At 50.3% G+C, this 71,780-nt stretch overlaps 4 protein-coding genes across 4 annotated transcripts in view; 3 read left to right on the forward strand and 1 right to left on the reverse strand.

Annotated features, from left to right (window-relative positions):
• plag1 (pleiomorphic adenoma gene 1) overlaps nt 1–5,246 on the forward strand; it is a 9,587-nt gene extending 4,341 nt beyond the window's left edge. The window contains exon 3 of the mRNA XM_072450359.1: nt 4,040–5,246. Within this exon, the coding sequence (XP_072306460.1) occupies nt 4,040–5,123 (1,084 nt within the window). The 3' untranslated portion in view covers nt 5,124–5,246. The remainder of the gene's footprint in view (nt 1–4,039) is intronic.
• An 11,569-nt stretch (nt 5,247–16,815) lies between these two features.
• mos (v-mos Moloney murine sarcoma viral oncogene homolog) lies at nt 16,816–17,982 on the forward strand. Its single transcript, XM_072451225.1, has one exon. The coding sequence runs from the start codon at nt 16,851–16,853 to the stop codon at nt 17,862–17,864; it is 1,014 nt and encodes a 337-aa protein (XP_072307326.1). The 5' UTR covers nt 16,816–16,850; the 3' UTR covers nt 17,865–17,982.
• Nucleotides 17,983–20,822: 2,840 nt separating this feature from the next.
• Nucleotides 20,823–47,613, reverse strand: steap2 (STEAP family member 2, metalloreductase). The gene is made up of 6 exons (XM_072451230.1): nt 47,490–47,613; nt 44,043–44,465; nt 35,888–36,054; nt 35,065–35,592; nt 32,077–32,241; nt 20,823–21,162 (listed from the first exon to the last, which is right to left on the reverse strand). The coding sequence occupies exons 2-6, from the start codon at nt 44,422–44,424 to the stop codon at nt 20,875–20,877; spliced, it is 1,530 nt and encodes a 509-aa protein (XP_072307331.1). The 5' UTR covers nt 44,425–44,465; nt 47,490–47,613; the 3' UTR covers nt 20,823–20,874.
• Nucleotides 47,614–67,044: 19,431 nt separating this feature from the next.
• The window catches only part of alg14 (ALG14 UDP-N-acetylglucosaminyltransferase subunit), a 13,484-nt gene continuing 8,748 nt past the window's right edge, over nt 67,045–71,780 (forward strand). The window contains exons 1-3 of the mRNA XM_072450360.1: nt 67,045–67,225; nt 68,748–68,896; nt 70,908–71,030. Coding sequence (XP_072306461.1) covers nt 67,081–67,225; nt 68,748–68,896; nt 70,908–71,030 — 417 coding nt within the window. The 5' untranslated portion in view covers nt 67,045–67,080. The remainder of the gene's footprint in view (nt 67,226–68,747; nt 68,897–70,907; nt 71,031–71,780) is intronic.

A 71,780-nucleotide genomic window follows, 5' to 3' on the forward strand; every position in this document is an offset into this window, starting at 1 on the left:
GGACACTCACTGCACCGGGACACTCACTGCACCGGTACACTCACTGCACCGGGACACTCACTGCACCGGGACACTCACTGCACCGGGACACTCACTGCACCGGGACACTCACTGCACCGGTACACTCGCTGCACCGGGACACTCACTGCACCGACACTCACTGCACCGGGACACTCACTGCACCGACACTCACTGCACCGGGACACTCACTGCACCGACACTCGCTGCACCGACACTCGCTGCACCGACACTCGCTGCACCGACACTCACTGCACCGACACTCACTGCACCGGGACACTCGCTGCACCGGGACACTCACTGCACCGGGACACTCACTGCACCGGGACACTCAATGCACCGACACTCACTGCACCGGGACACTCACTGCACCGCGACACTCACTGCACCGGGACACTCACTGCACCGGGACACTCAATGCACCGGGACACTCACTGCACCGGTACACTCACTGCACCGGGACACTCACTGCACCGATACACTCACTGCACCGGGACACTCACTGCACCGGTACACTCACTGCACCGGGACACTCACTGCACCGGGACACTCAATGCACCGGGACACTCACTGCACCGGTACACTCACTGCACCGGGACACTCACTGCACCGATACACTCACTGCACCGGGACACTCACTGCACCGGTACACTCACTGCACCGGGACACTCACTGCACCGGGACACTCACTGCACCGACACACTCACTGCACCGACACTCACTGCACTGACACTCGCTGCACCGGGACACTCGCTGCACCGGGACACTCGCTGCACCGGGACACTCGCTGCACTGGGACACTCACTGCACCGACACTCGCTGCACCGGTACACTCGCTGCACCGGTACACTCACTGCACCGACACTCACTGCACCGGGACACTCACTGCACCGGGACACTCACTGCACCGACACACTCACTGCACCGGTACACTCACTGCACCGGGACACTCACTGCACCGGGACACTCACTGCACCGGTACACTCACTGCACCGGGACACTCACTGCACCGGGACACTCACTGCACCGACACTCACTGCACCGACACTCACTGCACCGGGACACTCGCTGCACCGGGACACTCGCTGCACCGGTACACTCATTGCACCGACACTCACTGCACCGGGACACTCGCTGCACCGGGACACTCGCTGCACCGGGACACTCGCTGCACCGGGACCCTCTCTGCACCGGGACACTCACTGCACCGACACTCACTGCACCGGGACACTCACTGCACCGACACTCACTCCACCGGGACACTCACTGCACCGGTACACTCGCTGCACCGGGACACCTGCTGCACCGGGACACTCGCTGCACCGGTACACTCACTGCACCGGGACACTCACTGCACCGGTACACTCACTGCACCGGGACACTCACTGCACCGGAACACTCACTGCACCGACACTCACTGCACCGACACTCACTGCACCGGGACACTCGCTGCACCGGGACACTTGCTGCACCGGGACACTCGCTGCACCGGGACACTCACTGCACCGACACTCGCTGCACCGGTACACTCGCTGCACCGGTACACTCACTGCACCAACACTCGCTGCACCGACACTCACTGCACCGACACTCACTGCACCGACACTCACTGCACCGGGACACTCGCTGCACCGGGACACTCGCTGCACCGGTACACTCACTGCACCGGGACACTCACTGCACCGGAACACTCACTGCACCGACACTCACTGCACCGACACTCACTGCACCGGGACACTCACTGCACCGACACTCACTGCACCGGGACACTCGCTGCACCGGGACACTCACTGCACCGTACACTCACTGCACCGGTACACTCGCTGCACCGGGACACTCGCTGCACCGGTACACTCACTGCACCGCTAACACATGCTATGCTTCTACTAGCATCAGCTCCCTCTGACAGCAGGACCTGGCCTCATGCATGAAGCGCCTACACTTTATTCTTAACCAGATTTTTGGCATCACATAATTTGTCCTGAAAATATTCTCCTGGAGAATTGCCCCGAGTGGTGTAACCAGCAGCACATATGCCAGGCTCTCAGTGTGTCAATCATACAAACAACGTTCTGCTGCTTTATATTATTATTACACTCATATAACCAAAACCAAATATATATATCTCTATATATATATATATATATATATATATATATATATATCTTTAATCCTGGGTTAGCAGTAGTTTAGACCCGGTTTGTTCTTGGTTTAGTCCTTGTTTCATTCTTCTCTAGAGCTGTTTTGGTCTGGGTTAGTCCTGGTTCAGACCTGGTTCAGACCTGGTTAGTCCTGGTTCAGACCTGGTTAGTCCTGGTTCAGACCTGGTTCAGACCTGGTTAGTCCTGGTTCAGACCTGGTTAGTCCTGGTTCAGACCTGGTTCAGACCTGGTTAGTCCTGGTTCAGACCTGGTTAGTCCTGGTTCAGACCTGGTTAGTCCTGGTTCAGACCTGGTTCAGACCTGGTTAGTCCTGGTTCAGACCTGGTTCAGACCTGGTTAGGCCTGGTTCAGACCTGGTTCAGACCTGGTTCAGACCTGGTTCAGACCTGGTTAGTCCTGGTTCAGACCTGGTTAGTCCTGGTTCAGACCTGGTTAGTCCTGGTTCAGACCTGGTTCAGACCTGGTTAGTCCTGGTTCAGACCTGGTTAGTCCTGGTTCAGACCTGGTTCAGACCTGGTTAGGCCTGGTTCAGACCTGGTTCAGACCTGGTTCAGACCTGGTTCAGACCTGGTTAGGCCTGGTTCAGACCTGGTTCAGACCTGGTTCAGACCTGGTTCAGACCTGGTTCAGACCTGGTTAGGCCTGGTTCAGACCTGGTTCAGACCTGGTTAGGCCTGGTTCAGACCTGGTTCAGACCTGGTTCAGACCTGGTTCAGACCTGGTTAGTCCTGGTTCAGACCTGGTTCAGACCTGGTTCAGACCTGGTTCAGACCTGGTTCAGACCTGGTTCAGACCTGGTTAGTCCTGGTTCAGACCTGGTTCAGACCTGGTTCAGACCTGGTTCAGACCTGGTTAGTCCTGGTTCAGACCTGGTTCAGACCTGGTTAGGCCTGGTTCAGACCTGGTTCAGACCTGGTTCAGACCTGGTTCAGACCTGGTTAGTCCTGGTTCAGACCTGGTTAGTCCTGGTTCAGACCTGGTTAGTCCTGGTTCAGACCTGGTTCAGACCTGGTTAGTCCTGGTTCAGACCTGGTTAGTCCTGGTTCAGACCTGGTTCAGACCTGGTTAGGCCTGGTTCAGACCTGGTTCAGACCTGGTTCAGACCTGGTTCAGACCTGGTTAGGCCTGGTTCAGACCTGGTTCAGACCTGGTTCAGACCTGGTTCAGACCTGGTTAGGCCTGGTTCAGACCTGGTTCAGACCTGGTTCAGACCTGGTTCAGACCTGGTTAGTCCTGGTTCAGACCTGGTTCAGACCTGGTTAGGCCTGGTTCAGACCTGGTTCAGACCTGGTTCAGACCTGGTTCAGACCTGGTTAGTCCTGGTTCAGACCTGGTTCAGACCTGGTTCAGACCTGGTTCAGACCTGGTTCAGACCTGGTTCAGACCTGGTTAGTCCTGGTTCAGACCTGGTTCAAAGCAATGTTGGTAAAGAATGTCAGTTCTTTCTCACTAAAGGCCCAGAGGCCTTAACTCTCTGAAAGATCTGGCCCTCAGGAAAGTGAAGTTGAATAGAACCTGCTTTAGTCTTACGGACTTTCTACAGGCGACTGCTCGAGGGCCTCAGTGTGTCCCACCCACATGGGCCCTCCACATGGGCCCCTGTTACACAGTCCTGCTGTCAAACAGTGACAGAAGAGTCACCTGACTTCCACCCTCACTTGTCTGAGAGCCTCTGTGTTTCAGCAAATACATCTTTTCTACAAGTTCAAATGTAAATGAGGTTCATAAAGAGAACACGAGGTGAATGTGGTTCATCCATGAGGCCTAAGACTGCCCTCACAGACTAGATATAATCCACAATGTGTTCTAACATGATTGTAAATGAATTATGAGTGTTGACTGACTGTCTGTGTCTCAAGGCATATGGCGACGCACTCTCCCGAGAAAAACCACAAGTGTTCGTACTGTGAGAAAATGTTCCATCGCAAAGACCACCTGAAGAACCACCTACACACCCACGACCCCAACAAGGAGGCCTTCTGCTGCCAGCAGTGCGGCAAGAGCTACAACACCAAACTGGGCTTCAAGCGCCACCTGGCCCTGCACGCCGCCCACAGCGGAGACCTGACCTGCCAAGTGTGTCTGCAGAGCCTGCCCTCCACCAGCCTGCTCCTGGAGCACCTCAAGAGCCACGCAGGCAAGTCCTCCTCTGGCACCAAGGAGAAGAAGCACCGCTGTGAGCACTGCGAGCGCCGCTTCTACACACGCAAGGACGTGCGCCGCCACATGGTGGTGCACACGGGCCGCAAGGACTTCCTGTGTCAGTACTGCGCCCAGCGCTTCGGCCGCAAGGACCATCTGACCAGGCACGTCAAGAAAAGTCACGGCCGCGAGCTGCTGCGGGTCAAGAGCGAGCCAGCCGACCTGCAGGAGCCCGGAGAGTACGAGCCGGCGGGCGTCAGCGTGCGGCCCCCGACTCACAGCGCATTCCCCGGGCACAGCCTGGACTCTGAGTCCTACTCTCTCACCACACAGCCTTTCTCTCTCAAGTACCCTCTGGGTTTTACCTCATTCAGCAGCTCCTCGCAGGAGCATGCCCTAAAGGGAGACTTGGACACCTACCTGATGGACTTACCCTCCTCCTCCTCGGCCTCAGAGCCTCCACTGGCCCCCTCCTCCAAACTGGGGCTGGACCACCACGACCAAGAGCCCAAAATGTCTGCACCTACAGTGGCCATGGCAGGTGAGTCGTTAGCGTCTTCGCTAATGGATTTCTCCCAACTCTTCAACTTCCTGCCCCTGAACGGGCCGGGGTACAGCGCTCAGACAAGCAGCAGTGGTGAGGCCTCCAGGAGCTACCAGCCCAGTGAGGGGCCCCTGTCTCTGGAGAATGTCCCAGACCCAGAGTCTGCAGACATCTCCCTGCAGGGCCTCACACCCCAGTACATGTCCAGCCTGAGCAGCCCCCCCACCCTGCCCCGCTTCCACCAGGCCTTCCAGTGACCGGAGCGGGCCGGAGCGGGCCGGAGCGGGCCGGAGTGGGCCACACGGCTCAGTCAGAGGTGCTCACACTGTGGAGGGGGGGCTCCTGTCATTCTCTAGGCTCCAGCGCACCTCAGAGTACTTTATACAAAACCATTTATAAGACAAAATAAGCAGCCCAGACGTAAAGTGGTCATTTGCTTGCAAAGATCTGTTAAAGTTGAGTCAAGAAAAACGCTCCTGCCCCAACTGAAGCTACAGGAGCAAGTCACTAAAGTCATAAAGAATCAATAAAATACTCAGTGTAAGTACCTTTGATCTACTGCAGAGGGCGCTAGGGCACTTTCTCTGGCTCTTGTGTCTCAGGATCTGGCCCCATCAGTGGCGTGAGGGCCCTGTGTGGTCATGTGAGCGGCTGGAGGACAGGAGCCCTCTCTCTACCCTCTGGCGCCAGGACGTGCATCCGCTTTGTTCAGTCCATGTTTTATATAGCACTTTAGACTCGGTGTCATCACCAGTAATGTTCTTGTGGTGTTTGTTTGGAGCATTAACAGTTTAACATATATATATTATATATATCTCTTATGTGCTCTTTCTGCGCTGACACAGGCTGCGCGGGGCCCAAGTGTCTCCAAGTGCAGTAGCTGCTCCTGTCCGTATGTGAGGACACACTCTGACCTCGTATGTGGACCATGTCCCACTCACCTTAGGTACACAAGCTTAAACCCATTCAAACTCAAGCCAGAAGAAAAACTTATATTTTAGAGGCAAAGCTGAGCACCGCCTCGATCATGAAACAGATCATACTGAACCTCTCTAAACAAAGTCATTCCCAGTTGAAGTGGTGCAGTGGGTAAACCACAGGGCAGTTGGTTCCATTCCCACCCAAATGAGCACGATTTACCATGAAACGTGGTCAAACTGATAATAATGGCGTGACACTCATAACACCGCCTCATTTATCAGAATCCAGTCCATGGCCAATAAGCTCTGCCGCTTTCCCCCGGAAATAATATGAGCAAATCACTCCTAATACTTATATATACTTATATATGCAAATGTTGGCCGGGTTGACCAGTGGTTTTCAGTGTGCCTTGTATTACCAGCTGTGCCTTGAGCAAACTTCCACACCAGAAAGAAAGCAAAATTATCACTACGGCCAAATGTAAAGAAGCGGACAGTGTCACGGACATTATTATCCACATCATGTGACACATATTTAGAAAGTAAAAGGTCAATTTTCCACCCAATAAGTGTCCGTGACTCAAAACGGGTGGAAAACACTTTTCTAATTCACTTCTCTGGTGCCAACTGCTGGTCTCCATGGAGATGATATGACTCTGTTCAGAAAAGTGACATAGCAAGCATACGAGCGATGGCTGCCGTTTCCTTCTGGTGTCCTAGGACCCTAACCCTGACCCATAGGATGGTGTAGTGGATGTCACGTGCAGTTTACCAGGGGCTTTTGTGTTTTATTCCAGAGTATGTGAGCCACAGAAACATTACACACATGTGGACCCCTCACATGTGGACCCTCACATGTGGACCCTCACATGTGGACCCTCACATGTGAGGGTCCACATGTGAGGGGTCCACATGTGAGGGGTCCACATGTGGACCCTCACATGTGGACCCTCACATGTGAGGGGTCCACATGTGGACCCCTCACATGTGGACCCTCACATGTGAGGGTCCACATGTGAGGGGTCCACATGTGAGGGTCCACATGTGAGGGGTCCACATGTGGACCCTCACATGTGAGGGGTCCACATGTGGACCCCTCACATGTGGACCCTCACATGTGGACCCTCACATGTGAGGGGTCCACATGTGGACCCCTCACATGTGGACCCTCACATGTGGACCCTCACATGTGAGGGTCCACATGTGAGGGTCCACATGTGAGGGGTCCACATGTGAGGGTCCACATGTGAGGGTCCACATGTGAGGGGTCCACATGTGGACCCCTCACATGTGGACCCTCACATGTGAGGGTCCACATGTGAGGGTCCACATGTGGACCCCTCACATGTGAGGGGTCCACATGTGAGGGGTCCACATGTGGACCCTCACATGTGGACCCTCACATGTGAGGGGTCCACATGTGGACCCCTCACATGTGGACCCTCACATGTGGACCCTCACATGTGAGGGGTCCACATGTGGACCCCTCACATGTGGACCCTCACATGTGGACCCTCACATGTGGACCCCCCACATGTGGACCCCTCACATGTGGACCCTCACATGTGGACCCTCACATGTGGACCCCTCACATGTGGACCCTCACATGTGGACCCCCCACATGTGGACCCCTCACATGTGGACCCTCACATGTGGACCCTCACATGTGGACCCCTCACATGTGGACCCCTCACATGTGGACCCTCACATGTGGACCCCTCACATGTGGACCCCTCACATGTGGACCCCTCACATGTGGACCCTCACATGTGGACCCTCACATGTGAGGGGTCCACATGTGGACCCCTCACATGTGGACCCTCACATGTGAGGGTCCACATGTGAGGGGTCCACATGTGAGGGTCCACATGTGAGGGGTCCACATGTGGACCCTCACATGTGAGGGGTCCACATGTGGACCCCTCACATGTGGACCCTCACATGTGGACCCTCACATGTGAGGGGTCCACATGTGGACCCCTCACATGTGGACCCTCACATGTGGACCCTCACATGTGAGGGTCCACATGTGAGGGTCCACATGTGAGGGGTCCACATGTGAGGGTCCACATGTGAGGGTCCACATGTGAGGGGTCCACATGTGGACCCCTCACATGTGGACCCTCACATGTGAGGGTCCACATGTGAGGGTCCACATGTGGACCCCTCACATGTGAGGGGTCCACATGTGAGGGGTCCACATGTGGACCCTCACATGTGGACCCTCACATGTGAGGGGTCCACATGTGGACCCCTCACATGTGGACCCTCACATGTGGACCCTCACATGTGAGGGGTCCACATGTGGACCCCTCACATGTGGACCCTCACATGTGGACCCTCACATGTGGACCCCCCACATGTGGACCCCTCACATGTGGACCCTCACATGTGGACCCTCACATGTGGACCCCTCACATGTGGACCCCTCACATGTGGACCCCTCACATGTGGACCCTCACTTCAGTCTTAAGGGGGTTACAGACCGCGGCGGCCGAAGCGTCTAGTGTTACATGTAAACGGGCGTCGAGCGCGTCCTGCGTTTCCCGCGGTGCGATTTCTTCGTTTTTGCAGCGCGATTAATTTGTTTTCGTACGCTCTCGACGCTTTGAGCGCGTACATTGTCTTTCAAATGTACACGTGCTCAACTTCAGCGTCGGGCGCGATTCGGCCGCCGCGGTCTGTACGGCCCTTTAGGCCCATAGTTCAGTCTTAGGCCCCTGGTTCAGTCTTAGGCCCCTGGTTCAGTCTTAGGCCCCTGGTTGATCACAGTCTAGAAGCTGCTGCATCGTTCTTATTCTGCTCACACTGAAAATGAGAGTAAAAAATTCCCTTACACTTTCTTAACCCTTTACCGAGGCCCCATTGTCTTTGGCCCCTGACACAAGGGAGAAGACGTTAGCCACAGTCGGCCGCGGCTCTTTGCTCCCATTTCAACCACGTCATTTTAGCTCCACAAAGCTAAGAATGTATTTCTGCCTCGTTCCACAAGCTCCTCCCACTCAGTTTGCTCCTCCCACTCAGTTTGCTCCTCCCACTCAGTTTGCTCCTCCCACTCAGTTTGCTCCTCCCACTCAGTTTGCTCCTCCCACTCAGTTTGCTCCGCAGAAAACGATGGAAGTATTTTCTCGTGAAGGTTTCTCTTGTGTCGATTGTCGGTTGTTGTAATCATAGCACTTTTGGTAACGCCTGTATGTTCCTTCATTATGTTTTTAAATCTTTATTACAAATGTGTAGATGATATATTTAGCTTTTTTTACGAGAACAATAACGTGTAAATACAATACTTTATAAAGATGTTTATTTTTGCAGGTACAGTGTGGTGTTGCTTTACTTGCACACGTGTCGGTTTGAGGGAAGCTGGATTCTGCCGCCGTCACCGGGGCCAGAAAGCAGCTTCCTTCATCATCAGTATTTACAGACCACAGACTGAATATTACGGCTTAATAGGGCTGAAATATACTGCGAAAAATATACAAACATGTTCTGAAATACACAGGACTCGTATTCCTCGATTGTTAATGCTGGAAGTGAAGTGTTTTGAGCTCTAAATATACCTCGGATTCAACGGCAGTGACAGGATTTATCACAATCAAGTTGAACCCTATAGTTTAATATGCAGTCTATGGTTTCATGTGATTCAAACGGTTTGACTATTGTGATATCAACATTATACGGGGCCCTCAACTCACAGTTGAACAGAGTATTTCAAGTGATCTATTCAAGTTTTTCCTTTTCTGGACACTAAGATTATTTAGTAAAGGCGAGACATTACAGGCAAAACTATTTTACATTTGTCAGTTTTCTCACCAATATAATTCACAACAAAACTATCTTACACGACACATTATGCAAAATAAAATTGTAGTACAGTAAATTATACGTCCCTTTTGGTCATAATGTTCACTTTTCCTTTTGGCTTTTCACTCGTTTGAGAAGAAAAGGAGAAGCGTCACTTCTAAACGTTGGTCCCGTGACAGCACTGGACAGTGGACGGCCTTTCTCCCATCATCTCTTTTCATGGGACAGTTTCTACGTTAGCAGCGGGCTAACACTGTAGCATTCCTCTCCCTGTTCTCCTTCAATAGCCCGTGTGAGCTGCCGCTGTACGTTTAACGCACTCGTAAAAGTAATATTAGAATTGACATTTAATCCAGTTGTTTTTCTTGAAAGAAACCCCTTTTGTGCCCTGCCCTGCCCTGATCCTGGTTAGAAAGTCCTCTCGCTCCGAGCCTCAGAAACAGTCCGTTCTGAATCTCCTCAATAACTGATGTAACTCTGAGAATCTTCTGCTGTTTAGGCCATAAATCTTCTCCACACTTGTTCTGTGATTTTCTCCCATCTTATCAAGATCAGTACAACTGTGTTCTGAGACCAGGAAAAATGTATTAAATGCTGTGTAATTCCCTCTGCAGCCAAAACCCGGCTAGTCACATGGGAGACAGCAGAGATCCAGATGAATTTAGTTTGTTATAACACAAGATACCAAATCTATACCTCAAGAGCAGGTTTTTTTCAACATAAAAAAAAATATATGAAACGTCCAACAAAAAACAAGAGCATGACCAGAGAGTAAATAAACATGTCCATTGATTGTGTATGAAAGGGCTTTAAGGCTCTAATGCAAAAACAGTCTGTGGCTCTTGTTGATATCAGTCCAATATTTCTGAGCAACAGAACAATCACAAAACACATGGAAATGGCCCGCTTCCCCTCTGCTTCTCCTGGTCTTCTTCAAGTCACCAAAAGAAAACCCTTGTCTCAGCCTTCTCTTCCTGAATCCCTCACAGATGAAGGTGGTGAAGAGCACTCATTTGCCTTTGTACTGGAGGTCTCCTTTAGCCTTTGTACTGGAGGTCTCCTTTAGCCTTTGTACTGGAGGTCTCCTTTAGCCTTTGTACTGGAGGTCTCCTTTAGCCTTTGTACCGGAGGTCTCCTTTAGCCTTTGTACTGGAGGTCTCCTTTAGCCTTTGTACTGGAGGTCTCCTTTAGCCTTTGTACCGGAGGTCTCCTTTAGCCTTTGTACTGGAGGTCTCCTTTAGCCTTTGTACTGGAGGTCTCCTTTAGCCTTTGTAACGGAGGTCTCCTTTAGCCTTTGTACTGGAGGTCTCCTTTAGCCTTTGTAACGGAGGTCTTCTTTAGCCTTTGTACTGGAGGTCTCCTTTAGCCTTTGTACTGGAGGTCTCCTTTAGCCTTTGTACTGGAGGTCTCCTTTAGCCTTTGTACCGGAGGTCTCCTTTAGCCTTTGTACCGGAGGTCTCCTTTAGCCTTTGTACCGGAGGTCTCCTTTAGCCTTTGTACTGGAGGTCTCCTTTAGCCTTTGTACTGGAGGTCTCCTTTGGCCTTTGTACTGGAGGTCTCCTTTAGCCTTTGTACTGGAGGTCTCCTTTAGCCTTTGTACTGGAGGTCTCCTTTGGCCTTTGTTCTGGAGGTCTCCTTTAGCCTTTGTACTGGAGGTCTCCTTTAGCCTTTGTACTGGAGGTCTCCTTTAGCCTTTGTACTGGAGGTCTCCTTTGGCCTTTGTTCTGGAGGTCTCCTTTAGCCTTTGTACTGGAGGTCTCCTTTAGCCTTTGTACTGGAGGTCTCCTTTGGCCTTTGTTCTGGAGGTCTCCTTTGGCCTTTGTTCTGGAGGTCTCCTTTAGCCTTTGTTCTGGAGGTCTCCTTTGGCCTTTGTTCTGGAGGTCTCCTTTAGCCTTTGTACTGGAGGTCTCCTTTGGCCTTTGTTCTGGAGGTCTCCTTTAGCCTTTGTACTGGAGGTCTCCTTTAGCCTTTGTACTGGAGGTCTCCTTTGGCCTTTGTTCTGGAGGTCTCCTTTAGCCTTTGTACTGGAGGTCTCCTTTAGCCTTTGTACTGGAGGTCTCCTTTAGCCTTTGCAGCCTTCATGACGCGCTCCTTCACACAGTGGTTAAGAATTCTCATGATCAGGCCTCGTGGTTCATCAGCTGCTGGTCTTTTTTGGCCCGGGCGATGTGTTCTTTCTGTTGTGATGGAGGAACAGCAACTCCTGAGCCTGAACTTAGCCCAGGAATGACCTTCTCAAGAAAGTTTTCAGTATTTTCACCTCCTTCTCCTTCCAGTAGTCTCACAAGTCTGCTATTGTTTCTGTGAGCTCTGGACTCCTTCTCTTCATATTCTGGCCCTCCTCCTGCAGTGCCACTCCCTCGGCCCTCAGCACCAGCATCTGGATGATTGGAAATATGCTGCTCAGTCTCACCCATGTGTGCTCCATCCACTCCTGCCTCTTTTAGCTCCGTTTGGTCGTCAAGTGTCACTCTCAGTTCTGCTCTCAGCGCCGCCACGTCACCAAGCATTTCACTTTTCATTCCATGCATCCTAAGGGCCAACCGGTGTAAGGTGATCTTCCATCCTCCTTCCGACAAGAGCGACCTTGAAGGCCCTACTTCAAGGACGGAGCTTTGTTCATCGGCAGATTTCAGGCTATCAGCTGCTGCAACGAGCCTGTTAGCTATGTTAGCCTCATTAGCCTTGTTAGCTTGTGAGGCGGGCTCCACCAGCGCCCCGAACCATCAGCTTTGTTTGTTTCGTTCCCGTTGTGTTACCAGTCTTGAGTTTTCTGTGTTTGCTCATCTTTGCTCCTCGTTTTGGGGATTTTGTGGGTAAAACCCTTTAAATGAACTGTTCAACGCAATAAGAACCAGCTTCCAAAGCAGTCGGCCCCACGTTTGGCTCCCAAAACACTTGTTTTTAAGTTTTTCCACTGTTTTTAAATGTATAAAATGGAACAGAAATACACACAGAATGGAACATGACCAAACAGGGCTTCAGGAAAGTCCAAAGGTGACTATTGGTTTACACTTTGCTCCATCATATTGAGTCCTTCAGTCCTTCATTTCCCCATTTCATATTCTTTGTGATGGTCTTCTGAAGGGATCCATTCACATTCAGGAGTTTTCAGGCCCAAATACGTAGTTCTGAAACCAATTGAGATGTTTTACGCCAATTTTCATTTCATTGAATATGTTGACACAATAATATGCAAATCTCTATACATTTTAGACATTTTTACACTTAAAGTGCCTTATTAATATATTAAAACATTTTGTGATTAAAAACCTGTAATACATTTTTCTTAAATTGATGTCAGTAAATTATAGGTTTCAAATAGATTCACCTTCACCATTCATTGGAAGTGTCTCGCCTTAAGTGGGTTTGGGGCCGGGTGGTTCAGGGGACTATTGTTGGGGGCCCCTGTCATGTCGATTGTTCCTGGTGTTGGTCGAGTAGATCTGAATGTGTGGGACAGAACTCTAGCTGCTAACACTTCGACGCTCCCGAAGGTGCTAAGTCCAATCTCTCTCTTGTGTATCTGCATCATCATACTGTGATTTTGGACATTCTCTGCCTGTTGTATTCCTGTGCGCTCACGCCGCTTGTTCTGACCACTGACACTGACCACTGACACTGACCACTGACAGTGACCACTGACACTGACAGTGACCACTGACACTGACCACTGACACTGACCACTGACAGTGACCACTGACACTGACAGTGACCACTGACACTGACCACTGACAGTGACCACAGACAGTGACCACTGACACTGACAGTGACCACTGACACTGACCACTGACAGTGACCACAGACAGTGACCACTGACACTGACAGTGACCACTGACACTGACCACTGACAGTGACCACAGACAGTGACCACTGACACTGACAGTGACCACTGACACTGACCACTGACAGTGACCACAGACAGTGACATTCTGAGTCAGTGCTTCTCAGTTAAGAGCAGCTCTTTGCTTCGCTGCGCTCCTATTGGCCAGCTTCCGTCATGCTCACAGTAACAGGCAAAGTGAACCTTACAATATATGCAATATATGCAATATATGCAAAGTAACAAAGTACACAAGTAAAAATACCATACTGAAAGTGCGTTTGACAGGTTTTTAAATAACTTTCTAATTTAGACTTTATTTGGTAGGTATAAGTAATAACCGCAATACAATTTGTGCAAAAAAACCCATACAATGTATGGAATCTCTATAGCATTAGCATTAGCAGCAGAATGTGCCTTAATGAGACAAGCTTCATCTACAAGTTTTACCTTTCTCAAACAGCCAGAGGTCACATGTGCCCCCCAGAGGTCAGAGTCAGAGGTCACATGTGCCCCCCAGAGGTCAGTCAGAGGTCACATGTGCCCCCCAGAGGTCACTGCCAGAGGTCACATGTGCCCCCCAGAGGTCACATGTGCCCCCCAGAGGTCACATGTGCCCCCCAGAGGTCACATGTGCCCCCCAGAGGTCACATGTGCCCCCCAGAGGTCACATGTGCCTCCCAGAGGTCACTGTCAGAGGTCACATGTGCCCCTCAGAGGTCAGTCAGAGGTCACATGTGTCCCCCAGAGGTCACATGTGCCCCCCAGAGGTCACATGTGTCCCCCAGAGGTCACTGTCAGAGGTCACATGTGCCCCTCAGAGGTCAGTCAGAGGTCACATGTGTCCCCCAGAGGTCACATGTGCCCTTCAGAGGTCACTGTCAGAGGTCACATGTGCCCCTCAGCGGTCAGTCAGAGGTCACGTGTCCCCCAGAGGTCACTGTCAGAAGTCACATGTGTCCCCCAGAGGTCAGTCAGAGGTCACATGTGTCCCCCAGAGGTCACTGTCAGAGGTCACATGTGCCCCCCAGAGGTCACTGTCAGAGGTCACATGTGCCCCTCAGAGGTCAGTCAGAGGTCACATGTGTCCCCCAGAGGTCACATGTGCCCTTCAGAGGTCACTGTCAGAGGTCACATGTGCCCCTCAGCGGTCAGTCAGAGGTCACGTGTCCCCCAGAGGTCACTGTCAGAAGTCACATGTGTCCCCCAGAGGTCAGTCAGAGGTCACATGTGTCCCCCAGAGGTCACTGTCAGAGGTCACATGTGTCCCCCAGAGGTCAGTCAGAGGTCACATGTGTCCCCCAGAGGTCACTGTCAGAGGTCACATGTGCCCCCCAGAGGTCACTGTCAGAGGTCACATGTGCCCCTCAGAGGTCAGTCAGAGGTCACATGTGTCCCCCAGAGGTCACATGTGCCCTTCAGAGGTCACTGTCAGAGGTCACATGTGCCCCTCAGCGGTCAGTCAGAGGTCACGTGTCCCCCAGAGGTCACTGTCAGAAGTCACATGTGTCCCCCAGAGGTCAGTCAGAGGTCACATGTGTCCCCCAGAGGTCACTGTCAGAGGTCACATGTGTCCCCCAGAGGTCACTGTCAGAGGTCACATGTGTCCCCCAGAGGTCACTGTCAGAGGTCACATGTGCCCCTCAGAGGTCAGTCAGAGGTCACATGTGTCCCCCAGAGGTCACATGTGCCCTTCAGAGGTCACTGTCAGAGGTCACATGTGCCCCTCAGCGGTCAGTCAGAGGTCACGTGTCCCCCAGAGGTCACTGTCAGAAGTCACATGTGTCCCCCAGAGGTCAGTCAGAGGTCACATGTGTCCCCCAGAGGTCACTGTCAGAGGTCACATGTGCCCCCCAGAGGTCACTGTCAGAGGTCACATGTGCCCCTCAGAGGTCAGTCAGAGGTCACATGTGTCCCCCAGAGGTCACATGTGCCCTTCAGAGGTCACTGTCAGAGGTCACATGTGCCCCTCAGCGGTCAGTCAGAGGTCACGTGTCCCCCAGAGGTCACTGTCAGAAGTCACATGTGTCCCCCAGAGGTCAGTCAGAGGTCACATGTGTCCCCCAGAGGTCACTGTCAGAGGTCACATGTGCCCCCCAGAGGTCACTGTCAGAGGTCACATGTGCCCCTCAGAGGTCAGTCAGAGGTCACGTGTCCCCCAGAGGTCACTGTCAGAAGTCACATGTGTCCCCCAGAGGTCAGTCAGAGGTCACATGTGTCCCCCAGAGGTCACTGTCAGAGGTCACATGTGTCCCCCAGAGGTCACTGTCAGAGGTCACATGTGCCCCCCAGAGGTCACTGTCAGAGGTCACATGTGCCCCTCAGAGGTCAGTCAGAGGTCACATGTGCCCTTCAGAGGTCACTGTCAGAGGTCACATGTGCCCCTCAGCGGTCAGTCAGAGGTCACGTGTCCCCCAGAGGTCACTGTCAGAAGTCACATGTGTCCCCCAGAGGTCAGTCAGAGGTCACATGTGTCCCCCAGAGGTCACTGTCAGAGGTCACATGTGTCCCCCAGAGGTCACTGTCAGAGGTCACATGTGCCCCCCAGAGGTCACTGTCAGAGGTCACATGTGCCCCTCAGAGGTCAGTCAGAGGTCACATGTGCCCTTCAGAGGTCACTGTCAGAGGTCACATGTGCCCCTCAGCGGTCAGTCAGAGGTCACGTGTCCCCCAGAGGTCACTGTCAGAAGTCACATGTGTCCCCCAGAGGTCAGTCAGAGGTCACATGTGTCCCCCAGAGGTCACTGTCAGAGGTCACATGTGTCCCCCAGAGGTCACTGTCAGAGGTCACATGTGCCCCCCAGAGGTCACTGTCAGAGGTCACATGTGTCCCCAGAGGTCACTGTCAGAGGTCACATGTGTCCCCCAGAGGTCACTGTCAGAGGTCACATGTGTCCCCCAGAGGTCACTGTCAGAGGTCACATGTGTCCCCCAGAGGTCACTGTCAGAGGTCACATGTGTCCCCCAGAGGTCACTGTCAGAGGTCACATGTTGGTTTGTTCCTCCACACACAAACTACTGTTGGTTGTGTAGTTCTCAGAACTCTTGTGTCTTTGTTACATGACGTCATCCAAAGAGGCAGATTATTTATTGTTTGGCAGAAGCTGAAATGATTTCCAAACTTTGCTGCTATAAAAAGGGGAGCTGCAGTTGTCAACGTGAGTGTTTGTGTTGAATAAAGTGAAAGATGAAGCTGTGTGTGGTGTGCTTTGTGACATGTACCACATTAACCCAGGAGGAGTGAGTCTGGAGCAGGACAGACTCAAAGTCCAGCTCGGACCAGACCTGGACTCAGTCTCTGACCACGCGTGGTGACCACAGGTCAGAGACTGAACTCATTGACCTGAGCTCCTGCACCGCTTCCTCCGGCCGCAGGGCGGCGCTGTGGCGCAGCACAGCTTATGTAGGGCTGTGATGGCGGCGGCGGCCGCACCGGAGCCATGCCGTCTCCCATCCCCGTGTCCCGGCTGCTGCCCAAGGACCTGTTCCCCAGCGTGGACGCGGGCGCGTGCAGCAGCCCGCTGCTCAAACACGGCCACACGCTGCACGTCCCGGCTCCTCGGCCCGCGGGACACGGCAGATACTCCCGGCCCTGGGCCTCGGTGATCGTGTGGCCGGAGCTGCGGGCCGTGGAGCCGCTGGGCTCGGGAGGGTTCGGCTCGGTCTTCAGCGCGCAGTACCTGGGCCAGAGCGCGGCGCTCAAACGGGTCAACCGGTCCACGAAGAACCGCCTGGCCTCACGACACAGCTTCTGGAACGAGCTCAACGCGGCGCACGCGCGCCACCGGAACATCGTGCGCGTGTTGGCCGCCAGCACGTGCGTCCCCGCGGAGCCGTGGTACGAGGGCTGCGTGGGCTGCGTGCTCATGGAGCTGTGCGTGTCGGACCTGCAGCAGCGCATCTACGGGGCCGCGCCGCTGGAGGAGACGCGCAGTCTGCGCTACGCCGCGGACGTGACGCACGGACTCCGCTTTCTGCACGCGCACGGCGTGCTGCATCTGGACATTAAACCCGCCAACCTGCTGCTGTCCCGGGACGACGTGGTCAAGATCGCGGACTTCGGCTGCTCCGTGAAGCTGGAGCCCGGTTCTGACGCCGTGAGTCCGCAGCTGAGTCACGTGGGCGGCACGTTCACGCACCGCGCCCCGGAGCTGCTCCGCGGGGAGCCCGTGTCCGCCAAAGCGGACGTGTTCTCCTTCGCCATCACGCTGTGGCAGCTGCTGACGCGCGAGCCTCCGTACGTGGGGGACCGACAATACGTCATCTACGCCGTGGTGGCGCGCGAGATGCGGCCGCCGCTTCACGGACACGCGGTCTTCAGCGGAGCGCGTGGTCACGTGTTCAGCGCGCTGCTGAGCCGCTGCTGGAGCGCGCAGCCGCAGAACAGACCAAGCTCTGAGGAGCTCACAGAGGAGCTGCTCCTGCTGAGGGGCCCCGGGGCCCCCGACACGTGACCGCGGGACCTGTACATTGACTGTTCTGGAATACACGCACTTTACTGTTGATGGATGTTTTATCAGTGTTGAGTTGTGACTCTTAAATGTTTCATTAAACTTCTTTTACATGTCTTTAGCTCTGTTCTCTGTGGATCACCTTCAAGTACAAGCTGTTCTAAACTCTTCATAATAACTGCAATAACACATGAGTTTATCAATCAGAACTCAGATTGACGTTGCGCTTGGTGGAGCATTTATGGACCAAAAAAATTTACATCAAATACACTCAATTTACACATTTCACGCACCTTTTTTCCCTCCGGAACCAGCTCTTTCCTTTATCTTTCTAACATAGAAGGTAAAACACACACTCCAGTAGGTGGCGCTAAATGCACCTCTTCTGCTGAACGCCATTAAAAGTAACAATGTTTCCTCAGCTCATCTATGTTTGCCCAAGTTAACCTTTATATGACTAAATTATGTGAAGATTATTCATCGAATAATCACAACTAATTGATTATTTAATCAAACAATCAATTAATATTCAATATTACAGAAACCTGTGTCACAGCAGTCGCTGTACAAACTAAACATGTGAGTGACAGTCACAGATCTAAACTTTATTGCACAAGGGCACAGCGTACAACAGTGTCACACTGAAACACAGCAAGGACAGTGTCATGGTGTGGGACAGGAGCAGGGACGAGAGGAGGGACAGGAGCAGGGACGAGAGGAGGGACGGGAGCAGGGACGAGAGGAGGGACAGGAGCAGGGACGAGAGGAGGGACGGGAGCAGGGACGGGAGCAGGGACGAGAGGAGGGACGGGAGCAGGGACGAGAGGAGGGACGGGAGCAGGGACGAGAGGAGGGACAGGAGCAGGGACGAGAGGAGGGACGGGAGCAGGGACGAGAGGAGGGACAGGAGCAGGGACGGGAGCAGGGACGAGAGGAGGGACGGGAGCAGGGACGAGAGGAGGGACAGGAGCAGGGACGAGAGGAGGGACAGGAGCAAGGACGGGAGCAGGGACGAGAGGAGGGACGGGAGCAGGGACGAGAGGAGGGACAGGAGCAGGGACGAGAGGAGGGACAGGAGCAGGGACGGGAGGAGGGACGGGACAGGAGCAGTGACGAGAGGAGGGACAGGTGCAGTGGTAGGGGCTGAGGCAGGGACAGTGATGAAACAAGTAGGAACAGAGACAGATGGACAGGAGCACAGATGGGACAGGACAGGAGCACGGGGGGACGGGACAGGACAGGAGCACAGACAGGGTGCACCTGACACACAGCAGACCACATGGCACATGTCACATCCTGCGCCTCGTGTCTTGGATGTGTTACAGTCGTTACATGAAGGGAGCAGCAGATGGGACCAGTCATGTGACTCTGGAACCCCAGGGCCAGTGTTGAGCCTGAACGCGTTCATTGAACGAAAGTTCATGTAGAAAGTGAACTTTCCCAACACTGCCCAGGGGCCCATGTTTATAATGGTTGGGGCCAAGGATACTGCATACAAAGAGCGATTGCTGTTCTGTGGTAAGTGAACGGGCCCCTGCACAGGGAGTGGACGGGACAGAAGTGGAGACTGGGACATGTTTCCTGTCCACATACAGTACAAGTGCAGTCACTGGAGTCCAGAGAGTACACACCACACGTACATCCACTACTACACCATTCAGCCCATAATTATACAGAATGCATTTCACCACTAGGGGCCCAAACCCTAGAGTCTGTTTGAAGGAAGTGACATGTTTTACAAGACGTGACAAACACTCAAAAGTGAGTCCAAGAGTCAGAGCTGCACCTCAGGGCCTCAAGGCCTCGGAGCCTCGGGGCCTCGGGGTCTCAGGGCCTCTCGTCCATCCTTCCATCCAAACATCTTTTGTTTACAGATGTAACCTGCTTTTGTAACGTATGGTTTGGACAAAAGTCTAATGTCAGATGAAGGTCAGTACTGTTGTCTGTATTTAGAGGGGCTGAACACAAGCTCACTGACCCTGACCCTGACACTGACCCTGACACTGACCCTGACCCTGACCCTGACCCTGACACTGACCCTGACCCTGACCCTGACACTGACCCTGACCCTGACCCTGACACTGACCCTGACCCTGACCCTGACCCTGACCCTGACCCTGACACTGACCCTGACCCTGGCCCTGACACTGACCCTGACACTGACCCTGACCCTGACCCTGGCCCTGACACTGACCCTGACCCTGACCCTGGCCCTGACCCTGACCCTGACACTGACCCTGACCCTGGCCCTGACCCTGACCCTGACCCTGACACTGACCCTGACCCTGACACTGACCATGACCCTGGCCCTGACACTGACCCTGACCCTGGCCCTGACACTGACCCTGACCCTGACCCTGACACTGACCCTGACCCTGACACTGACCCTGGCCCTGACACTGACCCTGACCCTGACACTGACCCTGACCCTGACCCTGACACTGACCCTGACCCTGACCCTGACACTGACCCTGACACTGACCCTGACAGAGGCTCTCAGAACTAGGATCTTCCTCAATAACTCTGTAGAGAAAGACCAGTGAACTTCATCAAAGGAAAGGCTGAGTGAACTCGTGTTTCACTCCCAAAACTCCCTCCAAACATTCTCCTTTCGGTCGTGGTCCAGACAAATCCTTTTAATCTTAATAAGATAATTACAACTAAAGGACCAGTAATTAGTTTCATTTACTCTTTCATTCAGTGATTTTTAGAATGACTTTCCTAAAAGATGAAATACTTTCTCTTTTTGATCACGTTATCGGCTTCAAACTGCACACGCTCTCAACTATCCTTCTCCTTCTCTAATTTACGTTAAATAAATTAATAAAAACTTGAAGCTGTTTAAATCCTACGTTTTGTTTTTACACTAAAATATAATTGTAACTATTATAATCTTAATAGTTTTTCGAACAATAATTGCAACATTTTCAGCGGAGCCGTGACGCCGGCTGTTCAGATGAAGCTCCTCCTCCTGCTGGGACCCCTGTGGCCCCTCCACACTCCTCTCACATGATCACATGATGGTGACCCTCTCTGGCGACCCTGCGGCCCCCACAGGCTCCAGGCGTGAGGGCCCGTCCTGCCCGCCGTCCCGCCCGCGCCTGATCCGGTGCAGTCTGTGAGCCGGGCAGGGCAGCAGCAGCAGCAGCTTGCCTAAGACCACGCACATGGGCAGAGCCAGCGCCGGCACGAAGCTCGGGGGCAGGTAGAAGCGGTAAGAGTCCCACTGGAAGGCCCGCCTCCAGCCGAACAGCAGCCCGTGCAGCGTGGCAATGAGCAGCGCCATGTAGCCCAGCGTCGACTGAAACACAAGCAGCCTGTGGTTAGTGCTAGTTCAGTTCCACTAATACTACACCTGGAGCCTAATACTACACCTGGAGCCTACACCTGGAGCCTAATACTACACCTGGATACTACACCTGGAGCCTAATACTACACCTGGAGCCTAATACTACACCTGGAGCCTACACCTGGAGCCTAATACTACACCTGGATACTACACCTGGAGCCTAATACTACACCTGGAGCCTAATACTACACCTGGAGCCTAATACTACACCTGGATACTACACCTGGAGCCTAATACTACACCTGGATACTACACCTGGAGCCTAATACTACACCTGGATACTACACCTGGAGCCTAATACTACACCTGGATACTACACCTGAAGCCTAATACTACACCTGGAGCCTAATACTACACCTGGAGCCTAATACTACACCTGGAGCCAAATACTACACCTGGATACTACACCTGGAGCCTAATACTACACCTGGAGCCTAATACTACACCTGGAGCCAAATACTACACCTGGATACTACACCTGGAGCCTAATACTACACCTGGAGCCTAATACTACACCTGGAGCCTAATACTACACCTGGAAACAACACCTGGAGCCCTAATACTACACCTGGAGCCTACACCTGGAGCCTAATAGTACACCTGGAGCCTAATACTACACCTGGAAACTACACCTGGAGCCCTAATACTACAGCTGGAGCCAAATACTACACCTGGAGCCCTAATACTACACCTGGAGCCAAATACTACACCTGGAGAAGTACAAAGTGGTGGTCTAAGAGCATTTAAACGGATTCGGGGAAATTATTAAAGGTGCCATAACATGCTTTTTTTCACGTTTCGTAGTCTACCCTAAGTGTATCATTGTGATAAAATGTGAATATATGATTATATTTCTGTGATGTATTTTATCTGCATAATAGTGATATTTTATCTGCATCATTAGTCTAAGAGAAGAACGGGTGTGTGACAAACTGCATTTGTTTGTGAAGGTATCATAAAGATGGGTTAAAGAATGTGGGGGGGGAGTTGCACCCCCCCTTGCAGGCTTTATCTCTACGGAAAAATACCACGTGCCTTGATGTGAGGCTGACCAATGAAAAATGTGACCCGCCTATTCCAGAATATCTAATAAAACCAACCAGCATGGGAAAAAACAGGGTGAGACGCAGGAGGATCACGCAGGCTGCTTACCACAGCCTGCGTGATCAGTCCCCGCGTTTTCTCCCAAGCTTGCCATACAAATGTCTGATGTTTCTGTGTCGTTTCATATTCTAAGTTGAATTGTGTTCTCTATGTGTTAAGGAATAGCATCTGGTGTATGTCTCCATCCAAGGACATTTTCTGGTCCTATCGAGCCGGATGACAAGCTGCCCTTCGCGGAGATTGACGGGTGAATCGGTGAAGTCTGTGCACAGCTAAAGGAAGTCCACTTTTCCCGTGGCCGCCCATCAGCACCTCATTCTCCGCGAGGAGAGCGCGTTGTTTCGAAGCAGCAGGAGAACAGACGACAAAGAGGTCAGAAAAACTTTGTGTGTGAAAAAGAGTGAGCCATGAAACGTTTTATGCATTAGTTTGATATTTACTGGAAAAATATTGAAGGCTCTTATTGAAGGCCCAGTTTAGGTATTACTGAGGAAATATTTTAGGCTCTTATGCCCAGTTTCATATTACTGAGGAAATATTGTAGGCTTATGGATGAGATAAGTTTCTCACATAAGCAAGGAGTTTGATTATTGCTGGAAAAATATTGGTTGGCGTTGTGTAGATAAGGTTCTCACATAAGGGAGTTTAAATTGCTCACCACGAGTTAAGTTTCTCACTGAAAGAAAGTAATGATGCCTTATGTACGAGTTGTTACTGACATAAAGATGAGTGAATGTAAGCGCTGTGCACGAGCGAAGTAAGTAAGAGAGAAGTGTGAATGTGTGAATGAGGATTAATAGTGATTAACTAACAAGTGTGAATCACAATTAATCATACAAGGGTCACAAGGCGTTATTCTGAGAGATCTAAAATTTGCAGACGAGGGTGATTGACATTGACCGTGTCTGTAAAGCATGTAGCATTTCTCTCAGACGACCGAGACCAAATAATGCCAAAATTATCACCCCAAACTGTAAAAAGACAAAGGAAAAGTCATAAGAGGATTTTGGAGGGAGACTTCCAGCGTGCTCAGATGACGTGGCAGAGAGGGGGAGATAAGGGGGGTCAACAAGACAGGAGAATGGGGAGAAAGCAGTTCAGAGGACGCTCTGAACTGATGAAATAAGTAAAACTGAACTCAGTTGGTTTTAAATTTTAGTATTTGAACAAATTTAAGGGTTTTGTTTGATTGACAACAATCAATTATAAAGATTGTATTAAGCTTGATAAGAGATGAAGATGAATTCAGATTTTTATAGATGGCCAATATTTTGGGGAATGTGATCACAGACAGGACACTTCCTGTCCCCGACATAGAAGACAAAAGTTGTGTTTTTTCGATATCGTGTTTTGTGAGTGCACAGAACAAAGCTATGTTTTGTTTTGTTTTATTTTTGGACTTGACGAAAATTATCTTTTTGGACTTAATGCATGACTAGATGAAAGTACAGGACGAAAAGACAGAAGTGTTTTTAAATTTAGGATAAAATGCAGGCACAGGCCTGGAAGTGATAATATGGGTAAATGGGTGACTACTGATGTTTTTGGACATAGAACGGGCAGTAAGTAAAGTGATAGTAAAAGTTATATCAGTAACTTATTTATTTGTATTATCATGAGGAAACCTCGTATTGCATGTAGACGTAAGTGAGGGAATAAGTTAAATAGTGACGTCCAATGCCCTCCCAGGAAAGACATGAATGGGTCATTAACTAAAGGCAAACGACACCAAGTCATAAAGATAGTCAGAGATAAGGGGCTATTGACTGGCAAAGAATCTGGAGGAGTGTAGAGCAGCGTAATGCAGGAGTAGAATACATTTTATGAGACCCGCAGATTACCTAAAGATAGTGAAAACTAAACAGGGGGATGGGTAATCAATACATGAGTTTAGAAGCAGAATGACAGGGACATTCTAAAGGATAACAGGGGAATCCCAGGGGATGCAGCGTCTGATAGTTATATCAGAAGAAAGAGAGAAAGTAAAAGCAGGTTACAAGTGAAGGTAAGAGTAAGTGGGAAGAGAGAAAGAAAAAGCAGGTTTAGAAATTTGGAAATGGGTGTTTCCTCCGTTACGAGAGGAAGACAGAGAACAGACACAGAGGGGAAGACAGAGAGGAAGATGAGAGACAAAGAAAAGACAAAGAAAGTAGGCAACAAGGGAAAAACAAGTTGATAAAATGATGTGCCTTATAACCAAGGGGAAGGTTTAGAATAATTGTGATTGTTACACATATAGACTTGTTAGAACAAACTAATCCACAATGTTTGTAAAGCATCACATGAGCAGGTGTGAGAGATTGAGTTTGAAACTCACCTGAAGCACATATAGAAGATTAGCACATATTAGATGGGTGACATTATTCAGGCCACACGCACAGAGGAGATGTGAAATTTGATGTTAAAAATTCTAAGTTGTGAACTGACCCTTATGGCCAGCTCAATGGGGGAATTATTGAGATAATTAGTATTGTTTGATGTATTTGACACATACACACACACATACATACATACGCACCAAACATTTATAGTTTGAAACATTTTAGAGTTTGAAACATTTGGAGTTTGAAACTTTTAGAGTTTGAAACATTTAGAGTTTGAAACATTTGGAGTTTGAAACAAATGGTGGTAAAACAGATTTACAAGTTACAGGTTTGGCAGTGTAAGATTACACACATAGACTGATTGGACACACAGGGTGGGGGCCCAGTGCCGTGGAAGGGGGGGCTCAGCCAGGGATGTGACCACTGACCTGTGAAAGGTCAAGAGGTGACATTGCGGAGTGGAAGACAGACGCAATTCCATCTCTTCCTTGATTACATCCTGGATTAGTGAACGTTGTAAACTATCTGGATTATTGAATTTTGTTTAAATGTAGTAGTTTGAGAAATGGGCAAAGTCATATCTCAAAAAGGAGGGATATGTACGAGTAAACAAACATTCCGAATCAATAATTTCTAAAAAAAAAAAAATTGTAAACAAGAAAACTGTTTGAAATGCACTGAATTGTCGAAAAGACTTTGGTTATCACCGCAGAGAACGTGTTGGAGATGTCGTGTTTACAGAGACGGAGCCAAGTGGACGGAGCCAAGTGGACGGAGCCACACCGTGTCGTCCTCACACCGACCATTGGAGGGACGAGAACATGGGTGCTCTCATGGGAAAGTGAGAGAAATGTCTGGACAACACAGCGGCAGAGCCATAACATCGCAGACGCAGGACTTCGTTTGTATTCTTCGTTTTTGTATGCAGAGACAACAAACAGATTCTACAGTACGCAAAGTACCATACTCTGCTACGATGAACGAGAGCCAGAGGCTACGGTGCGCAGAGTACCATACTCTGTGAAAAAAGAATCAACAGTTATCATCATCACAGCGATGACGGTAATATGGGTGCTGAACACCTGTATTATGCACCGGACAATCGGGACAATCGGGACAATCGATCAACATACAAGGGTGTGTCACAACTGTGTATGCCGGTAAATGGGAAAATAGAGGGAAGAAAATAAGTGATCAACATGAAAGGTTATGAAATGTGTAATGTGAAATGTATAATGTACAATTGACATGACAGTAGCTGAAGAAACACAATGGCATATTGTTGCCACCGTTGTTTGCACTAACTAAGAGTGCCTTTTTTATCTGCTACAACATAACTACATGCAATGTTAATGAGATTATGAATTGAGATGGGAAATGTACCAGTTCATATGTGTCATAGGTGTGACCGAAGCGAGCAGTGGAAGAAGGTCTCTTAAGAAACCAAGCGAGGACGTATGGTGATATGGGGACAGTTGTGGGACGTTGTGCCTATGTGTCTCTTTTGTGACCAGCATCACCCAGAACCATACCGCAGGGTCAAGGTCGAGAGGTTAGTGGACAATCTGGTTCCAGTAGCACCTGATACTACGTATTTGATTCTATTGGGGTGTCCAGAGGGGTCCCTGACGAGTCAAACTGACTGACCAGAGAGCAGCGGGTTTAAGGGCTTTCCGCTTGTACTTCTATATTTCCCATCACACCGCACAAAATTATAGACAAGATAAATTGTCTGTTTGTCAAATTACAGAGATTGACCAATCTGACTCAAAATTTAGGACAGTAATGCTGTAGACATGTTGTGGGCCGAGAGAAAAGGAGTTTGTTCAATGTTGAAGAATGTGCATCACTTTTTGAGTGTAAAAGTGTCATTTTAACACCTATATGAAAGACATGTTGAAAACTGAAAAGAGTAATGTGTTTGGCATATGAGACAGTGACTAATGCTTTGATAAACAGGAGGGAAATGTGATAAAATGTGAATATATGAGTATATTTCTGTGATGTATTTTATCTGCATAATAGTGATATTTTATCTGCATCATTAGTCTAAGAGAAGAATGGGTGTGTGACAAACTGCATTTGTGAAGGGATCGTAAAGATGGGCCAAAGAATGTTGCCCCAGGGGGGGAGTTGCCCCCCCCCTTGCAGGCTTTATCTCTACGGAAAAATACCACGTGCCTTGATGTGAGGCTGACCAATGAGAAATGTGACCCGCCTATTCCAGAATATCTAATAAAACCAACCAGCATGGGAAAAAAACAGGGTGAGACGCAGGAGGATCACGCAGGCTGCTTACCACAGCCTGCGTGATCAGTCCCCGCGTTTTCTCCCAAGCTTGCCATACAAATGTCTGATGTTTCTGTGTCGTTTCATATTCTAAGTTGAATTGTGTTCTCTATGTGTTAAGGAATAGCATCTGGTGTATGTCTAATTCCATGACAATCATTGATAATCAGAAGTGTTGTGCAACACCCATAACATAATAGTTAAGAAATATCACCCAGACCTTGGACCCCCTCACCAACCCGGAAATGCAAACGGCTTGGTTTGATATTCGCCCCCACCCTTGCGAAGAGCGATCTGGCTCCCCCGCCCAACCCGTGACGTAGTCTCAGAGCGCGTGTGTGCCCCGCCCACCCGTGACGTAGTCTCAGAGCGTGTGTGCCCCGCCCACCCGTGACGTAGTCTCAGTGAGAGCGTGTGTGCCCCGCCCACCCGTGACGTAGTCTCAGTGAGAGCGTGTGTGCCCCGCCCACCCGTGACGTAGTCTCAGTGAGAGCGTGTGTGCCCCGCCCACCCGTGACGTAGTCTCAGTGAGAGCGTGTGTGCCCCACCCACCCGTGACGTAGTCTCAGTGAGAGCGTGTGTGCCCCGCCCACCCGTGACGTAGTGTGTGCTCCACAGCTGTCTGCTCCGCGCTGCGCGACTGAGTGAGAAAGAGTCTACTTTGAGACTAAATAAATCTGGTGTTTATTCTACAGCGTGCGCAGAACAGATATATCTATAGATCTATCTATAGATCTATATTTATATATATATATATATATATATATATATATATATATATATATATATAGATATATATATATAATAAGTCTAGTCACATAAGTCTTATGTCCATCGCGCTCTTATTTCCTGGTTTTTCGGTATCGGATAGAACTTCTCTCCGTTTATTTTCCCGGTTGCTGCATCAAGTGCCACATAAACCTTCATCATTGTGATAATAGTAAAGAGTGCGATATCATTAATGAAGTTTTGGGACTCTTTGAGCCGTGTTTCGTCGTAAATCGAAGCAGAAAAACTCCGGGGCTTGTATGGGGAGACACGGGAGCCTGGAGCAGCTCGGAGCCGGGGGGAAGGGGGCGGGAGGGGGAAGAGGGGTGGGGAGGGGGAGGGTGGGGGGGTGGTGACGCGTGCTTAGAGTTCATTACAGCTGATCGACTCTAGAGTTAATAGCACATTCTTTTATAGCAGAACAGAACATAGAACATGAGGTACATTAGTATGTCTGCAGCTCCTCATCACTGATGAGTACCTGAGCTGCCCAGAGCTGTTTCCTGACCATGGCTTGAAAATGCTGTTGTATATTATGGGTAAATTGAAACTTAAACCTTGTTTTCTGTTTTAACCAAATTGGCCTCCTTTACTCCTCTTTCAAACCATCTCTTCTCCTGCTTAGAATTTTCATCTCACTTTGGTGGCTTAAGATGAAGATGCACAGCACTCTGCGGCTCTTTGTTGAGAGCCTAAGCGTGGTAACCACAGGGAGTTCCACGACCAGGACAAAACCCACTCTGCTCCGCCTGAATCCCAGGTTCATCTGTCAGTCAGATTCTCCTCTCCAGTAGACTCCTGGAATAGACCGTTTCAGGTCTTTATGAACCTTTATTTAACCAGGTAAGAAACCCATTGAGATTGAAGCCTCTTTTACATGGGTGACCCCGGGTAAACATTTACACCAATAAGACATTTAAGAACAAATAAAACAGAGTTTGTGTTTCAAAATGCTCAGTTTTAAGACACTCTTTTAAAATGGCATGAAAACCCCCAATGGAACCTCTAGTCTGTGTGAGGAGGTTTCCAAGCTGCTGGACCATGTATCATGTGACAAGAAGAAGTACAACTACACAAAACTTTATAAACTTTATCCAATGCATGAACCTCCTGGCACCCAAAGATGGCCACCCAGACCTGACATAGAGGTCACAATGGTGGGTCAGAATCAGAATCAGAAAAGGTTTATTTCTATTGTCAATGAACAGAATTCACAAACATAGGAACTTGTCCTGGTGATTCATACAACATAAAACAATGAACAATTAACAACAATTATAAACAACCTATATAAGTCAAAACTAAAAAAACAATTAAAATCTACTATAACATAAAAAATGAAAAATAAACTTAATAAGTACACAAACCTTACAGTTGAGTTTACATATGTAGAGCAGAAAGTGATTAAACGATGGTTAAAGTGACAGTGCTTAAGAAGTGTTCATGATCCAACAGCAGAGGGAAAGAAACTGTTCTTATGGAGGGAGGTTCTGGTCCGGATGGACCGTAGCCTCCTGTCTGGGGGGAGTGGCCTCCTGTCTGAGGGGAGTGGCCTCCTGTCTGAGGGGAGTGGCCTCCTGTCTGAGGGGAGTGGCACAAATAGTCCATGTCCAGGGTGAGAAGGGTCGGCTGTGATCCAAACTGGACGACCCAGAGTCCTGGAGACGTACAGGTCCTGCAGAGATGAAGTCTGCAGCCGATCACCTTCTCAGCAGAGGGCGCTGTAGTCTCTCTTTGTCCTTGGCTGTGGCTCCAGCGTGCCACACGGTGATGGAGGAGGTGATGGAGGAGGTGATGATGGACTCAATGATGGCCGTGTAGAACTGCACCATCATCAGCTTGTCTTTCCTCAGCTGCCGCAGGAAGTACTTCCTCTGCTGGTTCTTCTTGATGAGGAGCTGATGGTGGCTCCTCCCACTTGAGGTCCTGGTGATGGTGGTGCAGAGGAGGTGGAGGAGTCCACGGTGGAGATGGGGGAGTCTGTGATGTCTTCTGGGTGTTGAACTCCAGGTTGTTACCGCTAAACCAGGACACCAGCCGCTCCACCTCCTGTAGACACTCATCCCCGTCCCAGATGAGCCCGATGAGGGTGGTGTCGTCATGGTGATGAGGGTGGTGTCGTCATGGTGATGATGGTGGTGTCGTCCGCAAACTTGATCAGTTTTACGGAGTCGTGGCTGGAGGTGCAGCAGTTTGTCACAGGGAGAAGAGCAGGGGAGAAAGTACACGGCTGCAGGGTAACATACTAGTACAAGTACTGTAAGGTTATGAATGTCCACCCACTTGTGAAGGGGGCGGGGCATTCAGGTTTGATATTGATTAAAGAATTGTTCAAGAATTCAAACATGATACACTGCCTAAGTGTGGGTAAGTTTGAATCGTATTTTTAAGAGAAGAATGGGGCACCAGCCGGATAATCGGCAATTTAACAACTCTATAATCAGATATCTAGATTAATTAATTAATTAGAAATGAATTTGCTCGTTGATCTAAAGGTTTGAGAAGGTAACCGTGACATTGACCCCTTTTCTGGAAATGAAGGAACACTTAACCAAATGTGGGTTATGAAGATTTAATGACCAAAGAATTAAACAGATAAATATGAATCAGGAATATGCAAATGAGTCGATAACAGATGGAAAACACTTGACATGATGGTTCTAGATCTATCTAGGTGTGTGCAAGAGTTAACTCTAAGATGAAATTCAGCCTGTGAAGTGCATTCATACGAACGGAACCAGAAGCTGTGATCCTGAGGAGACGGGCCTGCTTGGGGTCCAAGGGCCTGCTTGGGGTCCAAGGGCCTGCTTGGGGTCCAAGGGCCTGCTTGGGGTCCAAGGGCCTGCGTGGGGTCCAAGGGCCTGCTTGGGGTCCAAGGGCCTGCTCTGGAGCTCGGCTCTGACGTTGTCTGGCCAAAGGACTGGATCGGTTCTGCGATCTGCGTTCTCCTTGGCTCTGAGGCGTTCTCCTTGGGAACATTAGCTTCTCTTGGAAAAGTCTTTGTCCCGTAGCGTAGCGTCGCTCACGCTAACTAGGCCCGAGGCCTGCTCCCAAGGCCTCATGGACCTTGCTGGTGGGACCCTGGATGGAGGGTCGAGCTTCGAAAGAAACTCGGATGGAACTCGCTCTGGAGCTCAGATGGTACTGATCTGTAACTCTCTGCTCTTTCCTTTTGTCTTTCCCCGCGGGGGTTTTGGCGCCGTGGCTTCAGCCAATCAGCATGCACGCTGGGGTCAGAGCTGATAAGGAGACTGATAAGGAGACTCTTGTGGCTATAGGCCACAAGAGTGACACAAAAGGTAAAATTGTCCACACAACAAGTTATGAAACAGTTAAAATGACATGTAAAACACGATTACACAATATGTACATGTAAAGTCATCTGGTGGACACATTTTTGCAATCTGATGATTGTCTATTAAAACCACTAAAACCGCAAAGTCTTTCAGCGTTTTAGCGTTTGTCTTGGAGAGATCGTTACTCTGTAATCCAAAAGGAGACATTTGATGAAAAGTTATTTTCAAAGTTCAGAGCGTCTCTGTTGTCACTATTACATCCTCTTTCTTCTGAGGGGTGTAAAACTCCACACGGGCAGTAGATAACACCTAGCCCGCATTCCTGTCACCATGGCAACAGGGGGAGGACATCTGCATATCCTACACAGCCCTGTGGAGCTCCTGTGCTGATAGTCCCAGTGTCTGAGACATTCTTCCCCTGCCGCACGCACTGCCTCTGATCCCCCTGCAGGTGGAGTCGGCGCTCCCCCTGCAGGGCGCTCCCCCTGCAGGTGGAGTCGGCGCTCCCCCTGCAGGGCGCTCCCCCTGCAGGTGGAGTCGGCGCTCCCCCTGCAGGTGGAGTCAGGCACGTTGAGCTGGGAGAGCTTGTCCTGGAGCAGAGCAGGAGGTGGTGTTGATGCAGAGCTGAAGTCCATAAACAGGATCCTGGCATAGGTTCCTGGGGAGTCCAGATACTGCAAGATGAAGTGGAGTAGCAACTTGTTGTGACTCAGAGCACTGTGATATAAAGTCTGCAGGGATTTAAGACATTTTACGCTAGCATTAATATAAAGACCATTTAATAATAATAATCTAAAATATAGCCGCAAGCCGCAATGATTGCCTGGCGCGCCCCTATTTTCCTCTTATTACACCTACTGCCGAAACCGTTCCTCCTCTTTGCTTAACAATTAGGGGCATTATTATTATTATTATGGATAAAAGTTTGTGGCTGCGCCGCACAAAGACCATAATTTATAAAAGAAACATTTGGATCACTTTTGATGGCCCACTCCTGTAGATGAGTCTCATAGGAATAACATGGGGCGTGGTAAAAGTATGGTGCGAGTACATTTCAGAGTAAGCTAGTCCTACTGCTGCGTCACCTGTATGAAGCTGAACTCCCTCCAGTTGAGGGCGCTGTGGACAGAGGGCAGGGATGTGATGGCGAGCAGTGACAGGAGGCCCAGGCTCATGACTCCAAACGACACGTACATCTCCACGCGCCAGACCTCCTCCTCATTCCACGTGCTCTCCACCTCAGCATGGACCTGAAGCAGAGGCAGAAGAACACCCTCAGATCTCCACAACCCTCAGCAACATACCACCCTCAGATCTCCACAACCCTCAGCAACACACAACCCTCAGATCTCCACAACCCTCAGCAACACACAACCCTCAGTAACACACAACCCTCAGCAACACACAACCCTCAGATCTCCACAACCCTCAGATCTCCACAACCCTCAGCAACACACAACCCTCAGTAACACACAACCCTCAGCAACACACAACCCTCAGCAACACACAACCCTCAGCAACACACAACCCTCAGCAACACACAACCCTCAGCTCGCTCGCTTGTTGAGAAGGTAAACTTACACAACTCATTTTGCCTGTGGTTTCTCGTCCTCGTTCCTGATTTGCTCTGCGTTGGCCCTGATAATGCTTTTTGCATCCATACCGAAATACAAAAAATAATTTAGCATTCGTAGGGCTAAGCAATGTCGGAAAAATACAAATTTAATATTGTCATTAATTTCTGTTTTAAAACTAAGATTCAGTTTACGCCGCACGTCTTAAACACATTACCATTTAGGAGAAGACTCAAATCTACACTAATACAAGAAGTGGCACAGTGGTTGGTGCTAAGGTCTTTGAGCCCGTGTAGGTTTACTCTCCTCACACTAAATACAAGTATAATAGGCACTCCATTGCGTTCAGGACAGTCCAAAACTCAATGACTTTCCTGGTAAACAAAGGATAAAAAGGTAATTTGTTAGTAGAGTTAGTCTTACTATGGTTAGGACTAGTTGAGACACTTATTCCTCCTAAATGAAGATGAGTTTGTTATCTTAAGTTCAGGAGCAGGACCACACCCCTTTCACGCCCCTTCCTGGGGCTACACTATTTAGGCATCCAAGTCACACACATCAGTGTTTGTGACTTCATGCCCCTCCCTCCGACCCTCTTCTAATTATCATTCTAATTTATCTCCTCGATGAGGGTATCGAGGCCCAGGAGACAACAGCCCTCATGGCCAGAAGCCCCAAAACTGCCTCCATTTCTGTGACTCGTGTTGTTCATGTTTCTCGTACGCCAATAAACACTTTGCATCGTAGCTGAGGTCGTGGTCCTTGCTAGTGGCTTAGTAATGATGTACAGTAAAGGCAGGGGACCGTTACATGCTGTCTTCATCTAATAATTGTACATTTTATCTTTTCAAACTTCTGAGAATGAGTGTGATGCTTTGGAATGAGAGCTGATTGGCTGTTCAGGTATATCAACGATTTTTAACCTTTGTGTCTGAAAAAGCTTATCTAAATCTGTGCTAGTGACCAAGAAATCCATGCGTGTGAAAACTAGTTGGGACATGTCAAAGTGGTGGCACCTGTAAGGTTTTTTGGGGGCGGTGTGCACGCTACCCTCAAATACAGGTGCGTGCAGCGCGCTCACACCCACCTGTGTCCCGAGTGGGCTTTGCGGTGGCAGCGTGGTGCCGCAGCTGGAGCAGATTTGAGCAGACGTTTCCCATCTCGTGTGCGCGTTGACAGTTTTAAGCAGGTTGGTGTCCACGGTTTCTTGAGCGTTGTTTTAAGTTTTTGCCCTAGTTTAACACCAGCTCCTGTCCAGGGCTGTACCCGCCTGGCGCTGCTGCGCCCGTTCCCCTCCGTGTTGGGAGGGTGTGTGCCTTGGGCACGCTTGTGTGGTCTTGGGGCTCTCTTCAGGTGAGTATGCACGTTGTCCTGCTGGCGCGTTGGTCTATGGGCCGTGGCTCATTATATATTCTGATACAGACCGTGGGCAGTTAATCTGCGGCTCTTCCCTTTGTTGTTGCCCGTGGGTGCGGGCTCCTCTGCCCGACAGGTAAGCCCAGTCTACACCGGAGCCTATGCACTGCTTTTAGTAACGCCTGTGTGTCATTCCTAGGCACGAGACGCTCGGCGCGCGGCCCCTTCAGGCTGCCACTTCCTGTGGGGAGGCCGTTGTTTTATCCATTATTAAAATACATCTACTTCTTGTTGTTAACCACCTTTTAGTAATTCAAATTAGACTGTTTATAAATGCATGGGCATAGGCACAACACACTTTAAACGAAAGGGATTTCACAAATAACACTGCTGTGTGTCTCCACTTACATCTGGTTAAGCCTGTGTGTGTTGTATGTGTTTGTCATCTATTTTGTTGCTTTGTTTGAATTTGGTTTAATTAATTTTGTTTGATTTAATGTGTGTTCGTCCCATTCACTGAATTTGTCTAACATTTTAACCTCTTTAACTATGTCTATTTTAAACTTTTGAAATATTTAAATAAAACAATTGTACTTTGTAATAAATCCACCTCTCTTATCGTCCAGACCTAGTGCGGCCTTATTTTAGTTAAATCTGTAGTTTCATTTGTGGTCCCAGGGCCCCATTCCCTGGGTGGCGTTGTTGGTTCCACTATTTTAGAACTGCTATCTATCGCTCATGTCACATAGTGATATGGCAAAGGGTTTGTGAGAGCGAGGAATGAGTTAGAGAGGTTTAAATATCTACTTCCTTATTTCACTGTTTATAAATGAGGCGCCCAAGCAGTGCTGTAAGCCACTTCTCGAGACCTTCCGTACGTGAGCCGTTCACCTCAGTAAAATTGTACTTTTTAAACATCAATTCTAAGTTCCAAAAGCCTCTACACCACGTTTGAACCTCTCTTTATGTCATGCTTTGGTTTGGATCATGTCAGACGCTTTATGACCTGGAAATATCAGATTGTGGCTCTTGACAAAGCGAGTGCCATAAACAGGAAACAGCTGTTATGATGCGTTGCATGTGTTGTAGTACATAAGTAATGGCAGCCTGTGCTTTTGCTGCTTCAGAAGTGTTTCTTCTGACCTGTTGGTAGGCGGCGTTGAGCAGCTGGTACTTCTCGGACCTCCTCATGGGCAGACACAGGCTGTAGAGCACGTGCACCGCCGCCAGGAAGAAGCTGAGCAGACCCAGCTGTTTGCGACTGCGCAGCCAGCCCTCCAGCCAGCCCGGGAACTGTCTGTACTTTGTCCCGTAGTATAACTGATGCCCCGCCGCCACCTGACCCGCCAAGTACACCAACGCCAGCAGCGTGATGGCCACCGACGGCAGGGTCCGGTTCACCACCTCCATGGGGATCTTGTAGAAGTCACTCTGCTGAGACTTGACGTACGGGTGGATCACGTCCCGCACAAAGGAGTAGGAGAAAAAGAAGATGGAGAGAGCCACAGCGGCCAGAACGGGACCCCTCCAGCCGGGGAACAGGCGCAGGGGCATGCTCTCAATGTCCCGGGACCAGCTCAGCGGCCCCATGTCCACAGGGCGGAAGTGCAGCAGCCGCGCCAGCTCCATGACCTGCTGCCGGGCCGGGACACTGTCACTGCAGATGTAGACCTGAAAAGCACAGGGTTATCTCATTATAGATCTATCAATGTGCAGCGCTCTGTGGACTATGGAGGCAAAAAGTCTTTGGAACTAAAATATTTACTTTTTGGGGGGGAATTTCCAGGACAGAAATGTCAGTTAGTTTGCTTTTCGATTACAAAATACTGTGTTTGAGCATCATGAAAGTTGAATGTCAACTCACGACATCCAGATATTTTAATAGCTTAATAATAGTTTAGTCATTCCCACTTTTACAATAGAAAACTTATGCAACAGCCCCCCCTAGTGTTACGTCTGTACCCACGTGAGTGCTGGCGTCCAGAGGGTAACTCTGCTGCATGGCCCAGGCTGAGATGACGTTGAAGCCTTTGACCACAGTGCTGGACGGCAGCAGCGAGGACAGGTACTCGGCGTTGGACTCGGGGTACTGATTCACTCTCCTGTTGTTACTCACATCCACCAGAATCTTCCCTGTGCAAGCACACAAAAGGACAGCATCAGCCCGGGAGAAGCACACGGAAGGACAGCATCAGCCCAGGAGAAGCACACAGAAGGACAGCATCAGCCCAGAAGAAGCACACGGAAGGACAGCATCAGCCCAGGAGAAGCACACGGAAGGACAGCATCAGCCCAGGAGAAGCACACGGAAGGACAGCATCAGCCCAGGAGAAGCACACGGAAGGACAGCATCAGCATCAGGAGAAGTACACGGAAGGACAGCATCAGCCCAGGAGAAGCACACGGAAGGACAGCATCAGCACCAGGAGAAGCACACGGAAGGACAGCATCAGCATCAGGAGGAGCACACGGAAGGACAGCATCAGCATCAGGAGAAGTACACGGAAGGACAGCATCAGGACAGGAGAAGCACACAGAAGGACAGCATCAGCACCAGGAGAAGCACACACAACCCTCAGCAACACACAACCCTCAGCTCTCCACAACCCTCAGCTCTCCACAACCTGACAGCATCAGCCCAGGAGAAGCACACGGAAGGACAGCATCAGCCCAGGAGAAGCACACGGAAGGACAGCATGAGGACAGGAGACACACACGGAAGGACAGCATCAGGACAGGAGAAGCACACGGAAGGACAGCATCAGCCCAGGAGAAGCACACGTAAGGACAGCATCAGCCCAGGAGAAGCACACGGAAGGACAGCATCAGGACAGGAGAAGCACACGGAAGAACAGCATCAGCACCAGGAGAAGCACACGGAAGGACAGCATCAGCACCAGGAGAAGCACACGGAAGGACAGCATCAGCACCAGGAGAAGCACACGGAAGGACAGCATCAGCCCAGGAGAAGCACACGGAAGGACAGCATCAGGACAGGAGAAGCACACGGAAGGACAGCATCAGCCCAGGAGAAGCACACGGAAGGACAGCATCAGCATCAGGAGGAGCACACGGAAGGACAGCATCAGCATCAGGAGAAGTACACGGAAGGACAGCATCAGGACAGGAGAAGCACACGGAAGGACAGCATCAGCACCAGGAGAAGCACACACAACCCTCAGCAACACACAACCCTCAGCTCTCCACAACCCTCAGCTCTCCACAACCTGACAGCATCAGCCCAGGAGAAGCACACGGAAGGACAGCATCAGCCCAGGAGAAGCACACGGAAGGACAGCATGAGGACAGGAGACACACACGGAAGGACAGCATCAGGACAGGAGAAGCACACGGAAGGACAGCATCAGCCCAGGAGAAGCACACGTAAGGACAGCATCAGCCCAGGAGAAGCACACGGAAGGACAGCATCAGCACCAGGAGAAGCACACGGAAGGACAGCATCAGCACCAGGAGAAGCACACGGAAGGACAGCATCAGCACCAGGAGAAGCACACGGAAGGACAGCATCAGCACCAGGAGAAGCACACGGAAGGACAGCATCAGCCCAGGAGAAGCACACGGAAGGACAGCATCAGGACAGGAGAAGCACACGGAAGGACAGCATCAGCCCAGGAGAAGCACACGGAAGGACAGCATCAGCCCAGGAGAAGCACACGGAAGGACAGCATCAGCATCAGGAGAAGCACACGGAAGGACAGCATCAGCATCAGGAGGAGCACACGGAAGGACAGCATCAGCACCAGGAGAAGCACACGGAAGGACAGCATGAGGACAGGAGACGCACACAGAAGGACAGCATCAGCCCAGGAGAAGCACACAGAAGGACAGCATCAGCCCAGGAGAAGCACACGGAAGGACAGCATCAGCCCAGGAGAAGCACACAGAAGGACAGCATCAGCCCAGGAGAAGCACACGGAAGGACAGCATCAGCATCAGGAGGAGTACACGGAAGGACAGCATCAGCCCAGGAGAAGCACACAGAAGGACAGCATCAGCCCAGGAGAAGCACACAGAAGGACAGCATCAGCCCAGGAGAAGCACACGGAAGGACAGCATCAGCATCAGGAGGAGTACACGGAAGGACAGCATCAGCCCAGGAGAAGCACACGGAAGGACAGCATCAGCATCAGGAGGAGCACACGGAAGGACAGCATCAGCATCAGGAGAAGTACACGGAAGGACAGCATCAGGACAGGAGAAGCACACGGAAGAACAGCATCAGCACCAGGAGAAGCACACACAACCCTCAGCAACACACAACCCTCAGCTCTCCACAACCCTCAGCAACACACAACCCTCAGCTCTCCACAACCCTCAGCTCTCCACAACCTGACAGCATCAGCCCAGGAGAAGCACACGGAAGGACAGCATGAGGACAGGAGAAGCACACGGAAGGACAGCATCAGCACCAAGAGAAGCACACGGAAGGACAGCATGAGGACAGGAGACGCACACGGAAGGACAGCATCAGCACCAGGAGACGCATACGGAAGGACAGCATCAGCACCAGGAGAAGTACACGGAAGGACAGCATCAGCCCAGGAGAAGCACACGGAAGGACAGCATGAGGACAGGAGAAGCACACGGAAGGACAGCATGAGGACAGGAGACACACACGGAAGGACAGCATCAGGACAGGAGAAGCACACGGAAGGACAGCATCAGCCCAGGAGAAGCACACGGAAGGACAGCATCAGCCCAGGAGAAGCACACGGAAGGACAGCATCAGCATCAGGAGGAGCACACGGAGGGACAGCATCAGCCCAGGAGAAGCACACGGAAGGACAGCATCAGCACCAGGAGAAGCACACGGAAGGACAGCATCAGCACCAGGAGAAGCACACGGAAGGACAGCATCAGCACCAGGAGAAGCACACGGAAGGACAGCATCAGCCCAGGAGAAGCACACGGAAGGACAGCATCAGCACCAGGAGAAGCACACGGAAGGACAGCATCAGCCCAGGAGAAGCACACGGAAGGACAGCATGAGGACAGGAGACGCACACGGAAGGACAGCACCAGCCCAGGAGAAGCACACGGAAGGACAGCATGAGGACAGGAGACGCACACGGAAGGACAGCATCAGCACCAGGAGAAGCACACGGAAGGACAGCATCAGCCCAGGAGAAGCACACGGAAGGACAGCATCAGCACCAGGAGGAGCACACGGAAGGACAACATCAGTACCAGGAGAAGCACATGGAAGGACAGCATCAGCACCAGGAGAAGCACACGGAAGGACAGCATCAGCACCAGGAGAAGCACACGGAAGGACAGCATGAGGACAGGAGAAGCACACGGAAGGACAGCATCAGCACCAGGAGAAGCACACGGAAGGACAGCATCAGCCCAGGAGAAGCACACGGAAGGACAGCATGAGGACAGGAGACGCACACGGAAGGACAGCACCAGCCCAGGAGAAGCACACGGAAGGACAGCATGAGGACAGGAGACGCACACGGAAGGACAGCATCAGCACCAGGAGAAGCACACGGAAGGACAGCATCAGCCCAGGAGAAGCACACGGAAAGACAGCATCAGCACCAGGAGGAGCACACGGAAGGACAACATCAGTACCAGGAGAAGCACATGGAAGGACAGCATCAGCACCAGGAGAAGCACACGGAAGGACAGCATCAGCACCAGGAGAAGCACACGGAAGGACAGCATGAGGACAGGAGACGCACACGGAAGGACAGCATCAGCCCAGGAGAAGCACACGGAAGGACAGCATGAGGACAGGAGACGCACACGGAAGGACAGCATCAGCACCAGGAGAAGCACACGGAAGGACAGCATCAGCCCAGGAGAAGCACACGGAAGGACAGCATCAGCACCAGGAGAAGCACACGAAAGGACAGCATCAGCACCAGGAGAAGAACACGGAAGGACAGCATCAGCACCAGGAGAAGCACACGGAAGGACAGCATCAGCACCAGGAGAAGCACACGAAAGGACAGCATCAGCACCAGGAGAAGAACACGGAAGGACAGCATCAGCACCAGGAGGAGCACACGGAAGGACAACATCAGCATCAGGAGGAGCACACGGAAGGACAGCATCAGCCCAGGAGAAGCAAACGGAAGGACAGCATCAGCACCAGGAGAAGCACACGAAGGGACAGCATCAGCACCAGGAGAAGAACACGGAAGGACAGCATCAGCACCAGGAGAAGCACACGGAAGGACAGCATCAGCCCAGGAGAAGCACACGGAAGGACAGCATCAGCACCAGAAGAAGCACATGGAAGGACAGCATCAGCACCAGGAGAAGCACACGGAAGGACAGCATCAGCCCAGGAGAAGCACACGGAAGGACAGCATCAGCACCAGGAGAAGCACACGGAAGGACAGCATCAGCCCAGGAGAAGCACACGGAAGGACAGCATGAGGACAGGAGACGCACACGGAAGGACAGCACCAGCCCAGGAGAAGCACACGGAAGGACAGCATGAGGACAGGAGACGCACACGGAAGGACAGCATCAGCACCAGGAGAAGCACACGGAAGGACAGCATCACCCCAGGAGAAGCACACGGAAGGACAGCATCAGCACCAGGAGGAGCACACGGAAGGACAACATCAGTACCAGGAGAAGCACATGGAAGGACAGCATCAGCACCAGGAGAAGCACACGGAAGGACAGCATCAGCCCAGGAGAAGCACACGGAAGGACAGCATCAGCACCAGGAGAAGCACACGGAAGGACAGCATCAGCCCAGGAGAAGCACACGGAAGGACAGCATGAGGACAGGAGACGCACACGGAAGGACAGCATCAGCCCAGGAGAAGCACACGGAAGGACAGCATGAGGACAGGAGACGCACACGGAAGGACAGCATCAGCCCAGGAGAAGCACACGGAAGGACAGCATCAGCACCAGGAGAAGCACACGGAAGGACAGCATCAGCACCAGGAGAAGCACACGGAAGGACAGCATCAGCCCAGGAGAAGCACACGGAAGGACAGCATCAGCACCAGGAGAAGCACACGGAAGGACAACATCAGCACCAGGAGAAGCACACGGAAGGACAACATCAGGACAGGAGAAGCACACGGAAAGGACAGCATCAGCACCAGGAGAAGCACACGGAAGGACAGCATCAGCACCAGGAGAAGCACACAGAAGGACAGCATCAGCACCAGGAGAAGCACACGGAAGGACAGCATTAGCACCAGGAGGAGCACACGGAAGGACAGCATCAGCCCAGGAGAAGCACACGGAAGGACAGCATCAGGACAGGAGAAGCACACGGAAGGACAGCATCAGGACAGGAGAAGCACACGGAAGGACAGCATCAGCCCAGGAGAAGCACACAGAAGGACAGCATCAGCACCAGGAGAAGCACACGGAAGGACAGCATCAGCACCAGGAGAAGCACACGGAAGGACAGCATCAGCACCAGGAGAAGCACATGGAAGGACAGCATCAGCACCAGGAGAAGCACACGGAGAGCTTCAGGATGGAACACAAACGCAGCCACAATAGAACGCAAACAAGGACGGGTGATATATCGGTTCCAGGGGACGTTTTGTGTCTTTTTGAACAGACTCATGAGTCCAAGTGGAAGAGGAACATCAGCCTGAACATGTCTGTTACGATCATGAAACAAATGATTTCATGTCCCTGATAAATACATTTGTTATTATTTATAATAAAGTGAAAAGAGGATTTTACCATCGAAATATCAATACTGCAGAAAGACATATGTCGAATATCAGAACCAGCTCAAAAGAATCCCCTAAAGTAAAGGCGTGTTTTAAGGTGCACGATGGACTCATACCTCTAAAAGTTATCAAGAACACTTTTAAGATTGAATGGTTTATTTCTATTTTTATGCACCAAATTTGTCCCTAAGAATCATGTTGGGCCGGTTGCCGTGGTGTTACGTGTTATGTCCCAGCATAGATTTGTCCCACCACATGTCAGCGAAGTGAGTTTACAGCGCTTCAGCCCAATAAAACTTACACAATAAAAAGGGAATTTTCAAAATATTATAAATTTTTCATTGAAAGTAAATGTTAAACGTCGTTATGTGAGAAAGTGTTGGACACATGTTGAATCTATAATGTCATACATTTGTTTAAATTAGATTGAAGAAGGTCCATTTTGTGGTTTGTCATACTTTTGATCAGATAAAAAACTAATTTGTTTTACGACGGCATCAGCTCCAGGCTCCTTAAGTCCTGCAGATGAACTGTGTGGAGTTATGGAGCATGTCTTCAACATGAGCCTGAAGCTGAGGCTGGTACCACAGGTCTGAAGACCTCCTGTCTGGTACCTGTGCCCAAGACACCGCGCGCCAAAGACCTCAACAGCTTCAGGCCGGTGGCTCTCACGTCCCACCTGATGAAGACACTGGAGCTGGTCCTGGACCTTCAACACCATCAGCCGCTGCTCCTGAGGGACAAGCTGGAGACTGCTGGTGTGGAGTATGACCTGCAGAGTGGATCCTGGACTACCTCACAGACCGACCCCAGTTTTTGAGAGCCCGGGACTGTGTCTGACACTCGGACCTGCAGTGTGGGGGCGCCCCAGGGCACTGTCCTTGCGTCCTTTCTCTTCACCCTCTACACTGCAGACTTCAGACACGACACGGACAGCTGTGTCCTGCAGAAGTTCTCTGACGACTCTGCCATCATCGGACTCATCACGGACGACGATGATGTGGAGGACAGAGGACTGGAGCAGGACTTTGTGGAACCACCTCCTCATCAACGCGGGGAAGACCAAGGATATGGTGGTGGACTTCCACAGACGCCACCCCACTGCCCCCCTCACCAGTGAACATCCAGGGACGGGACATTGAGAGAGTGACTCATACAAGGACCTGGTGTTCATCTGAACCACAAACTGGACTCATAACACAGACTGTACAGGAAGAGCCAGAGTCGGCTCTACCTCCTGAGGAGACTCAGGTCGTTTGGAGTGACAGGGCCACTCCTGTCACTCCTGAAGACCTTCTACGACTCTGTGGTGCATCAGCTCCTGTAGGTGTGGTCTGCTGGAGCAGCAGCATCACAGAGAGGGAGAGGAAGAGGCTGGACAAAGTCATCAAGAAGTCCAGCTCCGTCCTGGGCTGTCCTCTGGACTCGGTGCAGGAGGTGGGGGACAGAAGGGTCCTGGCTAGATTCACATCTATGCTGGACCATGAGTGTCGCCCCCTGCAGGACACTCTGTCCACTGCAGGACACTCTGTCCACTGCAGGACACCCTGTCCCCTGCAGGACACTCTGTCCACTGCAGGACACTCTGTCCCCTGCAGGACACTCTGTCCACTCTGGAGAGCAGCTTCAGTGACTGATCCACCCTCGCTGTGTGAAGGAGACGTTTCACAGTCTGTCCTTCTGCTGCTGTCACACTCTACAACAAACACTGTCCTGAACACGTGCAATACTGTCATACCCATGTGCATATAACTGATGAAAATAGAGTGTTTATTTTACCATTATTATTATTATTATTAGTGTTATTATCTTGTCTTACGATGTTTTTATTTCATCTTTATTTCCCCCTCCATTCCTTATTAGGAAATGAGAGGTTTTGTCTATAGGAGTTTTGTTTATAAGAGTTCTTCCTGTAATCTTTCCTTTTCCTCTGGATCTACCTGCGTTGCAACAATGAAATTTCCCCATGTGTGGACAATAAAGGAATATCTTATCTTATCTTACACAAGGACAAAAACAGGACTAAACCATGAAGAAAGCAGGACACAAGGACTAAAACAGGACTAAACCATGAAGAAACCAGGACACAAGGACTAAAACAGGACTAAACCATGAAGAAACCAGGACACAAGGACTAAAACAGGACTAAACCATGAAGAAACCAGGACACAAGGACTAAAACAGGACTAAACCATGAAGAAAGCAGGACACAAGGACTAAAACAGGACTAAACAATGAAGAAACCAGGACACAAGGACTAAAACAGGACTAAACCAGGAACAAGACTAAGAACACATAATATTGTCTGGATTTCATTATCTGTATGATTATAGAGTTATTCCGTTGTGATAATGACCTAAGCCCTGACCTCCTCGGGCCCCTCCGAGCGGGACACGAGGACACTGCACACTGTAAACGTCTCCTGTGCCGTACCCTCCAGCAGGTGCTTGAGGTCCCACAGCACAGAATAGTGTTCTCTGCGGATGGCCAGGAACACCATGTGCGCCTTCCCCACCGCGTCCTCGTAGTGCGTGACGTCCACCACATGAGGGAAGCAGTGAGCCGCCTGCTTGGGTCTGCGGCTGCCCACCACCACGTGGAAGCCCCCCCGCAGCAGGCGCAGGGCCAGCGCTCTGGAGAAGTCTCCGGAGCCCAGGACGGTGATGCTGGGCAGGGCCGAGGGGCTGCAGGGGACCACCGCGGCGGCTCCGTAACCATTCCTCAGAGCGGCGGGGAAGGGGGCGTGTGACGAGGAGGAGGAGGTGGTGAGGAAGATTGGGCTCCTGCTGCCGCCGCTCATGGACAGAGACTCCATCGCTGTGTCCTGCTCGGCTCCTGCTCAGGGGCCCGCGGAACCTGAAGGAACCAACGACATGAGAGAAGGTAGATGTCAAAGGCCACATAGATGTCAAAGGTCACGGGTTGGTGCGTGTCTCCACTAAGTGAACCGAGCTGAAGCGTCCAGAATGTGGAGTGAGAGGTTTAGCCGCATTAGAGCCAGATGATTGGACAAGAGACAGGACAGATATATAACAGAGAAGAATCTTTGTCACCAAACGCAGACGTGATCTTGTGCTAAAGCGCTGTGTTTCTTCTGATGCTAACTATGTGGAGCCTTAGCAACACAAAGCTAGCGTAGCACGTTAGCAACAGCTGTTTCCTGTTTATGGCCGCACGGCACTCGCTTTGTCAAGAGCCACAATCTGATATTTCCAGGTCAAAGAAATGAGGCAAAACTGTTCCTGTGCGCGCTCGCTTTAGCCACGCCCCTCACACGCACTAGAGTTAGCCATGCCCCTCACACACACTAGCGTTTGCCACGCCCCTCACACACACTAGCGTTAGCCACGCCCCTCACACACACTAGCGTTAGCCACGCCCCTCACACACACTAGCTTTAGCCACGCCCCTCACACGCACTAGCTTTAGCCACGCCCCTCACACGCACTAGCTTTAGCCACGCCCCTCACACACACTAGAGTTAGCCACGCCCCTCACACACACTAGCGTTTGCCACGCCCCTCACACACACTAGCGTTAGCCACGCCCCTCACACACACTAGCGTTAGCCACGCCCCTCACACACACTAGCTTTAGCCACGCCCCTCACACACACTAGAGTTAGCCACGCCCCTCACACACACTAGCGTTTGCCACGCCCCTCACACACACTAGCGTTAGCCACGCCCCTCACACACACTAGCGTTAGCCACGCCCCACACACACTAGCTTTAGCCGCACCCCTCAGACACACTAGCTTTAGCCACGCCCCTCACACACACTAGCTTTAGCCGCGCCCCTCAGACACACTAGCTTTAGCCACGCCCCTCACACACACTAGCTTTAGCCACGCCCCTCACACACACTAGCTTTAGCCACGCCCCTCACACACACTAGCTTTAGCCACGCCCCTCACACACATTGGCTTTAGCCACGCCCCTCACACACACGCTCGCTTTAGCCACGCCCCTCACACACACTAGCTTTAGCCACGGCCCTCACACACACTAGCTTTAGCCACGCCCCTCACACACACTAGCTTTAGCCACGCCCCACACACACACACTAGCTTTAGCCACGCCCCTCACACACACTAGCTTTAGCCACGCCCCTCACACACGCTAGCTTTAGCCATGCCCCTCACACGCACTAGCTTTAGCCACGCCCCTCACACACACTAGCTTTAGCCACGCCCCTCACACACACTAGCTTTAGCCACGCCCCTCACACACACTAGCTTCAGCCACGCCCCTCACACACACTAGCTTTAGCCACGCCCCTCACACACACTAGCTTTAGCCACGCCCCTCACACACACTAGCTTTAGCCACGCCCCTCACACACACACTAACTTTAGCCACGCCCCTCACACACACTAGCTTTAGCCACGCCGCTCACACACTCTAGCTTTAGCCACGCCCCTCACACACACTAGCTTTAGCCACGCCCCTCACACACACTAGCTTTAGCCACGTCCCTCACACACACTAGCTTTAGCCACGCCCCTCACACACACTAGCTTTAGCCACGCCCCTCACACACACTAGCTTTAGCCACGCCCCTCACACACACTAGCTTTAGCCACGGCCCTCACACACACTAGCTTTAGCCACGCCCCTCACACACACTAGCTTTAGCCACGCCCCTCACACACACTAGCTTTAGCCACGCCCCTCACACACACTAGCTTTAGCCACGCCCCTCACACACACTAGCTTTAGCCACGCCCCTCACACACACTAGCTTTAGCCACGCCCCTCACACACACTAGCTTTAGCCACGCCCCTCACACACTCTAGCTTTAGCCACGCCCCTCACACACACTAGCTTTAGCCACGCCCCTCACACACAGGTCTTTCTGTGACTGGCTCAGATCGACCTCAGGATTAGAAAGTCTCATTCAGGAATGATTTAGATTGTGTTTGTGAATAAAACATGAGTTCTGTTTGGGTCCGGTTCATGTAGCGGACCAGGACCTGAACATGGACTCTGACATGAACCGGCCCAAAGCGCTCTAAAGTGAACCGTCTGAGGATCTGGGCCAGTGGAAACATGGCTGACCACACACACACGCACACACACACACGCACGCACGTACACACACACACACACACACACACACACTCACACACACTCACACACAGACACACACACACACACACAGACACACACACTCACTCACACACAGACACACACACACATACATCACATACACACATTATACACATATTACAGACAATACGCACACAATACATGCTAAAAACACTCAATTACACACACTACACACATAACACATAACACACAATACACGAACAATACACATACAATACACACACAAAACATACAATAAACACACAAAACATACAATACACACACAAAACACACAATACACGCACACATAACACAGGACTTTTCAGCTTCGCGGTGCACGTGCGCCGCAGCAGTCTGGGAAAAACGCTCCGCTCGACCTTGGCCGCGCGGAGGACGCGCACTTGTAGCATGCACACACAGACACACACACACACACACACACACAGACACACACACACACACACACAAACACACACGCCCGCGCACGGACACACAAGCACGCGCATGCACGCACGCACACACACACACACACGTACACACACAAACATATGCATGAACACACACACACACGCGCGCATGGACACACAAGCACGCGCATGCACGCACGCTCACACACACACACAAACACACACACGTACACACACACACATATGCATGTACACACACACACACACACATACACACACACGCGCGCACGGACACACAAGCACGCGCATGCACGCACGCACGCACACAAACACACACACACACACACGTTCGGCCGCATGTAGAAGTATCTGCGTCACTGACCTGGAGCGGTCAGGAGAATTGCGCACAATCCTCCGCAGACACAGAACAACAGCTGTCCGCCATCCTTTAGCCGCTCCAGCCCCGGTGATGCCGCCTCCTGCCGCTTCTTGCCGCCTCTTGCCGCTTCTATGCGCTGCCGCGTTCCGGCGCCTGCCGCCTCGAGCTGCTGCGTTCACGCTCCTTCCGCTGCCTCAGTGAACGAGCTCTGGATAATATTTAATAACCATAAAACCTTCAGCTCAGATGATCTGGTCCAGCCCGCCGCAAGTGTGAGCCACCTCTGAATGTTTAGTGCGCATTTGTGTAGTTACTTACGGTAAAAGCGAGGAAATTTTACTGTAACAAAGTAATCATAAAGTGACACTTTTGTTTTTTTTAAATATGTAGCCTAGTTATTTTTGAATAAAATTATAACATGTAAACCTAACACTGAACAGACTTTTCTCTTTTTCTCAATTCTCTTTTTGAGACCCCCAGGTTCAGAAGTGATTCTAGATGTGATTCTAGAGCGAGTAACTGTGATTCACCCTGGAGAGACAAAGAGACCACGAGAATGGACTGTTTAGCAAGCTTTATTCGTGAGTTATTTGGCGCTCAGACCCCGGCGGAAGACATTGCAATCATGGGCACTCCATGATCTATTTGTATTAGATGTCTCCCCCCGGAGCCTGGAGACTGGTGGTGGTAGATGTGAAGAGAAGGTAGAGGATGAGGGGAATGCAGAGGAGGAGCTGGGGAGGTGGTGGGTCGCAGTACGGTTTGAGCGGCCAAGCCATCTGCCTGAGGGCTTAAATGCGACCGCCTGGTGCTGATTGGGAGCAGGGAGGAGTCACTGGGAGCGTTGATTGGGGATGAGGAGCAGGTGCGAGGGCCATGGTACAGACGCCCCCTGACCTTTCACCCTCCTTCTTTGGCCAGGAAAAACTGCATAACCTCTTTGGGATAAGCGCAGAAACCTGGGAGAGTCCATGGTGAAGTGAGGGATCCGACTCTCACAGACGGACAGGCCACGCCCGCTTGAGTGCGATGATGAGGGGTCCTTCCATGGTGGCCTTGATGTAGAAGGATGGAGTTATGTCTTCCAGGCTGAATTTACGCAGGCTTCATTTCTCGAGCGAGTAACTGTGATTCTAGAGCGAGTGACTGGAGCGAGTGACTGTAATTCTGGAGCGAGTAACTGTGATTCTGGAGCGAGTGACTGTGATTCTGGAGCGAGTAACTGTGATTCTTGAGCGAGTGACTGTAATTCTGGAGCGAGTGACTATAATTCTGGAGCGAGTGACTGCGATTCCGGAGCAAGTGACTGTGATTCTAGAGCGAACAACTGTGATTCTAGAGCGAACAACTGTGATTCTAGGGCAAGTAACTGTGATTCTAGAGCGAATGACTGTGATTCTAGAGCGAGTGACTGTGATTCTGGAGCGAGTGAATGTGATTCTAGAGCGAACAACTGTGATTCTAGAGCGAGTAACTGTGATTCTAGAGCAAGTAACTGTGATTCTGGAGCGAGTGACTCTGATTCTGGAGCGAGTGACTGTGATTCTGGAGCGAGTGACTGTGATTCTGGAGCGAGTGACTGTGATTCTAGAGCGAGTGACTGTGATTCGGGAGTGAGTAACTGTAATTCTGGAGCGAGTGACTCTGTTTCTAGAGCGAGTGACTGTGATTCTGGAGCGAGTGACTGTGATTCTAGAGCGAGTGATTGTGATTCCGGAGCAAGTGACTGTGATTCTAGAGCGAACAACTGTGATTCTAGAGCGATTAACTGTGATTCTAGAGCAAGTAACTGTGATTCTAGAGCAAATGACTGTGATTCTGGGGCGAGTGACTGTGATTCTAGAGCGAGTGACTGCGATTCCGGAGCGAGTAACTGTGATTCTAGAGCGAGTGATTGTGATTCTAGAGCGAGTAACTGTGATTCTGGAGCGAGTGACTGTGATTCTGGATCGATTGACTGTGATTCTGGAGCGAGTGACTGTGATTCTGGGGCGAGTGACTGTGATTCTGGAGCGAGTAACTGTGATTCTGGAGCGAGTGACTGTGATTCTAGAGCGAGTGACTGAGATTCTGGAGCGAGTGACTGCGATTCTGGAGCGAGTGACTGTGATTCCAGAGCGAACAACTATGATTCTAGAGCGAGTAACTGTGATTCTAGAGCAAGTAACTGTGATTCTGGAGCGAGTGACTCTGATTCTGGAGCGAGTGACTGTGATTCTGGATCGAGTGACTGTGATTCTGGAGCGAGTGACTGTGATTCTGGAGCGAGTGACTGTGATTCTAGAGCGAACAACTGTGATTCTAGAGCGAACAACTGTGATTCTAGGGCGAATAACTCTGATTCTGGAGCGAGTGACTGTGATTCTGGAGCGAGTGACTGCGATTCTGGAGCGAGTGACTGTGATTCTAGAGCGAGTGACTGCGATTCTGGAGCGAGTGACTGTGATTCTAGAGTGAACAACTGTGATTCTAGAGTGAGTAACTGTGATTCTAGAGCAAGTAACTGTGATTCTGGAGCGAGTGACTCTGATTCTGGAGCGAGTGACTGTGATTCTGGATCGAGTGACTGTGATTCTGGAGCGAGTGACTGTGATTCTGGAGCGAGTAACTATGATTCTAGAGCGAACAACTGTGATTCTAGAGCGAACAAGTGTGATTCTAGAGCGAGTAACTCTGATTCTGGAGCGAGTGACTGACTAGAGCGAGTGACTGTGATTCTGGAACGAGTGTCTGTGATTCTAGAGCGAGTGACTGCGATTCTGGAGCGAGCAACTGTGATTCTAGAGCGACTGACTGTGATTCTAGAGCGGGTAACTGTGATTCTGGAGCGAGTGACTCTGATTCTGGAGCGAGTGACTGTGATTCTGGATCGAGTGACTGTAATTCTGGAGCGAGTGACTGTGATTCTGGAGCGAGTGACTGTGATTCTGGAGCGAGTAACTGTGATTCTGGAGCGAGTGACTCTGATTCTAGAGCGAGTGACTGCGATTCCGGAGCGAGTGACTGTGATTCTAGAGCGAGTGACTGCGATTCCGGGGCGAGTGACTGTGATTCTAGATCGAGTGACTGTGATTCCGGAGCGAGTAACTGTGATTCTGGAGCGAGTGACTGCGATTCTGGAGCGAGTAACTGTGATTCTAGAGCGAGTGACTGTGATTCTAGAGCGAGTAACTGTGATTCTGGAGCGAGTGACTCTGATTCTGGAGCGAGTGACTGTGATTCTAGAGCGAGTGACTGTGATTCTGGAGCGAGTAACTGTGATTCTGGAGCGAGTAACTGTGAATCTGGAGCAAGTGACTGTGATTCTAGAGCGAGTGACTGCGATTCTGGGGCGAGTGACTCTGATTCTGGAGCGAGTGACTGTGATTCTGGATCGAGTGACTGTGATTCTGGAGCGAGTAACTGTGATTCTGGAGCGAGTGACTGTGATTCTGGAGCGAGTAACTGTGATTCTGGAGCGAGTGACTGATTCTAGAGCGAGTGACTGCGATTCCGGAGCGAGTGACTGTGATTCTAGATCGAGTGACTGTGATTCTGGAGCGAGTGACTGTGATTCTAGATCGAGTGACTGTGATTCTGGAGCGAGTAACTGTGATTCTGGAGCGAGTGACTGCGATTCTAGAGCGAGTGACTGCGATTCCGGAGCGAGTGACTGCGATTCTAGAGCGGGTAACTGTGATTCCGGAGCGAGTGACTGTGATTCTGGATCGAGTGACTGTGATTCTGGAGCGAGTAACTGTGATTCTGGAGCGAGTGACTTTAATTCTGGAGCGAGTAACTGTGATTCTAGAGCGAGTGACTGTGATTCTAGAGCGAGTGACTGTGATTCTGGGGCGAGTGACTCTGATTCTAGAGCGAGTGACTGTGATTCTGGGGCGAGTGACTGCGATTCTGGAGCAAGTGGCTGTGATTCTAGAGCGAACAACTGTGATTCTAGAGCGAGTAACTGTGATTCCAGAGCAAGTAACTGTGATTCAGGAGCGAGTAACTGTGATTCTGGAGCGAGTGACTGTGATTCTGGAGCGAGTGACTGCGATTCTGGAGCGAGTGACTGTGATTCCAGAGCGAACAACTATGATTCTAGAGCGAGTAACTGTGATTCTAGAGCAAGTAACTGTGATTCTGGAGCGAGTGACTCTGATTCTGGAGCGAGTGACTGTGATTCTGGATCGAGTGACTGTGATTCTGGAGCGAGTGACTGTGATTCTGGAGCGAGTAACTATGATTCTAGAGCGAACAACTGTGATTCTAGAGCGAACAACTGTGATTCTAGAGCGAGTAACTCAGATTCTGGAGCGAGTAACTGCGATTCTGGAGCGAGTGACTGTGATTCTAGAGCGAGTGACTGTGATTCTGGAACGAGTGACTGTGATTCTAGAGCGAGTGACTGCGATTCTAGAGCGAGCAACTGTGATTCTAGAGCGACTGACTGTGATTCTAGAGCGGGTAACTGTGATTCTAGAGCGAGTGACTGTGATTCTAGAGCGAGTGACTGTGATTCTGGGGCGTGACTCTGATTCCAGAGCGAGTGACTGTGATTCTGGAGCGAGTAACTGTGATTCTGGAGCGAGTGACTGCGATTCTAGAGCGAGTAACTGTGATTCTAGAGCGAGTGACTGCGATTTTAGAGCGGGCAACTGTGATTCTGGAGCGAGTGACTCTGATTCTGGAGCGAGTGACTGTGATTCTGGATCGAGTGACTGTGATTCTGGAGCGAGTAACTGTGATTTTGGAGCGAGTGACTGCGATTCTGGAGCGAATGACTGTGATTCTGGAGCGAGTAACTGTGATTCTGGAGCGAGTGACTGTGATTCTGGAGCGAGTAACTGTGATTCTGGAGCGAGTGACTCTGATTCTGCAGCGAGTAACTGTGATTCTAGAGCGAGTAACTGTGATTCTGGAGCGAGTGACTGTGATTCTAGAGCGAGTGACTGTGATTCTGGAGCGAGTGACTGTGATTCTAGAGCGAGTGACTGTGATTCGGGAGTGAGTAACTGTGATTCTGGAGCGAGTGACTCTGATTCTAGAGCGAGTGACTGTGATTCTGGAGCGAGTGACTGTGATTCTGGAGCGAGTGACTGTGATTCTAGAGCGAGTGATTGTGATTCCGGAGCAAGTGACTGTGATTCTAGAGCGAACAACTGTGATTCTAGAGCGATTAACTGTGATTCTAGAGCAAGTAACTGTGATTCTAGAGCAAATGACTGTGATTCTGGAGCGAGTGACTGTGATTCTAGAGCGAGTGACTGCGATTCTGGAGCGAGTAACTGTGATTCTAGAGCGAGTGATTGTGATTCTAGAGCGAGTAACTGTGATTCTGGAGCGAGTGACTGTGATTCTGGATCGATTGACTGTGATTCTGGAGCGAGTGACTGTGATTCTGGGGCGAGTGACTGTGATTCTGGAGCGAGTAACTGTGATTCTGGAGCGAGTGACTGTGATTCTAGAGCGAGTGACTGTGATTCTGGATCGAGTGACTGTGATTCTGGAGCGAGTGACTGTGATTCTGGAGCGAGTGACTGTGATTCTAGAGCGAACAATTGTGATTCTACAGCGAACAACTGTGATTCTAGAGCGAACAACTGTGATTCTGGAGCGAGTAACTGTGATTCTGGAGCGAGTGACTGTGATTCTGGAGCGAGTGACTGCGATTCTGGAGCGAGTGACTGTGATTCTAGAGCGAGTGACTGCGATTCTGGAGCGAGTGACTGTGATTCTAGAGTGAACAACTGTGATTCTAGAGTGAGTAACTGTGATTCTAGAGCAAGTAACTGTGATTCTGGAGCGAGTGACTGTGATTCTGGAGCGAGTGACTGTGATTCTGGATCGAGTGACTGTGATTCTGGAGCGAGTGACTGTGATTCTGGAGCGAGTAACTATGATTCTAGAGCGAACAAGTGTGATTCTAGAGCGAGTAACTCTGATTCTGGAGCGAGTGACTGTGACTCTAGAGCGAGTGACTGTGATTCTGGAACGAGTGTCTGTGATTCTAGAGCGAGTGACTGCGATTCTGGAGCGAGCAACTGTGATTCTAGAGCGACTGACTGTGATTCTAGAGCGGGTAACTGTGATTCTGGAGCGAGTGACTCTGATTCTGGAGCGAGTGACTGTGATTCTGGATCGAGTGACTGTAATTCTGGAGCGAGTAACTGTGATTCTGGAGCGAGTGACTGTGATTCTGGAGCGAGTAACTGTGATTCTGGAGCGAGTGACTCTGATTCTAGAGCGAGTGACTGCGATTCCGGAGCGAGTGACTGTGATTCTAGAGCGAGTGACTGCGATTCCGGGGCGAGTGACTGTGATTCTAGATCGAGTGACTGTGATTCCGGAGCGAGTAACTGTGATTCTGGAGCGAGTGACTGCGATTCTAGAGCGAGTGACTGCGATTCCGGAGCGAGTGACTGCGATTCTAGAGCGGGTAACTGTGATTCCGGAGCGAGTGACTGTGATTCTGGATCGAGTGACTGTGATTCTGGAGCGAGTAACTGTGATTCTGGAGCGAGTGACTTTGATTCTGGAGCGAGTAACTGTGATTCTAGAGCGAGTGACTGTGATTCTAGAGCGAGTGACTGTGATTCTGGGGCGAGTGACTCTGATTCTAGAGCGAGTGACTGTGATTCTGGGGCGAGTGACTGCGATTCTGGAGCAAGTGGCTGTGATTCTAGAGCGAACAACTGTGATTCTAGAGCGAGTAACTGTGATTCCAGAGCAAGTAACTGTGATTCAGGAGCGAGTAACTGTGATTCTGGAGCGAGTGACTGTGATTCTGGAGCGAGTGACTGCGATTCTGGAGCGAGTGACTGTGATTCCAGAGCGAACAACTATGATTCTAGAGCGAGTAACTGTGATTCTAGAGCAAGTAACTGTGATTCTGGAGCGAGTGACTCTGATTCTGGAGCGAGTGACTGTGATTCTGGATCGAGTGACTGTGATTCTGGAGCGAGTGACTGTGATTCTGGAGCGAGTGACTGTGATTCTAGAGCGAGTGACTGTGATTCTGGAACGAGTGACTGTGATTCTAGAGCGAGTGACTGCGATTCTGGAGCGAGCAACTGTGATTCTAGAGCGACTGACTGTGATTCTAGAGCGGGTAACTGTGATTCTAGAGCGAGTGACTGTGATTCTAGAGCGAGTGACTGTGATTCTGGGGCGAGTGACTCTGATTCCAGAGCGAGTGACTGTGATTCTGGAGCGAGTAACTGTGATTCTGGAGCGAGTGACTGCGATTCTAGAGCGAGTAACTGTGATTCTAGAGCGAGTGACTGCGATTTTAGAGCGGGTAACTGTGATTCTGGAGCGAGTGACTCTGATTCTGGAGCGAGTGACTGTGATTCTGGATCGAGTGACTGTGATTCTGGAGCGAGTAACTGTGATTTTGGAGCGAGTGACTGTGATTCTGGAGCGAGTAACTGTGATTCTGGAGCGAGTGACTGTGATTCTAGAGCGAGTGACTGTGATTCTGGGGCGAGTGACTCTGATTCTAGAGCGAGTGACTGTGATTCTGGGGCGAGTGACTGTGATTCTAGAGCGAGTGACTGCGATTCTGGAGCAAGTGGCTGTGATTCTAAAGCGAACAACTGTGATTCTAGAGCGAGTAACTGTGATTCCAGAGCAAGTAACTGTGATTCTGGAGCGAACAACTATGATTCTAGAGCGAGCAACTGTGATTCTAGAGCAAGTAACTGTGATTCTGGAGCGTGTGACTCTGATTCTGGAGCGAGTGACTGTGATTCTGGATCGAGTGACTGTGATTCTGGAGCGAGTGACTGTGATTCTGGAGCGAGTAACTATGATTCTAGAGCGAACAACTGTGATTCTAGAGCGAACAACTGTGATTCTAGAGCGAGTAACTCAGATTCTGGAGCGAGTAACTGCGATTCTGGAGCGAGTGACTGTGATTCTAGAGCGAGTGACTGTGATTCTGGAACGAGTGACTGTGATTCTAGAGCGAGTGACTGCGATTCTGGAGCGAGCAACTGTGATTCTAGAGCGACTGACTGTGATTCTAGAGCGGGTAACTGTGATTCTAGAGCGAGTGACTGTGATTCTAGAGCGAGTGACTGTGATTCTGGGGCGAGTGACTCTGATTCCAGAGCGAGTGACTGTGATTCTGGAGCGAGTAACTGTGATTCTGGAGCGAGTGACTGCGATTCTAGAGCGAGTAACTGTGATTCTAGAGCGAGTGACTGCGATTCTAGAGCGGGTAACTGTGATTCTGGAGCGAGTGACTCTGATTCTGGAGCGAGTGACTGTGATTCTGGATCGAGTGACTGTGATTCTGGAGCGAGTAACTGTGATTTTGGAGCGAGTGACTGTGATTCTGGAGCGAGTAACTGTGATTCTAGAGCGAGTGACTGTGATTCTAGACCGAGTGACTGTGATTCTGGGGCGAGTGACTCTGATTCTAGAGCGAGTGACTGTGATTCTGGGGCTAGTGACTGTGATTCTAGAGCGAGTGACTGCGATTCCGGAGCAAGTGGCTGTGATTCTAGAGCGAGTAACTGTGATTCCAGAGCAAGTAACTGTGATTCTAGAGCGAGTGACTGTGATTCTAGAGCGAGTGACTGCGATTCCGGAGCAAGTAACTGTGATTCTGGAGCGAGTAACTGTGATTCTGGAGCGAGTAACTGTGATTCTGGAGCGAGTGACTATGATTCTGGAGCGAGTAACTGTGATTCTGGAGCGAGTGACTCTGATTCTTGACCGAGTAACTGTGATTCTGGAGCGAGTGACTGTGATTCTGGAGCGAGTGACTGTGATTCTGGAGCGAGTAACTGTGATTCTGGAGCGAGTGACTATGATTCTGGAGCGAGTAACTGTGATTCTGGAGCGAGTGACTGTGATTCTGGAGCGAGTGACTGTGATTCTGGAGCGAGTAACTGTGATTCTGGAGCGAGTAACTGTGATTCTGGAGCGAGTGACTCTGATTCTGCAGCGAGTAACTGTGATTCTGGAGCGAGTAACTGTGATTCTGGAGCGAGTGACTGTGATTCTAGAGGGAGTGACTGTGATTCTGGTGCTCGTTACTGTGATTCTAGAGTAAGTGACTGCGATTTTAGAGCGGGTAACTGTGATTCTGGAGCGAGTGACTCTGATTCTGGAGCGAGTGACTGTGATTCTGGATCGAGTGACTGTGATTCTGGAGCGAGTAACTGTGATTTTGGAGCGAGTGACTGTGATTCTGGAGCGAGTAACTGTGATTCTAGAGCGAGTGACTGTGATTCTAGAGCGAGTGACTGTGATTCTGGGGCGAGTGACTCTGATTCTAGAGCGAGTGACTGTGATTCTAGAGCGAGTGACTGTGATTCTGGGGCGAGTGACTCTGATTCTAGAGCGAGTGACTGTGATTCTGGGGTGAGTGACTGTGATTCTAGAGCGAGTGACTGCGATTCTGGAGCAAGTGGCTGTGATTCTAAAGCGAACAACTGTGATTCTAGAGCGAGTAACTGTGATTCCAGAGCAAGTAACTGTGATTCTGGAGCGAGTAACTGTGATTCTGGAGCGAGTGACTGTGATTCTGGAGCGAGTGACTGCGATTCTGGAGCGAGTGACTGTGATTCCAGAGCGAACAACTATGATTCTAGAGCGAGTAACTGTGATTCTAGAGCAAGTAACTGTGATTCTGGAGCGTGTGACTCTGATTCTGGAGCGAGTGACTGTGATTCTAGAGCGAGTAACTGTGATTCTGGAGCGAGTGACTGTGATTCTGGATCGATTGACTGTGATTCTGGAGCGAGTGACTGTGATTCTGGGGCGAGTGACTGTGATTCTGGAGCGAGTAACTGTGATTCTGGAGCGAGTGACTGTGATTCTAGAGCGAGTGACTGTGATTCTGGATCGAGTGACTGTGATTCTGGAGCGAGTGACTGTGATTCTGGAGCGAGGGACTGTGATTCTAGAGCGAACAATTGTGATTCTAGAGCGAACAACTGTGATTCTAGAGCGAACAACTGTGATTCTGGAGCGAGTAACTGTGATTCTGGAGCGAGTGACTGTGATTCTGGAGCGAGTGACTGCGATTCTGGAGCGAGTGACTGTGATTCTAGAGCGAGTGACTGCGATTCTGGAGCGAGTGACTGTGATTCTAGAGTGAACAACTGTGATTCTAGAGTGAGTAACTGTGATTCTAGAGCAAGTAACTGTGATTCTGGAGCGAGTGACTCTGATTCTGGAGCGAGTGACTGTGATTCTGGATCGAGTGACTGTGATTCTGGAGCGAGTGACTGTGATTCTGGAGCGAGTAACTATGATTCTAGAGCGAACAACTGTGATTCTAGAGCGAACAAGTGTGATTCTAGAGCGAGTAACTCTGATTCTGGAGCGAGTGACTGTGACTCTAGAGCGAGTGACTGTGATTCTGGAACGAGTGTCTGTGATTCTAGAGCGAGTGACTGCGATTCTGGAGCGAGCAACTGTGATTCTAGAGCGACTGACTGTGATTCTAGAGCGGGTAACTGTGATTCTGGAGCGAGTGACTCTGATTCTGGAGCGAGTGACTGTGATTCTGGATCGAGTGACTGTAATTCTGGAGCGAGTAACTGTGATTCTGGAGCGAGTGACTGTGATTCTGGAGCGAGTAACTGTGATTCTGGAGCGAGTGACTCTGATTCTAGAGCGAGTGACTGCGATTCCGGAGCGAGTGACTGTGATTCTAGAGCGAGTGACTGCGATTCCGGGGCGAGTGACTGTGATTCTAGATCGAGTGACTGTGATTCCGGAGCGAGTAACTGTGATTCTGGAGCGAGTGACTGCGATTCTAGAGCGAGTGACTGCGATTCCGGAGCGAGTGACTGCGATTCTAGAGCGGGTAACTGTGATTCCGGAGCGAGTGACTGTGATTCTGGATCGAGTGACTGTGATTCTGGAGCGAGTAACTGTGATTCTGGAGCGAGTGACTTTGATTCTGGAGCGAGTAACTGTGATTCTAGAGCGAGTGACTGTGATTCTAGAGCGAGTGACTGTGATTCTGGGGCGAGTGACTCTGATTCTAGAGCGAGTGACTGTGATTCTGGGGCGAGTGACTGCGATTCTGGAGCAAGTGGCTGTGATTCTAGAGCGAACAACTGTGATTCTAGAGCGAGTAACTGTGATTCCAGAGCAAGTAACTGTGATTCAGGAGCGAGTAACTGTGATTCTGGAGCGAGTGACTGTGATTCTGGAGCGAGTGACTGCGATTCTGGAGCGAGTGACTGTGATTCCAGAGCGAACAACTATGATTCTAGAGCGAGTAACTGTGATTCTAGAGCAAGTAACTGTGATTCTGGAGCGAGTGACTCTGATTCTGGAGCGAGTGACTGTGATTCTGGATCGAGTGACTGTGATTCTGGAGCGAGTGACTGTGATTCTGGAGCGAGTGACTGTGATTCTAGAGCGAGTGACTGTGATTCTGGAACGAGTGACTGTGATTCTAGAGCGAGTGACTGCGATTCTGGAGCGAGCAACTGTGATTCTAGAGCGACTGACTGTGATTCTAGAGCGGGTAACTGTGATTCTAGAGCGAGTGACTGTGATTCTAGAGCGAGTGACTGTGATTCTGGGGCGAGTGACTCTGATTCCAGAGCGAGTGACTGTGATTCTGGAGCGAGTAACTGTGATTCTGGAGCGAGTGACCGCGATTCTAGAGCGAGTAACTGTGATTCTAGAGCGAGTGACTGCGATTTTAGAGCGGGTAACTGTGATTCTGGAGCGAGTGACTCTGATTCTGGAGCGAGTGATTGTGATTCTGGATCGAGTGACTGTGATTCTGGAGCGAGTAACTGTGATTTTGGAGCGAGTGACTGTGATTCTGGAGCGAGTAACTGTGATTCTGGAGCGAGTGACTGTGATTCTAGAGCGAGTGACTGTGATTCTGGGGCGAGTGACTCTGATTCTAGAGCGAGTGACTGTGATTCTGGGGTGAGTGACTGTGATTCTAGAGCGAGTGACTGCGATTCTGGAGCAAGTGGCTGTGATTCTAAAGCGAACAACTGTGATTCTAGAGCGAGTAACTGTGATTCCAGAGCAAGTAACTGTGATTCTGGAGCGAACAACTATGATTCTAGAGCGAGCAACTGTGATTCTAGAGCAAGTAACTGTGATTCTGGAGCGTGTGACTCTGATTCTGGAGCGAGTGACTGTGATTCTGGATCGAGTGACTGTGATTCTGGAGCGAGTAACTATGATTCTAGAGCGAGTAACTGTGATTCTAGAGCAAGTAACTGTGATTCTGGAGCGTGTGACTCTGATTCTGGGGCGAGTGACTGTGATTCTGGATCGAGTGACTGTGATTCTGGAGCGAGTGACTGTGATTCTGGAGCGAGTAACTATGATTCTAGAGCGAACAACTGTGATTCTAGAGCGAACAACTGTGATTCTAGAGCGAGTAACTCAGATTCTGGAGCGAGTAACTGCGATTCTGGAGCGAGTGACTGTGATTCTAGAGCGAGTGACTGTGATTCTGGAACGAGTGACTGTGATTCTAGAGCGAGTGACTGCGATTCTGGAGCGAGCAACTGTGATTCTAGAGCGACTGACTGTGATTCTAGAGCGGGTAACTGTGATTCTAGAGCGAGTGACTGTGATTCTAGAGCGAGTGACTGTGATTCTGGGGCGAGTGACTCTGATTCCAGAGCGAGTGACTGTGATTCTGGAGCGAGTAACTGTGATTCTGGAGCGAGTGACTGCGATTCTAGAGCGGGTAACTGTGATTCTAGAGCGAGTGACTGCGATTCTAGAGCGGGTAACTGTGATTCTGGAGCGAGTGACTCTGATTCTGGAGCGAGTGACTGTGATTCTGGATCGAGTGACTGTGATTCTGGAGCGAGTAACTGTGATTTTGGAGCGAGTGACTGTGATTCTGGAGCGAGTAACTGTGATTCTAGAGCGAGTGACTGTGATTCTAGACCGAGTGACTGTGATTCTGGGGCGAGTGACTCTGATTCTAGAGCGAGTGACTGTGATTCTGGGGCGAGTGACTGTGATTCTAGAGCGAGTGACTGCGATTCCGGAGCAAGTGGCTGTGATTCTAGAGCGAGTAACTGTGATTCCAGAGCAAGTAACTGTGATTCTAGAGCGAGTGACTGTGATTCTAGAGCGAGTGACTGCGATTCCGGAGCAAGTAACTGTGATTCTGGAGCGAGTAACTGTGATTCTGGAGCGAGTAACTGTGATTCTGGAGCGAGTGACTGTGATTCTGGAGCGAGTGACTGTGATTCTGGAGCGAGTGACTCTGATTCTTGACCGAGTAACTGTGATTCTGGAGCGAGTGACTGTGATTCTGGAGCGAGTGACTGTGATTCTGGAGCGAGTGACTGTGATTCTGGAGCGAGTGACTGTGATTCTGGAGCGAGTAACTGTGATTCTGGAGCGAGTGACTGTGATTCTGGAGCGAGTGACTGTGATTCTGGAGCGAGTAACTGTGATTCTGGAGCGAGTGACTCTGATTCTGCAGCGAGTAACTGCGATTCTAGAGCGAGTAACTGTGATTCTGGAGCGACTAATTGTGATTCTGGAGCGAGTGATTGTGATTCTAGAGCGAGTGACTGTGATTCTAGATTGAGTGACTGTGATTCTGGAGCGAGTGACTGTGATTCTGGAGCGAATGACTGTGATTCTGGAGCGAGTAACTGATTCTGGAGCGAGTGACTATGATTCTGGAGCGAGTAACTGTGATTCTGGAGCGAGTGACTGTGATTCTGGAGCGAGTGACTGTGATTCTGGAGCGAGTGACTGTGATTCTGGAGCGAGTAACTGTGATTCTGGAGCGAGTGACTCTGATTCTGCAGCGAGTAACTGTGATTCTAGAGCGAGTAACTGTGATTCTGGAGCGAGTGACTGTGATTCTAGAGCGAGTGACTGTGATTCTAGAGCGAGTGACTGTGATTCTAGAGCGAGTGACTGTGATTCTAGAGGGAGTGACTGTGATTCTGGTGCTCGTTACTGTGATTCTAGAGTAAGTGACTGTGATTTTAGAGGGAGTGACTGTGATTCTAGAGCGATTAACTTCTTATTTTCAACAGATGAACTTTGCAGGGTGCTAAACAAAGATAAAGACACTAATTAGGGAGAGATGAGCACATGCAGATTTAGTGACTGAACAGAGTCTTGTCCTGATAGATACGATGTGGGAAGAGTACGGTCCCTCTGACCCATCCATCTTCTACCGCTTTATCCTTGGCCGGGTCGCGGGGGCAGCAGTCTGAGCAGGGACTCCAAGACCTCCTCTCCCCAGACACTTCCTCCAACTCCTCCGGGGGGATCCTGAGGCATTCCCAGGCCAGCCGAGAGACATAGTCCCTCCAGCGTGTCCTGGGTCTTCCATGGGGCCTCTTCCCGGTGGGACATGCCCGAAACACCCAGGAGGCTCCGGAACAGATGCCCGAGCCACCTCAGCTGGAGGAGCAGCGGCTCTACTCCCAGCTCCCCGTGTGACTCTAAGGGAGCTCCTCACCCTATCTCTAAGGCAGCGCCCAGCCACCTGGCGGAGGAAACTCATTTCGACCGCTTGTATCCGCGATCTTGTCGTTTCGGTCACTACCCAAAGCTCATGACCATAGGTGAGGTCAGAACGTAGACCGACCGGTAAATCGAGAGCTTTGCCTTTCGGCTCAGCTCCTTCTTCACCACAACGGTCGATGCAGCGACTGCATCACTGCAGCCGCTGCACCGATCCGTCTGTCAATCTCACGCTCCATCCTTCCCTCACTCGTGAACAAGACCCCGAGATACTTGAACTCCTCCACTTGGGGCAAGGAGGTGCTGATTCTCATCCCAGCCGCTTCACACTCGGCTCAAACCGTCCCAGTGCATGTTGCAGGTCCGGGTTTGATGGAGCCATCAGGACAACATCGTCTGATGAGATCCTGTGGTCCCCAAAACGGACACCCTCCGACCCCCGACCACACCCTCCGACCCCTGACCGCACCCTCCGACCCCTGACCACACCCTCCGACTCCTGGCCACACCCTCCGACCCCTGATATTTTGTCCATAAAAATTATGAACAGAACCGGTGACAAAGGGCAGCCCTGGCGGAGTCCAACATGCATTGGGAACAGGTCTGACTTACTGCAATGAACACAGCTCCTGCTCCGGTCATACAGGGACCGGACAGCCCTGAGCAAAGGGCCCCGGACCCCGTACTCCCGGAGCGCCCCCCAAAGGACACCCCGAGGGACACGGTCGAAAGCCTTCTCCAGATCCACAAAGCACATGTGGACTGGTTGGGCAAACTCCCATGAACCCTTGAGCCCCCGATGGAGAGTCTAGAGTTGGTCCAGTGTTCCACGACCAGGACAGCTCTCTGACCCAGGGGTGGGTCCTCTGAGGGCCATATTCTACTCGAGTTAAGAGGTGGAGGGCCAGACTGCGTTAATTGGTGTTACAAATTCTTATCATTATAAGCAGTTTTTTGTTTTTCGATTATTTTATCTATTTCATGTAACCTCTATTAAGGACACAAGTGCAGACACATGTTACATAACTAGGACAGTTAAAGAATAGAAACTAAAATGTTGTCGAATTAAAACAGGCTGAGGGCCACATCTGGCCCTTGGGGCCACAAAAACCCAGGTCTGCTCTAAGCAGTGGAAGCATGTCGTTGTCCCAGTGGTCAAGCCTGGAAAGGACCCAAGTGATCCCAGTTCATATTTTATGCTTCCTTCAGTTTTATGTAAAGTTATGGAGTTTATGGCGACTGAAAGATGAAAGAAGTTAAAGACTGATGGATATTTTGGATGTTCTCACAGAGCAGCTTCTACAATCGAGGATGTTCTTCATTTGGATGTGAATGTCATTGATGGAAGAAGACGAGATGTCGCACATGTTTCATTGGATTAAGATGTGAACACTCAGACACTTGTCGTGTGGCGTGCCACAGGGAAGCGTAATGAGTCCGCTCCTGTTCAGTAGCTTAGTCAACTGAATGATCGGTCGCGTAAAGGAGGAGTTTGGCTTGTTCCTTAATGGAATCAGATTTGGGACTAATCTTTTGAGTCTGGACTGAGATGTCTGATGTTCTTCTGTGGTCACTCCTCCAGTTTGGGAGTCACTGCCCTGAGTGCTCCGATGACCACGAGCACCACTTTGGCCTTCACCTTCCACACCTTCCCCAACTTCTCTCTGAGCCCTTGGTGTTTCTCCAGTTTCTCGTGTTGCCGATGTTGTCATCACTTAGTGTTGCCATGTCAACCACAGCGGTTTTCATCTGCTGTTTATCCACCACCACAATGTCCGGTTGGTTCGCCATTACAATTCTGACCGTCTGTAATTGGAAGTCCCACAGGATCTTGGCTCGAGTCCTTCGCTACCACCTTTGGAGGTGTTTCCTACTTTGACCTTGGGGTCTCCAGTCCATACTCTACACAGATGTTCCTGAACACAATGCCAGCCACTTGGTTATGGAGCCTGTACCAAAGGTGCGTTTGCCCGGCTCCTGGCGGCGTGGGCTGGTGGACTTTATAAGCGCTCCCTTTCTCGTTGCTCCCCCTTTTGCCCTCACACATTTCCGGGTCCTGGTGTTGACCGCTCGTCCTCGTGGTCCTGTGCCGTTGTCTGGCCGCCTGCTCGGCACCACAACCAGTTACCACGCTGATCTGTACGGCAACATGAGAGTGAACATTGAGTGTTACTAGAAACCGTGATAGTGACACATCCCTGGAGATAGAGGGCAGTAGAGGGAAGATGATGAAAGTTGGGGTGGAATATATGTCTACAACTTAAAGGATCGAACAGGTGAACAGGAGAAGAGCATCTGCTCCACCCAACTTTAAGTTTGAATCTGAAACACGAGAAAACAAAAAAGGGGGTGGAGTCTGTGCAATCTTTAGAGATGAAATAATGACCCGCAGGTTGTCTTTTGGGGTGTTTTCATCATTTGAGTATGTCTCCTTTTAAAATGGAGCTAAAACAGTCTCCATCCATTCTCTTCATTGTTTAATACAAGCCTCCCCAGCACTGCCAAAGTTTTATTGATGATTTTACTGAGATGCTTTCAGTCATATGCACAGACTTTGATGGTTTGGTCATTACAGGTGATTTCAATGTGCATGTTGATAATATTTGTGACAGAAACGTTAAGAGCTTGATGCTGTCCTTGAAACATTCAGTCTTACTCAGCATGTGAGAGGCCCCACCCACAGCAGAGTGGCCCCACCCACAGCAGAGTGGCCCCACCCACAGCAGAGTGGCCACACCCACAGCAGAGTGGCCCCACCCACAGCAGAGTGGCCCCACCCACAGCAGAGTGACCCCACCCACAGCAGAGTGGCCCCACCCACAGCAGAGGGCACACTCTAGATCTCATAATTACAAAGGGGGTAAATATTTCAAATGTCAATGTGGTCGACGCTGCTCTGTCTGATCATTTCTGTGTCTTCTTTGACATGTCTGTTTTTCTCAAACCACCAGCTGGTCCTGCAGCTGTTCAGAGGCTGGTCCTGCAGCTGTTCAGAGGCTGGTCCTGCAGCTGTTCAGAGGCTGGTCCTGCAGTTGTTCAGAGGAGACAGATAAATGATGGCACAGGTGAACTGTTTATGAAAATGATAAACTTATATTCTCATGTTCTAATGTAACTTATTTGTTGAACACTATTAACTCTAGAGTTTTGAATGTTCTGGACGTCATTGCCCCTTTGAAGGCTAAAATTGTTACAAAAAATATCATCACCAGTCTGAGTTCATCTACAGCTGCCTCCATGTGTGACCCTCCAGATAAAGTCTGTGCTGAACAGTTTGTTAGCACCACTCACATAGTTAACATTTCTTCTTAATCTGGAACATTCCCAGTGTCTTTGGCCATAAAGCCTCTCCTAAAGAAGAGCAGTCTTGATGCTGCAGTCCTGAGTCATGACCGGTCCATCTCTACTCTGACATTTTGGGGCAAAGTCCTTGAAAAGGTTGTTTACAACAGTCACAGATTTCCTCTTAACAAACAACTCATTTGATGTTTTTTCAGTCAGGTTTTAGACCTCATCACACTGAGACTGCTGTTGTCATGGTGACTGATCCTCCTGAACACTGACACGGGCAAAGCTTCAGTCTTAATTCTGTTAGATCTGAGTGCTGCTTTTGACACTGTCGATCATGGGATCCTCTTACAGAGACTAGAGGACTGGGTGGGCATCACTGGCCCCGCCCTAAACTGGTTAAGGTCCTATCTGGAAGACAGGAAGTACTTTGTTGAAATTGGTAGCTGTGTCTCAGACCACATGACCCTGACCTGTGGAGTGCCCCAAGGGTCAGTCCTGGGTCCCCTTCTGTTCAACCTCTACATGCTGCCGTTAGGTCAGCTGATACGCAGTGAAAATGTGTCCTATCACAATGATGCAGACGAGTCAGATCTATGTTTCACTGTCGCAGGTGAATATGGACCAGTGGATTCACTCTGTCACTGCATCCAACAGATCAGTTTGTGGAGCAAAACAACTTTCTCCAGTTGAACTCAGACAAGACTGAAATCATCGTCTTTGTCACAGAAACAAAGAGAAAGTGTTAGTGTCACCTCCAGAGTCTCGCTCTAAAACCTACAAACCAAGTTACAAATCTGGGGGTAATAATGGACTCAGACTTGAACTTTAACACATCAAATCAATAACATCAGCAGCTTTTTACCATCTAAAAACTTGACAAAATCAAAAATATAGTGTCTAAACCAGATTTGGAGAGATTTATCCATTTGTTTGTCTCCAGTAGATTAGACTGTAACGGCCTGCTCACTGGTCTCTCCAAACGAGCTGTAAAACAGCTGCAGTTCATCCAGAACGCTGCTGCTCGGGTCCTGACTAGAACCAGGAAGTACCATCACATTAGTCCTGTTCTCAGGGGCCGGCCTCCTGCTGGTGCCAGAGTCAGGACTAAACATGGACCGGCCTCCTGCTGGTGCCAGAGTCAGGACTAAACATGGACCGACCTCCTGCTGGTGCCAGAGTCAGGACTAAACATGGACCGGCCTCCTGCTGGTGCCAGAGTCAGGACTAAACATGGACCGGCCTCCTGCTGGTGCCAGAGTCAGGTCTAAACGTGGACCGGCCTCCTGCTGGTGCCAGAGTCAGGTCTAAACGTGGACCGGCCTCCTGCTGGTGCCAGAGTCAGGTCTAAACGTGGGAATCTGAATCAATCATGAATCTGTGTTTCAGTTTTATGCAGCTAAAATCTGCAACATTCTTCCTGAAGATGTGAGACAGGTTCTACTCTGACAATGTTCAAATCTAAGCTAAAAACAGTTCAGTTTAGCTGTGCATGTGACTGAAAAGATTTTTCTTTGCACTCTTCTCTTTTATGTGATTTCATTAGTTTAGACAATCAGTTGGATTGATTTAAAATGGAGTTGGACTCCGAAAACACGTTACCCTTTTTGGCTAGGTGTTTTTTATTACATTTTTATTTAGTTAATTTTATTGTATTTCTGTTTCTGTAATTTCTTTGATATTTGAATGCATTTTTCCTGCTGTGAAGCACTTTGAATTGCCTTGTGTATGAAATGTACTCTACAAATAAACTTGCCTCTCCCATATTAATTCCGGCAGAGGGCAGCACTGCGCCGCGGAGCACACAGCTGCCGGAAACAAACAGAAGAAGAAAACGACGCTTGCGTGTCCCTCCTCTCTGCCCGTAGTCACCATGCTAGCTCTGGGGACGGCAGCGCTAGCTCTTGTAGTCTTCTTTCTCGTGTTTGGGCTCCGTGTGTTTGTAGTCCTGCGGTCCGGTTCCCGGCACAAGCCCGGCAGGACGGGCCCGGTGTCGGTGCTGGTTGTGGTCGGATCAGGTAGCGCTTCTCCCTTCAGCGCGGCTCAACGCGGATGTGATGCTAAGCTAGTTGCCTGATTTGCTCCTTTTGCTAATATAAATATTTCTGTATATGAAATAACTAAAAGGTTGATCTAAAAGAGCATTTGGAAGGTTTGGAACAGCCAGTAATCCTTTTAAACTCTATATATCTATTATAACTCCTGCTGCTGTCAGTTCAAACGTGAAGAACAACTTTATGGCTGGATTGTGAATGAACCTGATACAGACCGACACTGTCAGCGCACACACACCTACAAACCCGCTTTTACTCTTTATTTTTAATTGAAATAAGTTGTAAATATAATACACACCAAAATATAAAAAACATCCTTTGCTTCCAGAATAGTTGCACGGCTGCTTCTCCGCTCAAAGCCAGCAGGGGGCGCAGCGGGACTGTCAAAGACGTTTATCAAGAACTGATGAGGTTATGAGGGAAATCTGTCATAAATAAATGCAGACTTTACTATTTGCTTATTGTGTCCATTCAAATTGTGATTTTTATGTGTGTGTGTCCGTGTGTGTGTGTGTCCATGTGTGTCCGTGTGTGTACGTGTGTGTACGTGTGTGTCCATATGTGTACGTGTGTGTACGTGTGTGTCCATATGTGTACGTGTGTGTACGTGTGTGTACGTGTGTGTCCGTGTGTGTACGTGTGTGTACGTGTGTGTCCGTGTGTGTACGTGTGTGTCCGTGTGTGTACGTGTGTGTCCGTGTGTGTACGTGTGTGTCCATGTGTGTCCGTGTGTACGTGTGTGTCCGTGTGTGTCCATGTGTGTACGTGTGTGTACGTGTGTGTCCATGTGTGTGCGTGTGTGTCCATGTGTGTACGTGTGTGTACGTGTGTGTCCATGTGTGTACGTGTGTGTCCATGTGTGTCCGTGTGTGTCCATGTGTGTCCGTGTGTGTACGTGTGTGTACGTGTGTGTACGTGTGTGTACGTGTCTATGTGTGTACGTGTGTGTACGTGTGTGTACGTGTCTATGTGTGTCCATGTGTGTCCGTGTGTGTCCATGTGTGTCCGTGTGTGTCCATGTGTGTCCATGTGTGTCCGTGTGTGTACGTGTGTGTACGTGTCTATGTGTGTCCATGTGTGTCCGTGTGTGTACGTGTGTGTACGTGTCTATGTGTGTACGTGTGTGTACGTGTGTGTACGTGTCTATGTGTGTCCATGTGTGTCCGTGTGTGTACGTGTCTATGTGTGTCCATGTGTGTCCGTGTGTGTCCATGTGTGTCCGTGTGTGTCCATGTGTGTCCGTGTGTGTACGTGTCTATGTGTGTCCATGTGTGTCCGTGTGTGTACGTGTGTGTCCATGTGTGTACGTGTGTGTCCATGTGTGTACGTGTCTATGTGTGTCTATGTGTGTCCATGTGTGTGCATGTGTGTCCATGTGTGTCCATGTGTGTCCATGTGTGTCTATGTGTGTCCATGTGTGTGCATGTGTGTGTCCGTGTGTGTGTCCATGCATGTGCGTTCTGAGCATGTTGTGTGTCGGCTGCAGGGGGCCACACCACAGAGATCCTGCGGCTCTTGGGCAGCCTGTCGTCGTCCTACTCTCCCCGTTACTACGTCCTGGCTCAGAGCGACCGCATGAGTGAGGACAAGATCTACACTTCGGAGAGCCTCAGGAAGCAGGGGGCAGACTCTGAGGTACTGACCACACACTGCCAGAGGGGGCAGACTCTGAGGTACTGACCACACACTGCCAGAGGGGGCGCTCCATGTTTACCCCCAGATATCACATGAGAGGCTTTGGGATGTTCTCATCCTTTAAAAAGCGTATTAAAAGTGGATGTTTGTATTATCCTCTTAAACTGTTCACTGCAACTGCAACTGTCTGAGTTCTGATCATGGGGAAACTCGTCGTAGAGTCGTAGCTCAAAGTCGTGGGTCGTAGGTCGTAGGTCTCTTGAGTGAGACGGACAAATACTTTAGCATGTATCGTGGTAAAGCTGTAGATTTCAGATCAGCAGGTTGACTTTTAGAGTCTTCAAAATAAGATAAGATAAGATATTCCTTTATTGTCCCACATGGGGAAATTTCATTGGTGCAGGTAGATACAGAGGTAGATCCAGAAGAACAGATCACTTATAGGAAGTCTGAAAAACACTTTCAGTAGAAGATCTCCTATAAATAAATAAAAACTCCCATAGACAAATAAATACATAAATACCATTGCATGTGATCACGACAGTAATTGCACATGAATATGTGTCACGACAGCACATAGATTGCACATGAATTTCACAGTAATTGCACATATGACAGAATTGCACATGGTTAGGTCAGTATTGCGAGTGTTCAGGACTAACAGTTTTTGTTATAAAGTCTGACAGCAGCAGAAGGAAAGACCTACGGAACCTTTCCTTCACACATCGAGGGTGGATCAGTCTCTCACTGAAGCTGCTCTCCAGAGCGGACAGAGTGTCCTGCAGGGGACAGAGTGTCCTGCAGGGGGCGACACTCATGGTCCAGCATAGATGTGAATCTAGCCAGGACCCTTCTGTCCCCCACCTCCTGCACCGAGTCCAGAGCACAGCCCAGGACGGAGCTGGACTTCTTGATGACTTTGTCCAGCCTCTTCCTCTCCCTCTCTGTGATGCTGCTGCTCCAGCAGGCCACACCTACAGGAGCTGATGCCACCACAGAGTCAGAGAAGGTCTTCAGGAGTGGCCCTGTCAGGAGCGGTCCTGTCAGGAGTGGCCCTGTCACTCCAAAAGACCTGAGTCTCCTCAGGAGGTGGAGCCGACTCTGGCTCTTCCTGTACAGTCTGTGTTATGAGTCCAGTCCAGTTTGTGGTTCAGATGAACACCAGGTCCTTGTATGAGTCACTCTCTCAATGTCCCGTCCCTGGATGTTCACTGGTGAAGGGGGCAGTGGGGTGGCGTCTGTGGAAGTCCACCACCATCTCCTTGGTCTTCCCCGCGTTGATGAGGAGGTGGTTCCACAAAGTCCTGCTCCAGTCCTCTGTCCTCCACATCATCGTCGTCCGTGATGAGTCCAATGATGGCAGAGTCGTCAGAGAACTTCTGCAGGACACAGCTGTCCGTGTCGTGTCTGAAGTCTGCAGTGTAAAGGGTGAAGAGAAAGGGCGCGAGGACAGTGCCCTGGGGCGCCCCCACACTGCTCCCGGGCTCTCACAAACTGGGGTCGGTCTGTGAGGTAGTCCAGGATCCACTCTGCAGGTCGTACTCCACACCAGCAGTCTCCAGCTAAAATAGGATAAAACAGTACTATTAACTTCATCAGTCGACTTGTATTTCTCCCCCTGATACATTCTGAGCGTCCTAATTATTCACCAATATAAGTTTTATAAGTGCTTTTCACAACTTCCAGAGCAGTTTATCACGTGTAAGTATGAGACCTGAAGATGTACCAAAGATGGTTTCAGTGGCTCATGAGGCCAAACATATTTTTCTTCTGCATTACTTCTTTATTGTGGGCCAGTTCTGCAGAAGGGTGCGCCACATGATCAGTCCTGACCAATCAGAGATGGCCTCCAGAGCAGCGCTCGTGTGTGTGAAGAACAGAGAAACCCATATCCCAGTGTAGTGTGCTCGTTCATGTGTAAGCCCCGCCCACCCTCTGACATCATGATGTCATCATAGGCCTCATCAGTTGAAGTGTAGCACTGATGTCATGTCATTATGTTGTATTGCAGTTCAAAGTGTTCCGGATCCCGCGCAGCAGAGAGGTGCATCAGTCCTGGAGCTCGTCCGTCCTGAGCACGCTGAGCGCCCTGAGTCACTCCATCCCTCTGGTCTTCAGACTCCAGCCTGACCTGGTGAGCCCAACACTGTGTGACCTGTGTCTGACCAGGCAGATGAGATCATACACTGTATATATCAGATATGTTTATGTGATGACTTCTATCAGTGAGACACTCCTGCCTCTGAGAGTGTCTGCGTCCACATTGTCCTCACCACGCTTTTACCTCCGGGACAGGAAAGAGAAGGAACCATCCTCAAGACTGGCATCTCCAAGTCTGTTCAGTTTGCTCTTGTAACGCCCCAAACCTCAACAGCACAACGACCATACTGAGCTATGGGGGCCGCATGGGGCCTGTGTGGGGCCCGTGTGGGGCCCGTGTGTCATGTATCAGTGACATCACACAGCTGAACTCATGACATGTCTCCTTCAATCACATGGACAGAGTTTAAGTGTCCTTTATCTCCCCTGAAGTTGATTTGACAGAGAGAGAAGTTCATGTGGTCAGGTGAAGTCCAACTATCTCAACCCCAAATGAGGGACACTTTCTTCCAGACGCGTGCATGGACTTGCTTGGATGTATTGTACATAGGAATAGTGAAGACAATTATTACAAGTTTCTCTCAAATGTCATGTTAGCATTAGACTATAATACGCTGCAGACACTGAAAAGCTTTAGGCCTGAACCATTGTCAAACTCATTTGTCCCAGTTCTGAGCAGCACATGAGGCCACATCATATTGAAGGGGGAAAAAAGACATTTATGTAAGTTATATATTAACATTTTTATTATAACTCTGACATTTAAGCTTTTAAAAAACATGAC

The sequence above is a fragment of the Eucyclogobius newberryi genome, unplaced genomic scaffold (genome assembly GCF_026437365.1).
Source record: "Eucyclogobius newberryi isolate DKJ021-1_F unplaced genomic scaffold, fEucNew1.0.hap1 SCAF_18, whole genome shotgun sequence".
Classification (NCBI taxonomy): domain Eukaryota; kingdom Metazoa; phylum Chordata; class Actinopteri; order Gobiiformes; family Gobiidae; genus Eucyclogobius; species Eucyclogobius newberryi.

What these genes read in the sequence shown, in the direction of transcription:
- mos (XM_072451225.1), top strand. Translation starts at nt 16,851, where the DNA reads ATGCCGTCTCCCATCCCCGTGTCCCGGCTGCTGCCCAAGGACCTGTTC.
- steap2 (XM_072451230.1), bottom strand. Translation starts at nt 44,424, where the DNA reads ATGGAGTCTCTGTCCATGAGCGGCGGCAGCAGGAGCCCAATCTTCCTC. An exon ending in TCAACGCCGCCTACCAACAG is followed by an intron (nt 32,242 to 35,064) that starts GTCAGAAGAAAC and finishes CCTCTGCTTCAG; the next exon opens with GTCCATGCTGAGGTGGAGAG. An exon ending in GGGAGTTCAGCTTCATACAG is followed by an intron (nt 21,163 to 32,076) that starts GTGACGCAGCAG and finishes CTTGTGTTTCAG; the next exon opens with TCGACGCTGGGCTACATGGC.